This window comes from Oreochromis niloticus, linkage group LG19, assembly GCF_001858045.2.
Source record: "Oreochromis niloticus isolate F11D_XX linkage group LG19, O_niloticus_UMD_NMBU, whole genome shotgun sequence".
In the NCBI taxonomy this organism is placed as follows: Eukaryota; Metazoa; Chordata; class Actinopteri; order Cichliformes; family Cichlidae; genus Oreochromis; species Oreochromis niloticus.
In genome coordinates this window covers 739,070-807,726 of record NC_031983.2, presented here as the reverse complement: position 1 = coordinate 807,726, position 68,657 = coordinate 739,070, and the positions used below count along the sequence as shown (strand labels likewise).

Sequence of the window (68,657 nt, the reverse complement as noted above, 5' to 3'; positions counted from 1 at the left end):
TTACTTTTTTCAGTAACGAGTAATCTAACTAATTACTATTCCTATCGTTACAACGCCGTTACAGTTACTAACAAGGAAACGCGGTCCGTTACTATTTTTCAACAAACAGACGGTTAAAGCTGTGTTCAGCTTACCGCATCTTATATCAGCTGCAGGAAGTAGCTGTAAGTAATCTGGACGCTACAGCTTTAAGCAGCTGCGCGCTCCGCGGACGGTATCACGATCACTGTCTAGCACAACACCTGGAGCTAAGGAGGCAAAACAATCGAGTGCTGCTGTTTGACTGAGGAAGAATAAAGTAGTCGTGGTAAGTCAATCACGTGACCACTTAAAGACAAAACAACAAGGTGCCAGTTATAAATTGTGTTGATAGGCCACGTAAAACCAGAGTCGTGATAAACAAGATATATGCGACGTTTTTCCTCAATAGTTTCGCCACGTTAGCGCTAGCAAGCACTCTCTGCTTATGAGCAAAAAAACTAAACAAAACAGGGGAAGTTTTAGGAGTGACGTCGAGAGAGAGAGCAGAAAAAGAGAGAGAGCGAGTTTTGAGATGTGAGATTTGTGACGTTTAGCGTGTTTGGAGTGTGTAGTTAATGTGTTGTCTTGTGTAGTTAGTGTGTAGTGTTGTGGATACTTTTGTGTTGTGTGTCAGAACAATGAGGCGACTGCTGTCTCCAGGTAGAAACAGCAGTGATACACCTGCTGCTGTCAGACCTGCAGGTATCAGGCTGTGATGTTCTCCTTTATAGTGGACAGAAATCATTTTTTTGGAGTGGCACAAATAATTTGTGTGGCATCTTATTGAAGAACAGCTGATTGTTCTGTAAATAGTTTGAAATGGTTATTTAAAAAAATAAAGTTAAAAGGTAAATGGATGCAAATAAATTTGTTGTTTGCAAAACTTGTGCATAGGATTTTAAAATTGACAATTAATATTTGCATTTAAAGTTATGAAATATGATTCATTAAAGATGTTTGTGGTTGTTACAGTAAAAATATAACTTTTTCTACTCTGATTTTATGGTTTTTGTCTGATTTTTAGATCAATTCTGGTTATACAGTATGACAAAATGAGAACATAACTGTAAATTCAGGCACGCGAGGTTGTGCTAAAAGAATGATACCAAACAAGGCAAAGTGAATAGTTTTTAAAGGTAAAATGTGGAGGGAAAATCAAGAGTAGTAAAAAATGGCCAATTATACCCTGGACCCCAGGGGGTTAAACGTTCTTTGTTTTTTTTAAAGTAACGCAATAGTTACTTTTCCAAGTAATTAATTACTTTTAGAATATTGTAACTCAGTTACTAACTCAGTTACTTTTTGAAGAAGTAACTAGTAACTATAATTGAATTACTTTTCAAAGTAACTTGCCCAACACTGCTGATAACTGATGCATTGTTGGGGCCTTCTGCAGGTATCTGTTTCACCACGCGATGGAAACAAAGCTCGAGCTTCAATAAACCTCAGCATTCTTATCCATTCTTGGGTTGGCTCGCCATGCAGTTAACTGGAACAGTGGAATTGCTACTCCTCAATGGAGGGTACTGAGTTGCTTCACACTTCAGACTTCTTTGAGCAGTCTTCCATGAATGGGGTCTAAAATACACAATGATGATTCCGAGAAAGACATTATTAACCTTAACTCGCAGTATCAATAGAAGAGAAACAGTCCAAGTACTGAATGATCATCCTATCTGTGGTAGGTCAAGGAGCACCTAATTGTGAAAACAAGGCTTTCCTCTTCTAATATTTGTATTTACCGGTATATGTATTAAGTTTAAATAAGTAAAATATTTGACTTGCAAACAATTTCTTTGGGAGGTATGCCAAACTATTAATGAACTAAACTGTTTTTCACAGATAAGTAATTGCAGGGTTATTCCAAGTTTACAGATATTGGGCACAAAGTCAAAATACTGTGGCAGAAATTTGCAGGCTGACACAGAGAGAAACATTTTTAAGTTTTTACAAAGATACAAACAGACTGTGTCCATGTGACCCAATGCCAAACCACTGAACATCCTAAATGTTTAAACAGCACCAATCCAGTGCAATAAATGACATGACATTGAAATGAAATGACATTAAAACCCTTTGTCTCATGTGCTGTGTGTTTTGTTTTCAGCTCTCAGGTGTTCTTGTTGTTGTATGTGAATCAGTTAAAGTTAGTGAAATGGAAACCATGAAATTAACCCTTTCACGCATAGTGGTCACTAAAGTGGACAGCTATTCAAAAACTGTTTTCTTGTGTTTGTGTCATAGTTGCACATAACACAACACACAGCGTATATTATTTATTCGTTTGTCAAATTCATAAGTCAAAGCGTATGTTATCTACCTAAGTGGACATGTAAAAAACTCTTTGAAAAGTACATGTTTAAAAAAATTAAGTTCAAAAATCTTTTTTTCATGTCTAAAGATAAATAAAAATACTTAAGAAAAAATTGAGGTTGTCATAATTCATGCATGAAAGCGTTAAATTTATCTTTTAATTTATGCATTTGTTTTAGATTAAACTGGTTGCAATTGTGTCATCAGTGGGCCTGAATATGTGGCTGTGTGATGGCCAGTTGATGCACTCTTAGAATTAAATGTAAGAACTTTTCCAGGAACCCTGGTGAGGTAAAACAGGTGGAAAAAAATTTGTCACCTTACCACAGAGGTGTAGTGCAGCCAGAAGGCAATGGAGTATTGCTCCGCCACTTCTTATTTCTGAGGAAATAAAATAGTCAATTAACTCAATTGGTTAGATTTATTCCACACCCATGCTCATGGAATTTTTGGGTGGTCTACTAATATTGCACTAATATATATATTACAAGAATGCAGTTAGCTTGTAATTTCAGTAATTACCTCCCAAGAACAGCAAATATCAGCGGCACAAAAACAAGGACACCAAGTGAGGGAGTGTGAGGGAGCGAGCAGTGTCCTGACAAATATAATCAAGTGGAAGCACATCAGTTACATAAACGCATATATTACTCTGTGAAAAGTGCCAGAATTCAAAATTCACCAGAGAGAGAAAAGTACAATAAATAATTTCTTGAGGCTATATACACTACCAGTCAAAAGTGTGGACACACCTTCTCATTTAATGGTTTTCTTTATTTTCGTGACTATTTACATTGTAGATTCTCACTGAACACATCAAAACTATGAAGGAACATGTTAAAGTGAATTGTTAAATGTTGTCATTTTTATGCTTACCATCTCTACATTGTTTTAACTCTGTGATGAAAGGAATTCCTTTGTCTCTGACTGGCTGGAGAGGCTTTTATTGCAAATACATCCTATCTGGAAGATCTGTTTCTTGTGATGTTGCTTCCTGCTTTATGATCCTTTTGGTCAGCAGGAGCACACACACATTCTCACATAACACACACACACACACACACACACACATATACATACAGTGCCTTGTCTTAGAACCATTTGGAGGGTTTTATGGTGGGCGTTGTTTTGCTGTGATGTGTATTGTGTGAACTGTTTTCCCAATAAAAGGCAGCAAGTGGAGGCCGTCGTTGGAGTCATTTGTAATGAGATTCGAAGTGCGTTTCTGAGATACCGACGAGGCCTCCCTTGCAAGTAAATCGCTCGATCGCTGACTGTCTTGTTTTCTTCACAATGAATAAGTCTGTAAACCAGCGGGGCTTGTGGAAACACAGACCCAACAGAACACATGTGGAATTATGTTGTAAACAAAAAAGTGTGAAATTACTCAAAAAAGTTTTATATTTTAGATTCTTCAAAATAGCCACCCCTTTGCTTTGATTACTGCTTTGCGCACTGTTGCCATTCTCTCGATGAGCTTCATGAGGTCGTCATGTGAAATGGTTTTCCAAAAGTCTTGAAGGAGTTCCCAGAGATGCTCAGCACTTGTTGGCCCTTTTGCCTTCACTGAGCGGTCTATGTCATCCCAAAATATCTTGATTGGGTTTAGGTCAGATGACTGTGGAGGCCAGGACATCTGGCACAGCACTCCATCACTCTCCTTCTTGGTAAATTAGCCTTTACACAGCCTCGAGATGTGTTTGGGGTCATTGTCCTGTTAAAAAAATAAATGATGGTTTAACTAAATGCCAACTGGATGGGATGGCATGTTGCTGCAGGATGCTGTGGTAGCCATGTTGGTTCAGTTTGGAATGAATCCCCAAAGCCCCCTCACACCATTACACCTCCTCCTACATGCTTCATGGTGGGAACCATGCATGTAGAGACCATCCATTCACCTTTTCTACATCGCACAAAGACACAGCAGGTGGAACCAAAGATCTCAAATTTGGACTCATCTAAACCAAAGCATCTCATTGTCCATTCCCTTTTGTTTCTTGGCCCAAACAAATCTCTTCTGCTTGTTTATTTCCTTAGTCGTGGTTTCTTAGCAGCTACTTGACCATAAACGTCTGATTTGCACAGTGTCTTCTGAACAGTTGATGTAATGGTATGTCGCTACTGTGGAACTCTGTGTGCCATTTATCTGGGCTCTAATCTGAGGTGCTGTTAACCTGCAATTTCTGAGGCTAGTGATTAATATTTCCTCAGCAGCAGAGGTGACTCTTGGTCTTCCTTTCCTCTGGCGGTTCGCATGTCCGCCTCATGCCAGCAACTTTCCAAGTCTTTAATGGATGTGTAATGTTTTATCATTAATAGTGAAAAAAGTATATTTCAGTAAAGCTTTGGAAAAATGAGAAGGATGAGACATTTAAATAACACACATTTAAATGATCTTTTGGATCTGGTTCTGGGTCGACCTACTGAGACTGATTTATATGTTTCAGTGGAAATGTGTCAAGGCTGAGACTTTGAATGCTGAGCCATTCCAAATATTGTTTCACACAACAAATAAGTGAATCTCAGTCTGTGAACACATTTTAACATGAAGTGTTCAGATCACATACGTTCTGTAGCTGCATTTGAATCGTTACTATAACCCATTTTAGTTCAGTATGGCTGGTGTGATAACACTGCAAGATGGTTTGTATTAACAAATTACTTTCAAGAATAAGCAGTCAATCAAAAAAATAAAAATAAAAAATAATAAAAAAATAAAAAAATAATTGGCAACAGGTAGACTCTTTAACAGAACAGACCTTGCCGCCATCTGGAGGATGTTATGTAACATAGTCCAAAAAATGGTAGAGGGTACAACAGATTATGTACATATAATGGAGGAGTAGGTGGCGACCAAATCACAGCAACAAGACAACTGAATGTTGTATATCCTTTCATCAACTGTACACAAATATGACCTCTAGTGAGCTGGAAATGAAAATGTAGTTTTTATAACACTTTTAACACACTATCACAGTCAGCAGAAGCAGACTGAGTGGAGTTTGAAAAGTGGACCCAAACGCAGACACTTGGAAAAAACCCTGTAATTTAACAAAAGGTGAGCCGTTTACTGAAGGCTGATTCCCCAAACTGGACATGAGTAACATGAATACCTGAGACATGAAACCTGGAAACATGGCGCGAAACACAACAGACGACCTGACGAAGAATGAATGAAAACTCACAGACTATATACAGACAGAAGCTGTAGGAGAAGCCGAGGAAACAGCTAATACAAATGAACATGACACCAGGGGAAGCATAACTTAATACATTGAACCTTGAACATGAGAGTGTCACAATAAAAAAGGAAGCACGCAGACTTAGACACACGGACTTGACATGGTGATAGTTAAGGAGAGGATGAGAGAGGAAGCAAGGGAACATGGACAGACAGAGGAGACATGGAATGAATACAAGCAAGGGGGGACATGGGAACAGAAAAGGGAGACATGCACATAACACAAAAACAGAGATGGACACAGAGGAAAGAGACACAAGGGGGAACCAAATGGACAAGGGGATTACACATGACAATCAGGGGAGATCACGGGAGACAAAGACATCCCTGAAACACACAAAGGGTGAGGGAGCTAAACACAGGGGACTTGACAGACTTGCACACTGAAGACACCATGACACCATAGCCACATAGTGGGGAAGACACAGACTGGACGAAGCTAACAGACGAAACTAATTAGGGAAACAGAACTCACTATCAACAGAACAAATGAAGCTAAACTATACAAACAGGCAAATGGTCAGAAGGCCACCTGGGCCACCTGGGGCGACCGCTGGGCCAGTGGGGCAGAGCAGCGTGGCTGAAGACTTTCCGGCGGCTTGGCAGACTAGGCAGACATGGCAGGCGCTGGGTTGGCATTGCAGTGACAGGACCAGATGAGGCAGGACCAACGACGTGACAACGGTGTGGGAGATGGAGCTGGACCAGATGGTGGTCCAGCCAGATGGTGGTAGATGGTGGTAGATGGTGGAAGCCGAGGGGGGAGCTGCAGGCGGTGGCTGGACGGGCTCTCCAGAGCTGCCAGCGGACAAGAGGAAGTGCTGGACAGCCTCTCCTGAGCCCCCAGCTGCTGAGAAGGGATGCTGAAGTCATCCGAGCCCGTTGGTGTAGCAGGATGTTCAACAGGCTCATCCGAGCCTCCAGCTGGCGTAGCAAGATGTTGGACAGGTTGGCTGAGCCTCCCAGCTGAGACATGAATGGGTGCAGGCACCTGCCGAACACTAGCCACCCCACCCAAAGATTGGTACGGGTGCAGAGCTCAGCTGTGCCCTTGCTGGCCTCACCCTAGGAACCGGCGTGGGTGCAGGAGCCTAAGGAGTAGGAACGGGTACAGAAGAAGGATGGGTTGAAGCTACCCTGACCCTGGGACTGGACTGGCACAAGTACTGGCTGGACGCCCGCTGTTTCCACCCAGAAATCAGACACGGGTGTGAGGACCAGCGCTGCCTCAGCTGCCCTGGGAACAGGAGTAGCGACAGAAACATATTTCTTGAGGCACTGACAGGGGAGTGATGCCAGAAATCTTTCATTTTGAGTGTGAGACACTGTCCAGTTTTCCTTAGTTGCTCTTTCAGGAGAGCTAAACACGTTCTTTCAGTCTCAAAGCATGACTCGGACAGAGTTTCAGTCTTGGAAGGGGGCAGAAAAACGTCTAATATCATTGTCCAGGGAAACTACTTAAAAGTTCATAATCAGTTTCAGCCACACAGACCTAGCCACAGCATGGAAACATTCTCTAAAAGTCATAACTCAGTCTGAGAAACTGTATAGTAGGCTCAGTGTTACGGTTTGCGGGGCAAGCGTGTGTAAATATAAAGGACCCAAGATGCAGGCAGCTTCTATAGTGAGCGAGCTTTATTAATATGAAGGAGAAACAAACAGGAAAGTGTGGGCATAAACCAAAACCTAAGAATTACCTAAACTGGGAAAAGCTAAGCAAAAACAACCTGAAACCACAAACAGAGATGCAGGAGATGCAGAAAGATACGGGGAACACACAGGATGACAGAAGAGATACACAGACGAACCAGCAACAGGCAGGAGAACACAGGGCTTAAATACTCACAGGGGTAATCATGGGATGGAGACAGGAGGGAGACACGGACACAACGAGACAAGGGAAGTGAAACTAGAAACACAGACCTTCAAATAAAACAGGAAACACACCGACTGAACTCTACACATGCACACTTAACACGGACTGGGGAGACAACCAAATAACAAAACACAGAATATTAATAAATTTAAACATAAACATGGAGTCCACAGAATCTGGACGACAGACACTCAGTGACTAGACTTGCAGACAACTGCTGGGCACCAGCTGTGCTCACCTGAAGTGTTATGAAGCTCTTAAACTACAAGTCACATTTAAAATAAATTCATTTACTTTATTCTATGTACTTGAATTACTTTGTCTACCTCACCCAATAGCCAATTTAGAATCACCAATTAATCTAGCATATTTGACCTAAATGTCTTTAGTATGTGGTAGGAAACACCTGTTCTCCTCTACAATGTATTCCAAGAAGCACAGGGAGAACATGAAGATTAAAAAAATACCTCCAAAATGTCACTCGGTGAAAAATAAGAGAATGATATCAAGTAAAACCTCTCAGTGTGTAGTATATGATAATGATTTTTTTTTAGAAGACTAGAGATGTTGTGTCTGGAAACTGATCAAATGTCTGTTTCAGTTATGCATTAGGAGACTTTGTCTCCTAATGCTCTCATGACCAATGGGACCGCTTTTTTTTTTTACTTGCTACATCTGCCCCAGTTGTTTCTTCAGTCCCTGGTACTCTTTTGTGCTCCTTCTTTTGATGTTGCTCTCCACTGGGATTGCCACATCTATCATATCTGCAGTCTTCTTGTCAACCATCACAATGTGGTTGGTTGGCCAGCAGCTACTTGTCTTCCTGGAACTTGATGTCCACAGGACCTTAGCCCTCAACTATCTTTGTAGCTGTCTTCCATTGGAGCTTGGCACAAATGCTCACTACATTATCCCAGCCACTTGGTTGTACCTCTCAATGTATCTCAATGTCTCAGCTTGCATCTCACACCCTTCTACTGTGTGTTGGATAGTCTCCGGGGCACCGTTGTACAGTCTGCAACATGGTCCTGTTCCCAAGTTCCAATAGGAGACACTACCGAAGATGGTTAAAACTGGACAAGGAGCAGGAGACCAAAGATATGGTAAGCCTAGCAGATAACAACATCACAAAGGAGGAGATGAGAACATACAGAAGTACAAGGGCCAAATGAACACACACACATATTGATAGACAAAGGGTGAATCAGAGTGGAATCCTACATATTCTATATGTCTCTTCCCATTGCTTTTCTTAGTTTTGATATTACTATCATTTTTTTTCCACAAAAAAACAAAACAAAAACAAACAAACAGCAAATCCTGAATGATAGATTTTTTTTATGTTACTTTTATTTAATATCCATTGGTATGGCTCAGCAGTAGAGAAGGTTTGGTACCTTTCACCCACTGAAACATTTGTTAAGATGTGAAAGCACAGTTTGATGCAATATCAAGTAAGAATCAGGAACACAGCATTTGGTGACATGAGTTTGCTGTCAGGGTTTGTTAAAAGAAACCAGTAGCTGGGCTTCTGCTTGCCTGAATGCTGTCATTGCATCCTGTTTTCACTTACATTTCGCACAGACTTATTTATTTATAGTCTAAATAGTAGTAACGATTAATCCAACAGCAAAATGAAATATGTATAATCTGTAAACTGGACAGCGTCAGGTTCAGTGTCACAGGTGTTCAGTATTGCTTTGGTCTAGTTAAGTCCGTTAGTGGTTTCCTGTCTGAGATGATCGGGGGGGACCTCCACACTTCGTGCTCGGTACGGGGACTGCTATTCTGGTTCGCGTTAGTAGACTGGTGCGCCACTCTTTGACTAGCGGTTGCGTAGCTTACGTGAATGTTTTGTCGTAGCAGAGGCCCAGGTAAAAGGAAGTGGTCCCCGTGGACGAGTAGCTACTAAATCGGGACGAGAGTAAATGGCACTTAAAATATTCAGCGAATGAGTTTAAGCTAATCGAGGTGATATCAGAAAAGCATCCAGTGGTGAGTTTATAGTCGAGTTGCTTGATTCTTCTTTGTGAAATACTGCTGTGGTGTTTGGCCTCGCTAGCTGTTAGCTAGCTGGCTGACATGATGATGGTGCATGGTGGCCGCAGTAACCGTACAGATGTTGCACTACATTTAACGCTGTAAATTTCAAGTGAAGACATGGGTCAGATTCGCCTGTAGCTCAGAGTCAATGCCAGGAAAAACACACAGCCAGGCCAGTTACCGCAGCAGCACACAGGCCCAGTCTTTCATTTGTCGTGTGCTAGGCATGCTACGTTCACTTACTGTTTTGGCCGCTGTGAAAAGGTTTTCATTGCAATTTTACAAGTCTCTGCTCAATCGGCAACGGTTTGTACAATGCTAACGGATTCTTAGAGACGTCTGATTCTTTACATCATAGTGTAAGACAGCATTACGTAAATAAGTTGTTTTTTGTAATATGGCACACTTAGCAGTAGCTATCGCTGTACTCTGATAGCAGTTTTCAGGCCAGGGACCTTAAAGTTCTCGCTTTCTTCTAGTACATTTTTTAAACCACCAGTATTCAAATGTTTACTCTAATTTAATGTCGAGTCCGTGTGCATCAGCTCGACTGGTTGTCTGAAGGTGTTCGGTGGAAATGTGACATTTAGCTGCTAACTAGCCAGCCAACACACATTGTGCTCTTTGCCACTTGCTGACAACTGGAGAAATGCCAGAGTTCGGCCTTGGATTTAACGTAATATAGAACCTGGGAGGTGGACTTTAATTTGATCAAATATTGATAAAACTGGGACAGCATGGCGGTTAGCACTGTTGCTCATAACAAGAGAGTCCTGGTTCAAATTCACCATCTGGCCTTACTGTGTAGAGTCTGCGTGGGCTCTCCTCCCACCGTCCAAAGACTTGCAGTTAGTGGGGTTGGGTTAACTGGTGATTTTAAATTGCCCATAGCTGTGATTGGCGACATGTTCAGCCACCTCTTGCCCTAAGGCAGCTGGGATGGGCACCAGCCCACCGCAACCCTGAAGTGGATAATCAGAAGAAAAAGATGTTTTGCGATTTACCACCACCTTTTCAACAGGAAATTATATTTTTAATATATATTCTATTTTTTGGCTGCAAAAAGAGATTGTCACGCACACCAAAGTGCTACTAAAACTTCCCATAAGATACAGTCAGTCTGCGAAATCTGTTAATCATGCATGTGTGACAAAGACTCAGACTGATGGCAACATGTTGGCAGTCTGTTTCCTTTGGTAACTTAGACAGCAATTATTTGCTTTAACAATCTCTCTCTGCGAATGACTGCTGTCAGTCTAATTTAGAAAAATTGCCTCTTATCAGGCAACCTGTGCAATTGCCTTGTTCAGAAGTGGTTGTGAGTGGGCCACACCCACTGATATATTTTTTTTTTACATTTTATTATTAATTTTTCATTTTTGTGCAGGTTAACACGTTAACTTTCTCAATTTTGTGATCCAAACAGTTAGCACTATGCGCCTGTGTGTTTGCATCTGTGTGGCCATCTTTGAGGTGGACTTTGTCCCATGATAAGCCACACAGAGGTCCACAGTTGGTTTATAAATGCTACCGAATTTGAGCTGCTTCCTTCTTTCTTTCTTTCTTTCTTTCTTTTTCTTTTTTTTTTTTTTACCTGCATGTTGACATCTTGTATATGAAATGTTGAGGCTTCCAGCATTTGAGTTACCAGTGTGGTCTGCTTTAATTTGAAACACTTACTAGATTTGTGTATGTGAAAGACCTCACCTCAGACCTGTTATATCAGGTTGTAATCTTTTAAATTGCAAGCAAATGTGAACTGCTTCATTTACAGCAAGAAATGCTTGCTGCACCAAGCAGACTGCTGGGAATGGTTATAGCTGCCAGGGCTGAACAGCCTTCAGGCAAGCGTCAGGTGGTCTGGTGACGATTTCATGTTTAAGATGTGTTGAAAAGTAGTTGATCGATGGATCAGAATAAATGATTCTCATTTATAGATTATGTGAATCTTAATGACTGAGCTATGTTTGAAATACATGGTGATAACAATGTTTTAATTTCTCAGGTCTGTTTTGAGCCAAATGTGGGGAAGCATTAGGAGCTGAAGATATATTTTATGATGAAGCCCAGATTAACATTTGTCTGCCTAGCCCACGTGTCTCTTTTATCAGTAAGTATTTATTTATGTTTGCATTTTCCAACATATTGTTAGCCATTCTGAAGTCTTAAATTTAACTGCTTTATACCTGAAAACACCCTAATGTTATGTCTGTCATTTGCAGCACCCTAACAAAATATTTTCATGTCCATTGCCAGTGAACTGTTGAAAAGAAGAGGATGATGAAATGAGATAAAGTGGACGACTGGAGGAGCCTAGCCCCCTCACCTCCACCAGTTTGAAGCATGGCTGGCCTACAGCTTGTTACCCCTGCCACCTCACCCATGGGGCCTTTCTTTGGTCTTCCATGGCAGCAGGAGGCTATTCATGATAACATTTATACACCTAGAAAATATCAGGCAAGAAGGCTACAATTCATGAGCATTTGAGTGGTCATTTATTACTGCTGATTTTCTGTGTGTCTTATTATTATCTTTGTTTTAACTGATAAGACTAAATAATAAAATAATAATGGCTCTAGTACAGTCAACTCTATCTTTGGTCATTATTCTGTTGTTTTCTGAGCAATGTCCTTAGCACAGGATGAGCATGGAAGGCAAACGACCACATTTGCTGTCAGGAGCAAAGCTCAGCTGTTCTGAAGATATGCTGGCAGACATCACTGATGTTGTACAAAGCACAAACTTATGCAAATGTGCTCCAAGTATGATACGTCTTTCTACCAGTAGCAAAAAAACTGAACAAGAAGCATAAGCGGCTAAGCAGGCATTCAATGACCTTAGCAGAGGTATAGCCACAGGACTAGGATAAGTTAGCAGGCAGCCACTTAACTGCACAAACCTGTCAATGAAAAGCAATAAAACTAACACCTTTGTTTTGTAATTAACAAGGGAAAGTGAAGACTTGGAGGTTTCATTTGAATGTGCCAGATTTTGCCATATAGACTATTTTTTTTTTTTTTATCTGTAAGTAATCCAGTACTGTGAATGTGAAATGTGAAACTGCCTCCACAGGTTGAACTTCTTGAAGCAGCTCTTGAACGCAATACCATCGTCTGCTTGAATACTGGCTCAGGGAAGACCTTCATTGCAGTACTTCTAACAAAAGAGCTCTCCACCAAATACGTGGACCTTACCAAGAAAACGCGAAGAGGACTGTTTTTCTAGTGAACACAGGTACCTGTGCCAGAAATGTATTCAGCTGGTGTGACATTGTGCTTGATTTTTGTCTGTGCGCCGTTCTGTATCTCTGCTCTGTGTCCACAGCTTCTTCTGTAGTTCAGCAAGCAGCTGCAGTCAGGACTCACTCTGACCTCAGTGTGGGAGAGTATACAGATCTGGAGGAGACCTTAGCGTGGACTGACCAACGGTGGAGTCGAGAGATAATAGAAATCAGGTGTGCTTAAGCTGATGCTAGTTGCATGCTGGGATGCTCTTACAAGTTTGTCTTCCTTTACACACAGACTTGGAGAGTAAAACAAACTGTATGAAGGGCGATACTGGTTAGATATAATATGTCTGATTGTTGATCTTTTTGTTTTTTCACCCTTGTAACATATTTATACAAACTAATTGTGTTAGCTCCTTTCAGTGTACTCCCTTTGAATGTACACAATATAAAACTGGGTCCCATCTAAACACAGATGGAACTTAAACTTTGGTCATTATTGTTCCTGAATGTCATCACATTCACATAATAAGCCAACAGCATCCAGTTAAGCGAATATTGTCTGATGCCAATGTTTGAAGCACAATTACTCTGTGTCATGATAAAAATAATATCTGTAGTTGGATTTCTTTTTCATACCTTTAAACACTGACTTAACTGGCATGGTAAGCCCAGCACTCTGTTTCCCTTCATACTGCAGGCGGACTCTAAATCCCCCAGTGTACTTTCCCCATGTGTGATTTCACTGGGGTCTGCTTGGGACAGAGTGATAATTTTGTCATTAGATCGTGAGTGCGAGGGTAATTGCAGACGTTTTTTTGTTTTTTGGTGACACTTCAGATTTGGCTGTGGACAATTTACATTACCTGATAGATAGATAGATATGTACTCACTGTTGGTAGTAATCTCTTCTGTTGTCCTTGTCAACTTTCTGTAAGGTGCTGGTCATGACTTGCCACATATTCCTTCATGTTCTGAAGAATAAAATCTTACCATTGTCGAAAATCAACTTGGTGGTGTTTGATGACTGCCACCTGGCCATCACAGACCACCCTTACTGTCAGATAATGAAGGTGAGATTGTAGTCTTTGAGGAAATGGGATTACGTTTATTGTAATAGTGGCAGAGAATCATGCAGAATCATTGTGAATGAGCTGGCTGTCCTCTGTGTGTACAGCTGTTTGAGGGCTGCTCCTGCACTCCTCGTATCCTCGGTCTCACAGCTTCCATTCTGAATGGAAAGTGTGACCCATCAGAACTGGAGCAGAAGATTCAGAATCTGGAAAGAATCCTTAAGAGCAATGCTGAAACTGCCACCGATCTTGTGGTCCTGGACAGGTAAGTGTTATAACTGCGTGCATTTGACACTTTCCTCGACTTGAGGCCCTTTCACATAGCATGCGCTGTGGTGGGCATGAGGTTCAGCAAAAATTTGCTTTAACTGGCCACTAGCAGGTTTATACTGCTGTGTGTCTGGTTTTTTTTGTTTTTGTTTGTTTGTTTGTTTGTTTTAAACAAAAAACTAGGCTTAGGGTTATAATTAGGGATGGGAATCGGATTCTCTACAAGAACTGGTTCCCCGTAGTCCAGTTCCTTGGAATTGTTAGTGCTTCTCGGTTCTTGCGCTCTCGCTACAATCAGCTGATTTCAGTTCACATGTCAGAGGAGGAAAATAGTGGAGTGGTCTATAGCCTCAATATAGACATTACTTTTATTTTTATTGCGGCTAAGCCAGCTGCTGCTGGACTTCAACAGGTAACAAACTGATGACCATTCAGCGTTTCTACCCCTACCCTACTACCCCTGTAGCCTTGTGGGATGGCTGTAGCTCAGGTGGTAGAGCAGGTCGCCTACTAACCTGAAGGTTCGTGGTTCGATTCCAGTCTGCATGCCAGTAATGAAAACCAGTAATGGTGGCAGTGAAATGCTCACATACAGTGTCATGTTTTAGATACGCCTCTCAGCCAAGAGAAGTGGTGTTGGACTGCGGTTCCTATGTGGACAAGAGTGGCCTCTCCTCCCGTTTGCAGGCTGAACTCAATGAAGCTCTTCACTTCCTGAATGACTGCAACATATCTGTGGTCAAGGAGGACCGTGATCCCACATTCATCTCCAAACAGGTCAGAGTTCCAAAGGTTTTCTGCCTTTTAAAATGTATTTTTTCTTCATCTGAGTTTTTTGTGTCCTACGGTTAATTACTTCATCTTACTGTGGAGGTGGTTTCTGTGCCTCTCACTAACAGCAGAAAAGACCAGCACCATGTTTCTTTGCCACACTTTTTACCCCTCAGCCGTAAAATGTTGCAGTATTGTTATCACCAAGCCGAAACTGATACCATACAAGAAGGCTAAGGGGTACCACTGGCTGCTGCCAGTATTGTTGAATTCATCAGTGAGAGAATAATGGTCATCATCTCTGGATAAGGAATAATAATAATGATAGTATCAATATAAGGATTTATAAATGTCAGCAAACTCCTGGGGGGAGGTTGCTAAAAAAGTCATAATGAATGTGAGGAGATGTACATCTGTGATTTCACCATGAATGTGGTATACGTGAAAGGATTTTGTAATTTGCCATGCGTGTTAAGGGGATTTTTACTGGTGGCTTTCCAGCCACGATGCTGGAAAAATGTCCCCAGAAAAGGTTTTAAAATTACAAGTAGAAAGGTGAGCTGCAGAACAGCCTACTCTTTGAACTTGTTGTTCACACTGTGCCCTTCCCGTCCAGGTCCTCAATGACTGCCGGGCCGTACTGCAGGTGCTGGGGCCCTGGTGTGCAGATAAGGCAGCAGGCATAATGGTGCGCGAGCTTCAGAAGTACATCAAACATGAGCAGGAGGAGCTCAGCCGCAAGTTTCTACTCTTCACGGACACTATTCTGCGCAAAGTGCACGCTCTCTGTGAGGAGCACTTCTCCCCCGCCTGCCTGGACCTCAAGTTTGTCACGCCAAAGGTCCTACGGCTGCTTGAGATCCTGCACGAATACAAGCCGTTTGAGCGGCAGCAGTTTGAAAGTGTGGAGTGGTACAACAACCGCAACCAGGACAACTACGTGTCCTGGAGCGACTCTGAGGATGAAGATGAGGATGAAGAGGTGGAAGCCAAAGAGAGGCCTGAAGCTAACTTTCCCTCTCCATTCACCAATATCCTGTGTGGAATCATCTTTGTGGAGAGGCGTTATACAGCTGTTGTCCTCAATCGGTAAGGACTTGAATAATAGCTGCAGTGGAGAGAATGGTGTTATTTTATGTGTCTGTCAGTCAGTGCTGCAGACATCAAAAGGAAACTGGAGTAATACCAGCAGGAGAGAGCACTGACTCGGGGTTAATCTGCCTGTCATAGTCTGTAATTAGTGGACATAAGTCATCATACAAAATTCGTCTGGGTTTTTACAATTTTTTTTTTTTAGGTGTGTTTTTAAAGCAGCTGAGTGCAACAGTGAGGCAAAATAAGACACAGTGGCTAGCTTAACTGTCGAAGCTTTGGGATTAAAAAAAAATGGGTGTTTAGAGCCAGTGAGTATCTTAAGGTACCAAAATACACTTTCTGTTCTTACTTTGGTGGCTGAGCGATAGGGGCGCGTGGTGAGCATGAACACACCCTCTAAATCGTCAGTGCAACAGGAGGTGGTGATAAATCATAAAAGTTTGGAAAGATGGCGCCTCTTGTTTGACTGACTGCATGTTTTTGTCCTTGGTGAGTTATCACTGACACTCCTTCTGTTCTCCAGTCTTATCAAGGAGGCAGGGAAGCAGGACCCAGAGCTTGCTTATATAAGCAGCAACTTCATCACAGGCCACAGTATTGGCAAGAACCAGGCACGCAACAAGCAAATGGAGGTGGAGTTCAGGAAGCAAGAGGAGGTAACTGAGCTTCTCAGTGGTGTGGCACTCTAGAAATAGTTACACTTTTCATAAAGAGTTATTCTGACCTTGGAACAGGTCCTAAAAATTTATTTGGAGTTATTTAATTGTTTTCTCTAATCCTGTGAGCTAGCACTTGTGGTTGTGTGCACAGTGAGCACCATGGCAACAACACTTTCTCTTTCCAGACTATTCTCGATCAGGTGCTTTTCGGAAATGGCCAGATTCTGCACGTTGTGCTCCTGGTCTCCGGGTTCTGCCACTGAATCTGATAAGATAACTACAGAAAGAAATCATGCTGAATATAAAAGAAAACTTGGATTTTGAAAATGAACAGTAGAGAGATATGTGGATACTGTGTTAAATGCTTGGTTGTTTTGTTGTTCATCACTTCCTGAACCCTGAACTCAGGACCCTTTTTTCTTCTCTGACAGGTTCTTCGCAAATTCCGGGCTCATGAAACTAACCTTCTGATTGCCACCAGCATCGTTGAGGAAGGCGTAGATATTCCAAAATGTAACTTGGTGGTGCGGTTTGACTTGCCTACGGAGTACAGGTCCTACGTCCAGTCCAAAGGCAGAGCTAGGGCACCCGTCTCCAACTACATCATGCTGGCTGACACTGGGAGGACCAAAGCCTTTGAAGAAGATCTCAGTACCTACAAGGCCATAGAAAAAGTAATGTTTTCTCTTTATCTGACAAGACTGAGATGCTTAGTCTGTTAATGGATTGTAAGTGTGTTAGACCTGGGATTTGTTGGGAAAGGAACAAAGATGACCTCATTTTCTCTCAAACAGATATTAAGGAATAAGTGCTCCAAGTCAGTGGAGGTGAGTGAGTTTGAAGTGGAACAGGTGATGGATGATGACAACATCCTACCACCGTATGTTCTGCGGTCTGAGGATGGAGGTCCTCGAGTCACCATCAACACGGCCATCGGACACATTAACAGGTGTGCTTTCTGATTTTCAGAATGTGTTTATTTCCAGCTCAAATACTTTATTATTGATCGAGACTGCCAGTTGCTCCAAACAGCCTCTTTCTGTGTGCCACTTTAAATCCATGTGAACTGCTGCCTACATTGTTTCTGCTTGCATGGAGCCAACATATACATTATACTGCTGCTTCTTTTTCTCTCATTCATCGTTTTACATGTCAGTAGAGCTGAAAACAGTACAGCATTCCGAGTCCAGTGTTTGTGAGCAGTGAGAGTGTCAGACACACACACAGTCCTACCACCGCCACATCAGCACTAAGTTTGTAATAAACAGATGGGGTGTGTGTGTGTGTCTTTCATTCATGATTCCTGGGTACAAGTGCCCGTGGCAAAAAACAGTAAAGCACTTTGAGATGTCAGTAAGAACCAGCAGAGCTCTTAATGTATCAAAATATTGCCATAAATATTTGAAAAGGTCTTTCTGTCCTGGTGTTCAGGTATTGTGCTCGGCTGCCCAGCGACCCATTCACTCACCTAGCACCAAAATGTAAAACCGTAGAGATGGGGGATGGATATTTCCAGTCTACACTCTACTTGCCTATAAACTCCCCTCTGCGAGTTCCTGTCAAGGTAAGGAAGGCTGTTATATTTTTTAAAATTGCCAGTGTAAACATTTTGACGTGCTTCTGTTACTTATATTTCTAAAGAATGATTGATATTTTGACTTGCACCTACTTTATTGATGTGATTGAAATTTTACAGGGTCCAGTGATGAATTGTGCCAGACTGGCAGAGAAAGCGGTTGCACTAGTATGCTGTGAGAAACTCCACAAAATAGGTAAAACCACAATAACAATCTTGCGGACTGATCTTGTTTTTTTTGTCTCTATTGCTTCATCTTTTGCCTCTTCCTTCTTAGGTGAACTGGATGATCACCTGATGCCCGTGGGAAAGGAGACGGTAAAATACGAGGAGGAACTTGATCTTCACGATGAGGAGGAGACCAGTGTCCCAGGCCGGCCTGGTTCTACCAAGAGAAGGCAGTGCTACCCCAAAGCCGTACGTCATGCTCATTACAACAAGAGTTCAGTGATAACCCAGAGCAAAAGTTAACGTGCTGGAAAATGGAGGCAGTGAAAGCTGCAGTCTCACTTTAGTAGAGCAAGCATTAGATACAGGGAGAGGACGGCTGAACCAGTTTACAGACTGTTTTTGAAGTAATTCATCTGCAAATATCTGATGTAATATGGGGGGTGGGAGGGTCAACTGGCTGTATCCAAACTCTCATCAAGTCAAGTCATCTTTGTTTATATAGCACATTTAAAGGACATCAAGTGTCAGCCAAAGTGATGAACAGAGGGATAATATAATCAAATAAAAAGAATTCAAATAGATAAGATGAAAACATTATAGAAAACATTGTAAGACATCCAAATATGTTTGTAAAAATATGTGTACCTACAAATATGCACATAGATATACAGAAGTGTACACACAAGTACACATACCGGAACATAAAATACGTATATACGTGTACACATGCAAACATCATCAAATGAGATAAAAGACCAGAATAGCTAAAACAGAATAAAAGTGATCTGAAGGCCTTAGAAAATAGGTAGGTCTTCAGAATTGATTTGAAGATTTCCAAGGAGGAAGAGGATTTTATAAAAGAGGGAAGACTGTTCCAGAGTCTCGGGGCGGCAATGGAGAAAGCCCTGTCACATCTAGATTTTAACTGGGAGCGTGGAACTAATAAATCCATCTGACTGGAGGAGCGCAGAGTTCGAGTGGGTAGGTGCAGGCTAGGGAGATCTGAAATGTAACCTGGAGCCAAGCCATGGAGAGCTTTAAAAACAAATAATAAAACCTTAAAATCAATTCTATATTTAATTGGCAGCCAATGTAAAGATGCGAGTATTGGAGTAATACTCTCTCTTTCTGTTACCCGTCAGGAGCCTTGTGGCTGCATTTTGAACAAGTTGCAGGCGGGTCAGGCTTGAGTGACAGACGCCTAAATAGAGAGAGTTACAGTAGTCAAGACGTGATGATATGAAGGCATGGACAACAGTTTCCAGATCTTTAGATGACAGGATATTTTTGAGTTTAGCTCCTGAGTTGGGTGAAGGGGGAAAAAAAAAAAAAAAAGTAACCTTGCTATCTAGCACCATTAAGTAAAAGCGTTGACATCTACAGCACTGTGCTCCCCTCATTTCTTTGTATTCTGCTTCCTTTAAAGTAGGGTTTAGCAGTAGTACTCTAGGCTTCTTTAAGGTCTCTCACAGTTTTTCCTCAGACACTGGCTGCTTTCTTACTTCTTGTCAGTCCAGTCTCAGTGCCTGACCATTTTCAGAGCCAAGTTCAGCCATTTTAACACTGACTTTTACATTAGCAAAGACTCAATTTTAAATTGTATCTTTAAACGCTTTACTAGCGGTCTGTTGCTAAAGCACATAATTTGCTTTATCTTTAACTATGAAAATACTAAAGATGGCACAATGAACCAGCATTAAATGATTCCCAAAGATCTATTAGCTGTAAACTTAACAAAATATGACATGGTGTCCTTTGAAAAAGGAAGGAAACTGGACAAGTGGAGGTCAACAGAAGTAGCAGGCCTAGAAAAACTAATCTACAGCAGATGAACGGTATCTGAATGTCACGGTCTTAAGACAAGGAAGAAATCCAGCAATGATGTGACATGGAATGGGAGGGATGCATGGTGCCATCAGCTGATCATCTGTTGTTCACTGAAATCCCATCAGAGGTTGTCTCAGTGGAAGGGTGGCTGTCAAGAAGCCATTCTGAAGACTGTGGTATGCCACATTACACAAGAACTGGACTGAAAATCAGTGGAAATGGCTTTGATGGAATGTACAGTATATACAGAGGAGGACAGGAGTGTGCAGCCATCCGTAAAACACACTGGAGGCTCTGTCATAATTTGGTGCATTTCATCCAGTGTGGTTGGAGGTCTCGTCATACAGTACTGTGCAAAAAATCTTGCGTCCCTTCTCTGTCATCTCCAGATACCGGAGTGTCTGTGTGACTGTTATGCAGTACCGGAGCAGAGCTACTACCTGTATGTGATTGGGATGGTGCTCACCACTCCCCTCCCAGATGAGCTTAATTTCCGTAGAAGAAAGCTCTACCCGCCAGAGGACACCACTAGGTGCTTCGGCATACTGACTGCCAAACCCATACCTCGAGTATGTTGCTTCCGCACATTTGAGTACCTCAGTGCTTCACAATATTCTTCAGCATTTATTCTGTAGACGTGTTATACGTGTCAAAATGAGCAGCTGTGCTTTGATCCAGATTCCCCATTTCCCGGTGTACACTCGCTCTGGTGAGGTGACCATCTCCATCGAGTTGCAGAAGTCTGGCTTCACGCTCACCACTGCCCAGCTCGACCTCATCACTCGTCTCCACCAGTACATTTTCTCCCATATTCTCCGCCTGGAGAAACCTGCACTGGAGTTCATGCCCACAATGGCTGACTCTGCTTACTGTGTTCTACCTCTGAATGTTGGTGAGTGCTCAGTTCAGTGTGCAAATTCATTTCCACCTGTGTTAAAATGTTCGTTAACCATCTTTCCTTCTCTCATTTGGCTTCTTCAGTTGGAGACTCCAACACACTAGATATGGATTTTAAGTTTATGGAGGACATTGAGAAGTCTGAGGCCCGCACTGGCATTCCTACTACTCAGTACACCAAGCAGAACCCCTTCACCTTTAAGCTGGAGGACTACCAGGATGCTGTCATCATTCCAAGGTAGTGGAACGTCACGTGTCTGTACTGGATTGACTTTGTGTGAACGTGTCAGCTGTACGAAGTATACGCTGAGCCAAACTACGTGATAATGGCCTCGCTGCTACTTTCCAGGTATCGCAACTTCGACCAGCCTCATCGCTTCTATGTCGCTGATGTGTACACAGACTTGACGCCACTCAGCAAGTTTCCTTCGCCAGAGTATGAGACTTTCGCTGAGTACTACAAAACAAAGTACAACCTGGACTTGTCTAACCTTAACCAGCCACTCCTGGATGTAGACCACACCTCCTCTAGGTCAGTGGCGCTCTTATCCATGTTTAATACTCATATATATATATATATATATATATATATATATATATATATATATATATATATATATATATATATATATATATATATATATATATATATATATGTATATATATGTATATATATGTATATATATGTATATATATGTATATATATGTATATGTATATATATGTATATATATGTATATATATATATATATATGTATATGTATATATATGTATATATATGTATATATATATATATATATATATATGTATATATATGTATATATATGTATATATATGTATATATGTATATATTATATATATATATGTATATATATATATATATATATATATATATATATATATATATATATATATATATATATATATATATATATATATATATATATATATATATATATATATATATATGAGAAATGTAAATGTTCAGTTTTTCCAACTCTCATGTCCCGTTGCAGACTAAACCTGTTAACCCCTCGACACCTAAACCAGAAGGGCAAAGCCCTGCCGCTCAGCAGTGCAGAGAAGAGGAAGGCAAAGTGGGAGAGTCTACAGAACAAACAGGTACTCGCTGCCTCTGTTAGATTGTAGGGTGAGGAGATATCCATCAGTGTAGGAAACCAAGTATAATTTTGTGTGTAAAGGGACATGGGACATGCTCATATTTCATTGCTGTGTATTTTTAAAGAAGGTTTCTAGCTATCACTTTACTGGTGGTTATTACAGTGGTCCTGTGTTTACGTCCACTGGTAGGCTGGAGCCTTTCTGTGTAGACTGGGCATGTTCTCCCTGTATCTGTGTGCGGTGTGTCTGGGTGCTCGGGCTTCCTTCCACAGTCCAGAGACTGGTTCTGAATTGGCTGTGGGGTAAACGCTCGTCTTTCTGGCTCCAGCCCCACTGTGAATTTCGACTGCAAAAGAGGATGGATGGATTGATGTTGCTGATGATAATTATTATTATTGTTTTATTATTACTGATTTCTATAACCTTTTATATTATAGAATACTGTTCCCATTGATGCAGCATTTAATATGACATGATCATGTGTGTGGACAGTGGCAGAGTTGATGGTGATCTGTTAGCTTTCAGGAATTGTTAGACCAGTGAGTGTCAGAGACAAAGTCTTGTTGTGAGTTGCTGTTTATTCTGACAATCCCAGTCTCATGTGCTTTGTGTTTATCAGATCCTGGTTCCAGAACTGTGTGCCATCCACCCTATTCCAGCCTCCCTGTGGAGAAAAGCAGTGTGTCTGCCCAGCATTCTTTACCGCCTACACTGCCTGTTGACTGCTGAGGAGCTCAGAGCTCAGACAGCTAGTGAGGCTGGAGTGGGAGTCCAGACCCTCCCCCCTGACTTCAGGTTGCTGTTACATACACAATAGAATAACAGATTTCTGCATCACACTTTCCAAAAGACTTCTTTCCTGCTGACTCAGACACAAACACAATTAAAACTGTTCATAGGAGTGCAAGTGTAGTAAATGGGTCACTGTGGGTTAGATTGTAAAGCCTTTTGAGTTGTTAGACTAGAATAGGACTATATAACTGTTGGTGTCCTCAAATTGCACATTTTTTCCTATTGCACACTAAAACAAGTTGATTGCGTGATAAAGTTGTTAGAGTGCTGATGTGCGTGGCAAATATCAAAGTAACATCCACATGAATGGCCAGACCAAAGTTTCCCATTGGGACTTGATGAGTTAGTGTTAATGTCTGATCTTAGTTAAGAAAACCAAATCTTCTGTTTTAGGATTTCTTGTTTGTGAATAACTTGTGTGTGCGCATGCTAACATGTAGATGCTCTGTATGTGGCAGATATCCAAACCTGGACTTTGGCTGGAAAAGGTCTATTGACAGCAAAACCTTCATATCCTGCCCTGAGTCCTGCAGTGAGGAAGGTGCCAGTCACTGTAAGCACCAAGAGACTATAAGCCCTGATCCCAGTTCTCTAATGCTTCCCAGTGGTGAGCACTCTTCCATGCCTGAGCAGGAGGACTTCAAAGCTTTAGATTCTGAAGAAGTCCCCTGCACCAGGAACCTAACTAATGGCACTGCCTTCGTTGCTAGCTGTGATGATGGCAACCAAAATGAGCACCTTCCCCAATGTGACAATTGCCAATGCTCCCAGCTCAGCTTTGCTAAGCTGCAGAGCTCCAAATCAGTACAAAGCACTACCTCAGTTCTTGTGCAGCCCCCTCACACCTTGAAGAAGCCCAACTCCAGTCCTCCACAGCCTAGTGATGAATGTACATCGGGGAGGACTTCAGACCACACAAAAAAAGCTACCTCAGTCTGCAGCCAAGCAGCCACGAGTCCCAACACTCCCACAGCACCTTCTGATGTCTGTGCTGATCCCCAGCATGGATCCCACGCAGCAAACTCCCCCAAGAACTTGGGGCCCAACCCTGGTCTCATCCTGCAGGCCCTGACCCTGTCTAATGCCAGCGACGGCTTCAACCTGGAGCGTCTGGAGATGCTCGGCGACTCTTTCCTGAAGCATGCCATTACTACATACCTGTTCTGTACCTACCCTGATGCTCACGAAGGACGTCTCAGCTACATGCGCAGCAAGAAGGTGAGAGGCATGTTATTTCTCTGAACCACGGAGGGTTTCCCAGGGTAACGCTGTGGCAGTAGTAAGGTACAGGCTGTGCATGTGTGTACACAGTTGTGTGATTGCGTAAGGACATGCACTCACGCCTTTTTAAAATAAATTCGTAAATGATTCCTTAAACACTTGGTAACACTATATAATGCAATGCAGCCCGGCTAAGTACAGTACTGCCCTTGAAAATGTACAGAGTCCCAAATGCAAATTAGCACATCACATCAGACACACCTTGTGTCATTTGCCTTGTTGTAGAAAGCTATGAATTACAAAATGACTTGGATGAATTAGCAATTGGTCTGTCCATTAGTGTCATTTGGGAACAGCTGCAAACCTGCTTAAGAACTCATCTTTGCACTAATATGTCCTGGCTTGGCTAATGTCACAGTGTCCGTTAAGACAAGATGACTTCATTGTGTTACTCACACTCTGCCTGATGTCCAGGTGAGTAACTGTAACCTGTACCGTCTGGGAAAGAAGAAAGGGCTTCCTAGCAGAATGGTGGTGTCCATCTTCGACCCTCCAGTTAACTGGCTGCCTCCTGGATATGTGGTCAACCAGGACAAGAGCAGCACCGACAGACTTAATTCAGAGGAGGTCAGTGGATTACTGCACTCTACACTCTCCTTTTTTCTCTTTGTTGTGTTGTAGTTGATTAGCGTGTTCACTGGGGCATCCGTTCATTTCAAAGGGTGTTTCACGTAATGCTGATGTCGGGGCAGTGGAGGGCAGACTTTCTCCATGTTTTGCAACTTGTGGCAACATTGTGTGCTTGCATCTCGAACAGGTCTGAACTCTCATCTGAACTCCTGCAGCTCAGATAATGTTTTTCACAATGAAGGTTAAAAACCAAAATCCTTAGACACAGTCTTTTATACAACACTTGAGGAAAACGGCTTGAAATAAAACACAGTTAATGGTCAGATGTGAGCTAAAAAGGAATGACCTAAAACAGAAAAGACTGAAATCTTTTCCTTTTAGATAATAACCTTCAGTGAATCAGACCATATGCCCATACATCCAGTCATTGAACATTTTAAGGAGATCCATTTTTGAAGTGATGATGATACATACCATAAAATTAGAAGATGCTCACCTGACAGTTTGTTCATGGTTCGTGTGATGGTAGCTTTCTATATACTTTTCATCCCTGGCATCCCTTTTCATCATCCACATATGGAGGTAGGAAATTACACAATGCTGTATAGTCTTTGCTACAGCTTGTACCAATAATCTATGAAAGTCTGTTGCTAAAAGAACAGGCCAAAGACAAATCAAAGTTTATGCTGAACTGAAAGTAACCTGGTGCCCCACATGATCTTTATTAGGCACATTATGTGCATCAACAATTCTTAAAAGTTGCGTAACAAACGAGATGGACTAATGCTGTGTGAATGCAGGAAATACCCAGAGTGCTGAAAACAGGCCTGCAATACTGTGTTTTTGTTGAATGATATACTGTCCCAGAAATGACTACAGGAAAATGTACAACAGAAATAAATTACAATAAAACTAATGCTTAACAATAAAAGGCAGTAAAACACAGAGACGAGCTCACTTTCTAATTTAGTTCAGATAGCAGTCTTCTGTGTTTTTACAGAAACATCCACAATATGGAGCAAGACACAGTTGCTATGCACAATTAGACTTTTATTATGATTTTAGTTGTGTTTTTTGATAATCCTTAGGGCATATCGTCTGTTATTGGCAATGTGTATTCTATACAGTGGCTTGCAAAAGTATTCGAACTTTTCCACATTTTGTCACATTACAGCCACAAACATGTATCAATTTTATTGGAATTCCACGTGAAAGACCAATACAAAGTGGTGTACACATGAGAAGTGGAACGAAAATCATACATGATTCCAAACATTTTTTACAAATAAATAACTGCAAAGTGGGGTGGGAAAGTTCAAGGGGGCCGAATACTTTTGCAAGCCACTGTATATGCATACTTCAGTAAACACACATTAAACTTAGGTTATGAATGACAGCTCACATACTTAAACTAAAGTTGCATTTTGAATAATTTCGCCTCTGGAAATTGATAAGAATTGAGCAGTTCTGATTACGTTATTGTTGATTGGTTATCGATTTGATTCCTTATCGATTCTTCTTGGCTCCACAGCATATCAATGAGATTACATTCATGCTAATTTATCGCAGGCTGTGTGCTCAGATGTTTGGAGGTGTTTCTTCTCTTTGTTGTGATCAGTGTTGGAGTTATTATTTTTAAAAATAATAATGTATTAGATACATGACACAGAACAATTTTCTTAAACCTAATGCAGTACATTACGTAATTATTCCCAGGAGAAAGTAATTTGTGCTGAAGAGACTTCAGTGATTCTACTATAGGTAGAAATGGAGCCTGACTGTCCATCAGTTTGTTTTCTGTTCAGGCTCAAGCTACTGCACTCAGTTTTAAGATCCCTCTGAGTTCTTGGCCAGCTTGGTGTTAGCAGGCTTTTTGTGCAGATGCTTGCAAAGAGTCAAAGTTGTGTTAGCAGTATAATCCCATTGTTTCTGTCCTAGATGCAGTTTCCACTTTACCATCGCAATAAAAAGTAAAAGTCATGTCCTTATCCACGCACTATTTTCCTCCTCCAGCACAGAAACTGAAATCAGCTGATTGCAGTGAAAATGGAATTGATAAGCAGAAACATTAGACATGCAGCTAACGATTACCGCAAAAGGGTTCTCAAACGACGGTTTCCCATCCCTGCTGTAATGCTTAACTTGCGTAAGGCAGTCCATTGATGTGACTGCATGCATTCAGGTGTGCTGTGTTTAAAGTGGCGTCTAAATTTGACTCCATCCCAACTAATAAGATTGCTGTCATGCAGTGAATGTCTAAGAGGGGAAAAACCTCCAACAGGAATGCCTGCAAACAATGTGGTGTGTCATAACTTTCTTTCATTTTTTTTCTCATCCAGGCCAAAGAGGAGCTTTTGGCTAACGGGAGATCTGGACACGAATATGATGAGGATGATGACGAGGGCGAGGATGTAGATGAAGATGGCGAGCTGATGCTGAAAGATGAGCCAAAAGATGAAGTGAACATGGAGGATGATCTTGAGTATTACAAGGAGCACATCCGCTTCATTGACAACATGTTGCTGGGATCTGGAGCATTTGGGAAGAAGATCTCATTGAGTGGCTTCCCTCCCAATCTTACTCCAGCTTCAGGCTCCTCACCAGCTATGGAATCTCCGTATGATTGGAAAACCCCCAAGAAGCCCCCCCATCCAACCGCAGCTCATTACCCCACAGAGCAGGTGCCCAGTGGGCCCTCACCTGAGGAGTTTGACTACAGCTCGTGGGATGCAATGTGCTACCTGGACCCCAGCAAGGCCGGCGAGGAGGATGACTTTGTGGTAGGCTTTTGGAATCCATCGGAAGAGAACTGTGGCACTGAGCTCGGTAAGCAGTCCATATCCTACGACCTGCATACAGAGCAGTGCATCGCAGACAAGAGCATCGCTGACTGTGTCGAGGCTCTGCTAGGTTGCTACCTGACCAGCTGTGGAGAGAGAGCTGCACAAATGTTCCTGTGTTCATTGGGCCTCAAGGTGAGCTCAGACCACCACACTATTCTGTCAGAATGCATCGCAATGCAGAGAAAAAAATGAAGACGCACGAAAATGAATACATTGAGAATCCTAATAAAACCATGTGTCCTTTTGATGAGCATAAACATGATGTGGAATATTTCCTGCTACTGCTTCACCGACAGGTTTTTATTGTAACATCTAACTATAAAAGCTGAGACTGAAGAAGTCACTTGTATGAGTGACGAAACGTTTCTCCCATCAAACGCTACGTCCAGATGAACAGATTCAACTTTTGGAGATCTAACTATAAAAGAGTTTCCCATTTTTGAAGAGCGCACTTTTTCCTTTGCATGTTTGTTCTTTCAGACTTGTTTAGCATTTGCAGAGAACCTGAGTAGTACAAAGTGAAAACCACAGATCAAAGTGGCTTCTTCAAATTTAGATTTCAATTCAATTCAATTCAATTCAATTTTATTTATATAGCGCCAAATCACAACAAAAGTCGCCTCAAGGCGCTTTATATTGTACAGTAGATAGCACAATAATAAATACAGAGAAAAACCCAACAATCATATGACCCCCTATGAGCAAGCACTTTGGCGACAGTGGGAAGGAAAAACTCCCTTTTAACAGGAAGAAACCTCCGGCAGAACCAGGCTCAGGGAGGGGCGGCCATCTGCTGCGACCGGTTGGGGTGAAAGAAGGAGTTGGGGTGAATTTCACTTTTGTGACAGTGGAAAGTGGCAAATACTTTGTTACTGTGTTGTTTAATAGCCATAGAAAAACTGATAAACCTGGGCCTGAACCTAATACATCAATTAAAATATTGATTTTGATACATTTTAACAGCTTTCAGAACAAACGTTTTATTACTGTTCACTGTTCTGCTGTTGGCCTCAGCTTTACAACACGCTTCACCTGAAACTAAAAACACACTGCTGGTCTTATATCTTCCTGACTCAGTTCAAATAAATAGTTGATTATATTTGATAATATTTTTATATTAATTATAAATCATTCAGATACATGTCAGTTACTGAACATGCCAATTAGGAGATTGCAAACTTAAGTAAGCTCCTCCGCCTGCCTCCTAACATGGAGGTTTTGTGGAGTTTGAGTGACATGTATTGTTCAGGAGAATATTGCAACGACTGATGTTAATTTTTGTGATGCATAACGCATTAACCGCGCTAAGGTGTTGATGCAGTGCAGCCCCACTCACAGGGTGATCCGCGGTAACTCGCTAACGGAGATTTGCCGTGTTAATGCGGTTATGGCGTTAACATAATTTTAACGAGATTAACGCTGACAGCACTAATTAATTTCTTTTTTAAAATGCTAACAGGTTTTACCATTGGAGAGAGGGACGCTGACTGGAGCAGTGGCACAGGTTCACACTCATACTCAAGTTGCAGACCTGTGTTACGGCTGGCTCAAGATCCCACCCCGCTGCATGCTGGACCATCCAGATGCAGAACGAACTCTCAACCACCTCATATCTGGCTTTGAGAACTTTGAAAAAAAGATCAACTACACTTTTAAGAACAAGGCTTATCTCCTGCAAGCCTTCACTCACGCTTCCTACCATTATAACACCATTACAGGTCAGTCTACCTTATGCTTTACTGACTTTGTCCTATATTCTTACTTGTGTGTCTCTAGTTGACAAATCTGTGCTTCTTTCACTTTTTCTCAGATTGTTACCAGCGGCTGGAGTTTCTTGGCGATGCAATTCTAGACTACCTCATAACAAAGCACCTTTACGAAGACCCACGGCAGCACTCTCCTGGAGTACTGACTGACCTGCGCTCAGCGCTCGTCAACAACACCATCTTTGCCTCTCTGGCTGTTAAATACGATTATCACAAGTACTTCAAGGCCATCTCGCCAGAGCTTTTCCACGTCATCGATGACTTTGTGCAGTTTCAGCTGGAGAAGAATGAAATGCAAGGCATGGACTCTGAGGTGAGTCCTGTTTCTCTGAAGAATGCGGCTATTATCGGTTCTGCGGGAACACGCCTAATATTTGTTGTTGTAGCTTCGCCCTCTGAAATAATAGAGCGTTGGAGAACAGCTCGCCACGAATAACAAGGCTGTCAGCTTTTATGAAACTGTTTTCATATTCCAACGTTTGGGTTTCATTCGTCTGCAAAAGGCTAGTTTGGCACCTAAATCTCCTTTCATTGTGCTTAAGTACTTTTATGCCCTAGGGGACAGCAGGCATATAAACAAGAACGCATTTATAAAAATAAAAAAAGAGAGAGAGAAATTAAGCAATAACTCGCACACTCTTTCCTACCATAGCCATTGGCCTAATCCTTTCTAAATGTTTCTGCTGAGCACCCTAAGCTGAACAATAAAAGAACCTAGGGGGTCAGATCAGACTGAAAAAGCTGTAAAAGCAGTGGCGAAATGACTTAATGTGAGTTGGCAACGCAAATCACAGACAACTTTACAGGAAAGTCACTCACAATGTCCCCATTAAACAGAAGAAGATTAGGCTGATAGCATATACTAACCTAGAGTTAACATGCGGTGGCTGTAGCTCAGGTGGTAGAGCAGGTCACCTACTTAATTGGAAGGCTTTATAGCTCGATCCCCATCTGCTCCAGTCTGCTTGGGCAAGATGCTAACCTGTCCGGTGCATCCATCGGACATAAATGCAATGTTGTTGCATGTGAATGTTACAGAGCATAGAAAAAAGTGTTTGTGCAAATGGGTGAATGAGAAAAGTTGTGTAAAGCTCTTTGAGTGCTCAGAGTAGAAAAGTACTATATAAGAAGCTTCAGACTTGGAACAGTACTGGACTCTTAACTAGGATCGGGTTATAGACAGGTTGCACTGATGGTAACACAGAGTACAGATAGATATTGGGAAGGAAAAACTCCCTTTTAACAGGAAGGAACCTATGACAGAAAGGGGCTCAGGGAGGGGCAGCTGTAACTGGTTGGGGGTGTTACAGCTGTCAGTGTGTCACAGACAGCTTTGTTGTTTTTTGTCCCCAGCTGCGGCGCTCCGAAGAAGACGAAGAGAAGGAGGAGGACATTGAAGTCCCTAAGGCCATGGGAGATATCTTTGAGTCGCTAGCTGGAGCAATTTACATGGACAGCAGGATGTCATTGGAGACTGTGTGGCAAGTGTATTATCCAATGATGAGGCCACTTATAGGTGAGAAAGAGTGAAAGCATGTTTCTCTATTTATTTCTGTGTTTCTTGTTTATCCTCCGTGATTGATGGGCAGTGCATGCAGAGAGCTTGAATGACTGCAAACATTGATGATAATTTGCCACATCTGTGGTTGTGTCAATTGAATCGTCATGATACCATCTCTTTCTACCTCACCAATCTTCATCCCCTCACCAATTACAGAGAAATTCTCTGCCAATGTGCCACGCTCTCCTGTGAGAGAGCTGCTCGAGATGGAACCAGAAACTGCAAAGTTCAGGTAGGACATGAAGAACACAGCTCTGACACACAGTTGCTGCTTCGTTACGCTGACTGTACATACAGGGGCAAAGGTGCAGTGCTTAACAAATGTGTTAGGCCATCTGTGATTTAAAAACAAGGAAACACAATTATTTTGTGTCTTTCAAAAGGATGTTTAAAAATCATCACACGTTAATCAAGCAAAAATATTCCACCACTAAAAGTAGTTTTTCTGTTCAGGAATATATGTAAATAACAGCTTTACTACGCAGTACAAGTACAAATTTATAGATAACAAAATAATTATACTTTCTTTAATTGTGGATCAACTATTTAATAAACATAAGAAAGGATTTTGTGGATGCTATTAACTCAGGGCAGCTGAATTTAGTAGTATTAAACTTTTGGACGGTGTGTAATTAGCATAATGACCAAAATATAAAAGGTAGACTGATCATACTGGACTAACACTGGTCTCTGACATCTTGCTCATGCAAAACTCCATCTCTGGAAAGATGTCTGTTCTTGCATGTATTTCCTGTTTTAGATTGCCTCATATATTTTTAACCCTTTAAAGCCAAGCATATCATATTTGAAACATGAGTTTTTGTGAGTTTGTGAGACTTCTACATCATCAGCGTGACTTTTCTTTACCTTTAAAAATGATATAAATTGCATGACAAATGTGAGTGACTAAATTGCAAAAATATAGCTTATGTAACAAATGTGATACAAATTAAAACTCATATATGCAGATTCAAATTTGATATATATTTAATATATTTTGTCTAAAGCTTCAACGAACACTCAGTTATCAAAAAATTAAAGACTTCTGGCAGTTCATTTTTTAAAGGGTTAAACCTCTATATGATCACCTTTTTCCTATCTTTTTGAATCATTATTATTGTTATTGTTGTTATTGTTGTTATTATTATTATCATTATTATTATCATTATTATTATTATTAGGGCCCGAGCACTAAAAGTGCGAAGGCCCTATTGTATCTGCTCCGTTCATTATTATTATTATTATTATTATTATTATTATTATCATTATTATTATTATTATTATTATTGTTATTATTATTTTGGCAAATGAATTGGCCTTTTGAGGGCCTAAACATGCTCAAAAACTCATGAAATTTTGCACACGCGTCAGGTCTGGTGAAAATTTACGTATTTTAATGTCCTCAGACATGGCCAGGCAATATTGGCTCAGTAGCGCCACCTAGAAAAATGAAAAACGCGAGCCCCTGGTGTTGGTGTGACCTACATGTATGAATGTCGGTACACATATCTAACGTTAGGAGACGCACAAAAAAGTCTGTTATGGCCATGTCCTAAACACAACAGGAAGTCCGCCATTTGGACGTGAAGGTGACATTTTGGCTCTAATTTTGCCATTTCCATGCCTCGAACTTTTTCGAACTCCTTGGGATTTGGTTGTATAAGCTTCATATTTGGTCAGTGTCAACTACACACCTGGGCCATGTTAAATTGCAGAGCTTTTGAGTTTTCACAATACGGTGAGGCCGTGGCGCCATGGCGAATTTCGATGACTCGCCATGAAAATCTTATTGCCTCTCATTCTGTCATACATTGTCCCATCTGGACCAAAGAGCACATGATAAGGCTCCACCCCTGAACATATTTCAACTGCCATATTTGACATCAGGGACAGCGCCACCTAGTGGGAACAGGAAATGTCATGTTTTACACTTTGGGGTACAGTATTGTGATGGGTGACATCTGCAGCCTCAAATTTCTCCAGGAAAGCCTTAAGGAGTTGGTCTTGGGTTACAATGAAAACTATGACTTTTCGCGAAAGGGTGGTACCCCGGCAGCATGACGAACTTTGATGTCTCGCCATGAAGAAACAAATTAGTATAACTCAATGAAATCCAGTCTGATCAGTACCAGACTTTACAGGCATGATGACACACCTGCCCTGAAAAGATCGATATGCCCATTGTCAGGAATACGCAGAGCGCCACCTAGTGGGAACAGGAAATGTCACGTCTTATATTTTGATATATTGATTTTCACGGGTTCAGCAGGGCCACCTCAAAAGCGGTGAATATTAACATCAGTCCCTCATGATGCTTCAGTGAGAAAATTGTGAGTTTAAACCAGGGTTTTAATAGTTTTCCAATTTTCATTAGTTTTTATTTTTATTTAGTTTTGACTTCAGATTTTCAATTTTATATTAGTTTTAATTAGTTTTTACCAATTGTTTGCTAGTTTAGTATTTATTTTTTTGAAAATCCTTAGTTTCAGTTTAGTTTTGATTAGTTTCAGTTATAGTTTTAGTTGTGTTTGCAATAATTAAGTGTAACAAAATCCCAGTTTCATCATATCAGTCATGCTCTTCTGCTTATCCTTGGGTATGTTGCTATTCCAGCTACCATACCCTGCACCCTGGACAGGTCGCCTGTCTGTCACAGGGTTAACACGCAGAGACAGACAACTCACATTCCCACCTATGGGTTCTTTAAATAAATAAATAAATAAATTAGGGCAGATGAACAACCGTTGATACCAGGCAACTATAAAATGTATATCTTGGCCGCAATGAGACTATTAACTTTTGCAGCACCGGGTGTGCGTAATTTTGGTTCAAGTGAATTGATAAACCTTTTGAAGGCAATTGACTCACACAGTTATGTAGATATCCCAGTCCAGTTGTCTCGGGATGCATCACGCTGCCTTGCCTGGTGTTAGCTTCTGTTTCTGGGGATGAGGGTTGAGTGTGCTCCCTTACCTTCTCAAGGTAAGCTAGGTTAGCCTTCTTGTGTGAGCTTTTCAAGTGCACTTTAAGGTTTGTGGCATTTTTTCCCTTTAGAAATGTCCCTCATAATTTGTCTCTTTCCACTACAAGACACTTGCTTTATCCAAAACACAGTCATATTCAAAGTAATCCCAAATTGGTAGCTGGCGCTTTTTCCAGACTTTTCCTGACATGATTCTGCGCGTGGACGGAGCACCAACACAGACGACTCGACTAACGTACTTGCCACCTGCTGGCATAATATGAGACAGCAAGAAAAAAACCTGGAAACTAAACTTCATTTTCACCCTTGACTATTGTATGACACGCACACATCAACGAAAACTAAACATATTTTTGCTATAAATTCAGTTAATTTTAGTTAGTTTTGTGAACACTCATTACAGTTTTAGTTAGTTTTCCTTTTTTCGTTTTTATTTTTATTTCCGTTAACGAAAATGTTTTTTCACTTCTAGTTTTCGTTATTTCGTTAGTTTTAGTTAACGATAATAACCTTGGTTTAAACTGAATGGCGCACCCTGGTGGCAAGGCGGTTCACCATGAAAGAGGAAGTGGCTTTTGAGGGGCTTGGAAATCTTGAAAACTCTTGAAATTTGGCCCACACCTCCAATGTGATGAAGGCTTTCTTTCTTGTGATCATTTTTCATGTAAAATTGCAAAATCGCTCCATAGCGCCCCCTACAAAATTTCAAAACATCAGCCCCTGCTCTGTGTTTCATCTATGAGTCTGAAACCTGGTAAGCTTATGTAAGTTATCAAGATGTACAAAAAAGTCTCTTGAAACAATATTCCAAATCCAACAGGAAGTCAGCCATTTTAAAATTAAAGTGTAATTTTGGCGACATTTTCACCTCTTATCAGGCCTCATACTTTGACGAACTCCTCCAATGGATTTCATCAGAACGACATGATCTCAAGTTTATGGAATCTAAAGACCTTTGTAATGTTAAATTGCGAAGTTTTTTATGCTCAGGGAAACGGAGTGGTCATGGCGGCACGTAGAGTTTCAATCACTCGCCAAAAAGCAGTAATCTGCTGTCACTTAAAAACACACTGTCCAATCTCTCCCAAACGTCGCAGGCATGAGTCGAGAGTCAAGCTCAAAAATATTTGATATGTGATTTGTCAGTAATGGTTAGAGTGCCACCTAGTGGGACGACTATAATCATCATTGAACGAGATGAAATTTTAGCTTGTGGTTCTACGCATGAATTCCATTGAAGTGACATCAGATCGGAAATGCTGGGTGTAGGTGTTGGATGTGGCTCGATGCGCTGGGGTGCGAGGGCCCTTTTAACGCTGCTTGGAGCTTTAATTTCTTATTGGGCTTGCAATATTCAACTTGAATACTGAAAGAATGCTGGTATATTTCTCAGAATAACAGTTGTGCCCTGTTTCCGCTCCTGTCTTTGCAGCCCTGCAGAAAGGACATATGATGGGAAAGTCCGCGTGACAGTGGAGGTCGTTGGAAAGGGCAAGTTTAAAGGTGTTGGCCGCAGCTACCGGATTGCCAAGTCGGCGGCGGCGCGACGAGCTCTGCGCAGCCTCAAAGCCAATCAACCTCAGGTTCAAAACAATTGAGCTCTCTTACTGAGCTGTCAGCATTAGCACCTAAGTTACCGAAGCCGACAGAGCAACGTCGGCTTCCGAACACAGCGTGATACTAGCCCTGTATCTTTAGCCTGTGATGGCACAACAACGGCACCCAGGGAACACTGTGTGCAGACACAACAACTGAAGAAGACTGATATCACAGCCGATTTCACATGAGATATTCTACCTTTCTCCTTTTTTTCTTCTTTTTTTTGCGCAAACACAATCTTTACTTTTCCTCTCTGCTTTGTGTAATCATGAGTGCTTTATTAACGTTTAGCAAAGTGTTTATAAAAAGAAAAGGTCAGGTCACAGTGTCAATTCCCCACTGTTCTTTTTGTCGTCATCTGTTTTTAACCTTGTGTCAGTGAGATGAGGCTTACGCTTATTGTGTAGTATTAGATTGTACATAGTTCAATCAGAGGTGTATGTAGGAAGAAAAGAAAACGCTAAACTCCTCAGCCTGTGCACTAGTGCCAGTCAGTTTTAAAGCGGTTTGTAAAACGCTAACGGCAGACGTGGCTAACAGATACCACTGGAGCAAACACCTGGTGGAATTTCTGTCTAATCTGTCTTGAAATGTATTCTTGATCAGTTTTGCACTTATTCCATTAGGATCTGTTATTTTGAGAATGGTGTGGTCAGATTGACACCAAAATCATATACGTAGCAAAGTATATAAATATATATGAAATGCATCAATGATATTATTGGCCTTAGATGCTAAGGCTCACCGTCATCCTGCAAAACGGATAGGAATTACAACATTCCCAGTTACTGTAATTTAAACTAGTTTCTAACCGCACTTGAGGTTGCATGTTCTTGTAGCTTATGTATAAACCGAGACAACTGGATGGCTTCTATAAATGTTTCAAGTCTACGGCTATATGTAGTGTGAGAGCCAGATGAGATGTTTAAGGCATTATCTCGGCGATTTGGTTTTAGCAATGCCAAGAGGTGATGGAGTCGACTTGGTCAGTCTTGCGCAATAGATGTCTTTCCACAGCAAATCATCCAGTTTTGATACGAGGAAAAAAGAGAGACATATCACCCGTTCAATATGCTGCAGAATTTTCTATGAATTGGATACTCGTGTGTGACACGGAATCTTTTCAGACAGTCTTTGTGAACAAGACCAATTCATTTCAACAGTGTTCCTCACATCCCTTACCTACCAAAGCTATAGTAGATGTGACACTATGAGAATGAAGTCAGTTCCTGAGGGTAAGGATACCAGCCTTGTCTGTGGTTTTTGCTTCTTGCTAAATGTCTCCTCCTCCCCCTCATAAATAAGCCCTTTTCACTTGAATACCTCAGTTAATTGCATGCATTTTCTTGTCTTTGTTTTTCTTTTTTGTTTGGTGCTATTTTTTTTTGTATTAAGCTTGAACTTCTCATCTTTTTGCACTGTAACTATAATACCTCTTTATTTGACCTCCTTTTTTCCCTTTTTTCCCTTTTTTTTTTATTTTTTTTTTTTATATAAACTGTTTAGTTTGGTGGTCCTGTTTGTTTGCTATAGAGCTGTAAAGGAGAGCTGTGTGGTCGACTCTTCTTCCCTCTCATACTTGAGGCACTTGATGATTTTTAGAGGGCGGGGATAGGAATTGTTTTCTCTGCACATAAATTAGTTTCATCATCTATTCATTTCAAACAATTTAGAGTGTCTTTTTCAATTCAGGGGTAAAACAGACGATTGATTGATCACACGAGGATACATGCTTGTAGAGGTAATCGGATTGCACTCTTAAATTTGCTCCAAAGCATAGGCGGTGAAAATACTTGACTTAACTCTTCAATTCTGTCTTCATAAATAAGGGTTGGAGACTTTTACCTGTGTGACACCTGAACTGTTAGTATAGCGATCTGAAATCTAATCGGTCACAAAATCCTCCACACAGGTCTTCTACCTCAAAGGACCGTCCTCTCAGTGTTCATTTCTGCACGAGACTGCAGTTCAGTTCAGTGCACTCTGACAGCGCCGTCTACATCAGATCTTCAGTATACAATAAGCCAATCTCCAATTCCATCATAATGATTTGCGTCGCTTGTCTTGAATCAAAGATGTGACTCGGATCTTAGTGCCTTCTGTGGGAGGAAACCAGCATGTGCACGGACTGGATCGCAGGCCCTGCTCGTATCTGACGTTAACATGGATATTCGGCGTTCTGAGTGGACAGCCCACTTCACTCCTGTCATTAGAATGCATCTCGTGGGTGTTGTGGTGCAGAGTACCACTCATGATTGGCTCTCAGTCATCCACTCTGTATGTAAATATGTGCCTGCCTCAACACCATTTTCAACAACCACATGCCAGATCCTGCACGGGTACACTTTCCAAACCCGCGTTTGCCCCTGCTCGGACGGCTCGGTCATTACCTGTAGTCGTCTCTAGGTCAAATCCAGATAACTTGCCATGTATGGGCTATGGACAGTGTTAGCTATGATACTTGGCCAAGATGGGTCATTGTTTTGAGTGGGCCTGTGGAAAGTGACTTGGGGAACACTGAAAAGAAAAATGCCTGGTGAAAGCAGTTAGCTGCAGGATTGGATTTTTGGCCTGGAGTTTTCTTTTGTTTTGTTTTACTGGCAGGTTACCAGTCAGTGGAGTAGCCTCCCGAGTAGCGTTGTACACAGGATGTTCAGCGACACACTGAATACACAAATCCACATGAATGTATATGTTCTTGCTTTTGATCTAAACTCCCTAATTAAACTGAAGATTATTCCTAAATAAATCATGTCACTGATTGGCTCCAGTGTCCTTGGCTGATTGAAGACCCACTGCAGACATTTTCTAACTCTGACCTGTGCTAAGTGTTGCTAGAAAAAACATAAACCTGAGAGCTCAGAACAGGGCCTTCCCTCTGATTGGTTACCTGAAAGGGTTTCGATCAGCAATAGAGGGCAGAAGTATTCTGTGTTAGAAACACCCAAACTAAGTTCAGACTGATAGCTGCTGCAGTACAGTAGTTTTGAATCTGTCGGAAGAAGGGCACAAATCCCAAATTTCTGCTGACCCGTTTGTTGCACCAACTGGTCCTGGTTTCTTTTTCCCAGATTTCCGTTCACTTCCTTTGGTCCTGCAGAATGTGAAACTTTGCAACACTTCAGTCCACCTTTTTACAGCTTATCACCGTCAGAGTGCAATCTGTTATTATTTCTCAAGCAGGCAGAGTGGAACTATGAAAACCAGGCTGTGATTTCTCATTCCCCCATTAGAGACACTGTGGGCTGTCAGTTTCACCCTGCCACTCCTCAGTCTGTAGTAAACACACAGAGCTGAACACACTAATCATCAGTGAGACTCTGGGAGGGACGGAAGAGGGATTATTTAAAAAAGAAAAAATGTGAATCGCTCACGGTGCCACACCCACTGTATTTTGTGTGACCGACAGAAAACGAGGATCACGAATAATCTCGTCAGCCACGTGTGGCATCTGTCTTGAACAGCCGTTTCAGATGGAGACGAAGAAGTGTGTGGGAGTGCTGAAATAAAGGTAGCCCTGGATTATTTTGAGTGGACAATGTATTCTTCTACTGGCAAAGTTTTTTGTTTTTGTTTTTGGGTTTTTTTTTTCTTTTTGTACATGTAGCACAATTGAGCATTGCACTTGGGCGCCATACTTTACCTCATGTCAAAGTGTGAAAGGGACTGAACAATGGAGGAAAAAGCAGTGTGTGTATATATGATGCCATGTTAAGGACTAACTTGTGGTTCAGGCTTTGCTGCTGTCTCAGTTGCTGGTGTTACACAAATCTATGTTTAAAATGAGAGAATGAGATGATTGGAGAGGAAAGATAAAAACGTGCCTGCAGGCTCTCACCTGACAAATACACTGTAAGAAGAATCTCTGTAATTGGGGCTAAAATGTCTGGATGTCATGTGTCAGATATCCTGCCTTAAATGTGTTTGGAAATGAATTGTGAAGTCCAACTGACACTTTGAATTGAATTCTGCTTTGTCACAAAATGCAAACTAGCCCACTACAGGAGGAGAAATGAGGCTGGCACGTGTAATCAAACTTCCAGCCTTTTGAGAACCTAAAGGAAAAATCTACTCATGCTCATGAGATGCAGCTCACATGAGTACGTCTGCTCTTCAAGTGTAGGCTGAAAGTGGTCTGTCATTCGTACGAATTGGACCATAAACTGTTTACATTTGATTGTCTGTGATCTTCTGTGAATTCTTTGCCTGTAAAACTATTGCTCAACTTCGCTGTGGATGTAATTAGAATGTTTTGACACCAATCACGAAAAAAGCAACACTTTGAAGTCAAACTAGATAGATTACTGTAGTAACACTGTTTGGTCTTCAAGTTGGGATTTATCAGAACACCTTCAGCATCAGCAGCAGTCTTCTTTCTGCAGCTGCTGTAAACAAGCAAACACTGCACTTCTTGGTCCTTTGTGCAAACTTCAACAGTTACTATGGAGACGCTGAACTGGGTCTCCTCCAGTAGGTCAAAGTATCTAGCCCCGTATGCAGCCTTGTGTCCACAGCTCACTCTGTAATTTTCCCTTTCATTGATCTGACTACATAAAGTCTGCAGAAACAACAAATGGTCCTTTTCAAGGTAGAGTAGAGCCTAACCAAAATGGCAAACTTTCAGTACTGATATATTAACTGATATTGGCTATGTGTGCTAATGTATGCAGTACCATTGTGTACTGTGGATTTGACAAACTGTGATTATGTCATTTCTCAATTACATCAAGCGTTCCTGAACTGTAGTGCTCCTAAAACAATACATTGTCTCAATACTACTTTATTTTGAATTTAATTTGCGAGCTTAGACTAATGGATCTGACACCTGATTACAGTGTCAATGATTTTTAAGTCTCGGCGAGGTGTGTGCAGTTTAACAAATAGGGAAGATAATGTGTACTGTTATATTTTTAGTGTGGGGTGGGAGACCTAGCAGAACTCACTCTGTAGTTTATTAGACATGGGAATGGAAAGTTCATGCTGATGATTTGTGAAAACTCCAATCCAATAGTGTCCATAGTACTATGTTCAGTAGTCCTACATGAACATCCCAGAACATCAGAGTGGTATGCACTTTGGTGGAATCATTCAGCTGAGCCGAGTTTTCAAAGGGGCAGACCAATGAATTTACGCTCCCCCCCCCCCCCCAAAAAAAAAAAAAAAAAATCAGCTGAATAAAGTGACAGCAGTAGAAGTCCTTTAATGTTTATGGTGTTGAAGGTGGACTTGGACTCACTACGGTGTGCTCATGTTTGTATTTGTATTTTAGGACCTTACAGCAGATATCAGTGGGTACTGTGGTGAATAGTATGACAATCTTGGGAAATGGTTAAGGTTTTCTAAAATGCTTAATTACAATCAAGTTTCCAAAGTGTTTAAGTTTTCTGTGAATGAGTGTCAGAAAATTCTTTTTTTTTTTTTTTTTTTTTTTACATCCACCGTGACATCAGAGTTTCAAATGTTTTTATGTTGGGCAGGCACTAGATCTCGATGTCAGGTCGGCTATCTGCATTTGTCTGATTGACTGACTGTAAATTTGTAAAGCAAATGTCACCGTATCCAGCATTATTGGTGTTTTTTTTTAAAGTGGGTTTTTCCTTCAAGGATCAAATATGGAGTGTAAGAAAACCAACATTGCTTTGTTAAATGTTAAACAGTGAAAAGTGGGGTAAAGAGAGAACTCATGGCAGCAAGAAATTGGTCTCATGAAGCCAGCATGGAACATCCTGTTCACCATGCGGCAGAACACCAGCAGAATGGAGCTACACAGATCGAGTGAACTGTTATCAGTATGAGGAATTATGGGCCATCACAACCTGCAGCAAATATATTTAAGGGACTTTGGAATAGAACTCAATCATACTGTAATACCGTGCTGCAGTGGTTTGCGGTCTGCACCTTATGGATCACAAATACCTTTAATTCCCCCCATGTTTTTATAATTGTAGCCCGTTATATCTACAATAAAAATAATGGTATGGCTCATTCTGTTTTTTCTGTGGAGCTCTTTTTTTCCATCAAGTGGACCCTACACAGCATCTTGGTTGAGTATGTTGATGTTTCAAGCTACAATTAATTAGCAACCAGTTACACTATCACCACCAAATGTTCTGTTGATGGTAGGGACGGCTACTGTAGCCAAAGTAGACTGTGGATTTGAATAGTTCGACATTAGCAGTTGAATATATTGGTCAAATCCCTATTTTCTTTTTGTCTGTAATGAATTTATAACTGTGTAGAGAGCCTTTCCGCTTTCTTCATGAAGCATAATGGTGAGGCAGTCCTTTCACAAACTTCTCCAAATGTTGCAGCAGTTAGCCTTGCTGCTCTCCCACAGCCCACTTGCAAAGCAATATAATATTCTACAAAGTTGATTCTGTTCATCTGGACCTATCATTTTGTCACTCATCCAAGTGACTTCTTCAGTCTACAATCATTGGTCTCAGCTGACTCCAGGTTTCCCCAACCTTATAAACGGTACATTGCACACTGACTGAAACCACTGAATGAATAATGGGCTGCGAGGTCAATTTCTTGATCATTAATATGCAAATTGTCATGACTATTGATCTCACAGCCTCATTCAGTTACTCAGAGTTAGTTTTCCCCCAGATGTGAGGTATGCTGTATATGCCATCTTTTTATTCTGATAAAAGTTCTGAAACTAGAGTTCATTATGCCAATACTTCTAACTGCTCAGACGTACTTGCTGAACATCTTTGTTATAACACACAGTTTGAGAACTAGGGGGTTAAATGTCTCGGTAATCATATTCTGTTTGAAATGAACCTATGATGATAATTCCAGAAGGTATTGTAGGATTTGAGTGTTACAATACAGTCTTCATATCTCATGTGCCTTCGATGATCTTGATTTAACATTAACGTTCATTTAAGATGATGTACAGAAATGAAACAACTGTGGATGTATTTAAGTTGGTTTTTTTAAGGTCTTCTAAATGTGTAGGCCCTTTATCACTTTTAAGTCTGTCCACTGATTGGAGCTTGGATGGGTCTAAGCTTCTGAATTCTGCTCTGTATGGACGTACAGCCACTCGGGTCTGAAACTCATCAACGGCACCCACTATACTGGCTCCATCTCAGGTGCCTGCTGACAGCATACCACAGCAGTTAATTCAGCCTCTGGGAACCAAAAAGGAACACTCAAAGCAGGTTCACCATCAGGGTCACATTTCACTGGACTAAACCGGCTTAGAGGCAGCTAATTTTTCAGTCAGACCAATATGTCAGTTAAACTTCAAACTTCAATCTGTCATTTTCTTTGTTCGTCCCATGTTGGGGTGTTCATTCCTATCTGGAAATGGCATTCTGCTTTCATTTATAAAATCTTAAATGCTAACAGGTGGGGGAGGGGACTATAGTGAAGCCTGTTTGCTGTACTTCAACTCTCAAAGTAAATAAAGTACATGTGTTTTGATGAGTTGAACAGGAAAAGGAGCAGCTCAGAGAAAAATGCTTGTAAACCCGTGAAGCACAGTTCAGGCTACAATCTAGGAAAAAGCCTGTAGAAATATTTATTTTTCCATATTTACATGATTCTAAATGTCATTTAGAATAGAATAGCCCTATTGTATTGTTATTGTACATGTACAATGAAATTGTGGGTGCTACTCACCAACTGTGCAGGAAATACAAATGGTACAACAACTGGAATAAATAACAAGTATATAAAACAAGAGAAAGGCACACATTGAAAGGACAAGTTGCAAAGTGCTTAAATGTATTTCAAAGGCCTTGGTCTGAGTATGCAGTCTGCATGTGAGTGGCCTGAGGGATACTCAGACCATGGCTCAGATTGGTGGGTGGAGGGGTGTGGGATGGTGGTTGTTTACAGTCTAAATGGCCCAGGGGAAGTAGCTGTTTGTGAGTCTGTAGGAGGTGGTGGGTGGGATGCGAGGAGACACCTGTGATGGCCCTGGTTTTCCAACCGTGGTGGTGTCATCGGCCCTTGTGGAGTCCATCTCCCATTAGGGGCAAGTCTGTCTGTAAGCAATGCAAGCCATGCACTCAACAGAACAGGGGCATCCACCAATAACAAAAGGCATGTAGCCTTTTGTTATTGGTGGATCCCCCCTTGTAGGACGACACTTTTGTTACCTCAGAGGGGTAATCTCTGAGGTGGCAAGGCTCTGAGGTTTATCCAATCATCTACATGTGCTTTGTCATCTCCAAAAAGGAGTATGTTAATTTCCCTCAGGCTGACCTGTGGAAAATTCATCAGAAATACGGGGCGTGTATTTTGTTACTGGTGGTTCAGACCCTGTTCTGTTGAGCGCATGGTTTGCATTGATTTTGCAGTAAGTCAGACTTGAGACTGAGCTGATAATTGATAATTGAATTGGTTCATTCATCTCATTTTTTTGTTCTCTTATTGTTTGGAAGCGCTCAGGATAATGTTTTCTCCTTGAAGTAAAATTGCAAAGACTTTCTAGATTTCATCATCTACAGTACATAGTATCATCAACAATATAATCTCTGAGCTCAAGGGGACATGGGTTGCCCTGCCTGCATTCCAGACCTTTCACCAAGTGAAAACATTTGGAGCATCATGAAATAAAAAAAAACAACCAAAAAGAGCCAGGACTGCTGAGAAACTAAAATCCTCCATCAGACTCCCCCGAAGTGCAGCAGCTGCTGTCCTCACTTCCTACACTGTTGTTAAACAGGGGATACAAAGTGTGAAACATTGATGCCGTTTTTCTTCCTTAAGCTGCATTTTTTCAGTTTAAATATTTAATCTGTTTTCTACGTTCTCTTGTGAATTAAATATGGGTTTATGAGATCTGCAAATCATTGCATTGTTTTTCCTAACATTTGAGACACCTTCCAGCTGTTTTTGGAATCAGACCCATGGTTCACATCATTACTAGCATAAACCAGTCAACACGCTTCCTGTTAGTAGAAGGTCCAATCTACAATGAAGCACATTACAGAAAAATGTTTCCAGGAATATTACATCTTCAACATCAGTCCAGCATTTGGGGTCAAACGGTCTCATATTCAATTGTCACAGATTTCCACTGAGCTTTCAGAGTACAAATATCCACAGTGTGGTGAGATTGGAGGGAGAACTGTACAGAGTGACAGACTCTGTAGCACTGCAGCAGGCTACAGTGAAAATCCCTGAAAAACAATTCAGGCAAGTCCTCCCTCCTCTTCCTTCTACTTGCATATTTATTCATGGTTTCCTTTGATTTAACTTTAGAATAAATTGCTGACGTTACACACCAGCAGTCTGTACATTATCAGCACAGGCAATAACTCACCATTAACCCTGCTCATTCCCCCTCTATAACCCCTGATTCCACCTCAACTCTGTTTACAACAAGGCTGACCCTATTTGCATTCAGCTTACAGTGTATCCACGAGTGTGTGTGTAAAACAAAAGTTAAAAAAAAATATGGCTCACTTAATGAGAAAAAGAATACACAACAGTGGGAGTACAGATTAAAAGTTTACAGTTTTAACACTGGATATGTTCAGTGCCACCATCTTGAATTGCTAACTCAGGGTTTGTTGGTCTGTTTTGACTTTCCAACTGGGAAATCTGAGTTGATTGGGTGTTCCACATAACATCTCTGACTGGGAACTTGGACTTTCCAACTTCCACATACCAATAGGCCTGGGCTGCTATTCCTCTCACTGAGGGTTTCTCACTCTACTCTTTTCTCACCTGATGTGTTTATATGCCTTTAACTTTTATCTCCCACAGTATGTTATGCATCCTCTGTTTAGTTCTGTTCTTTTTGCCCTCATTCTCCAACCAGCTGACACAGATAACTGTGCCCTGCTATGAACTGCCTCTATATAATTAAAATTGAAGTGAATGGAACTGAAAATACAACTTTGAAAAAATAAACATAATTGTGAGAGGCCCCTTCTGAAAGTGTAACAGTCCTGGGTCAGTGACCCAGTGTTTTGAGTTTTGTATTATTATTGAACTTTGATTTTGTCATTATTTATCATTTCTAGTCTTTTGGTTTAAATGTTAGAGTTCTTAGTCTCCTGGCTTCTGTCTCTGTGTTCCATGGTTGCTCTGTATCATCCCCTTGTCACGTCCTGTGTCCTCTGTGTCATGTTTCCTGTTTTACTTTGAAAGCCCGTGTCCTATGTCAATGTAATAAGTTTTGCTTCTCCTTGGTCTGGTCATGTCCGATTACTTGTCATCCCCTGTATTACCTCTGCTCTCAGTCCCCTCGCGTTTTCAGGTTTGCTAGTTCTAGTTTCAGGTTCGTGTTACTTTATTCTTAGTTTTCCCAGTTTAGGTTTTGGTAAGTTTTCTCTGTTTGTATCTTTGTTCAGCCGTCAATAAAGGCTCGCCTTTTGTGATCATCCAACTTTGCCTGCATTTGGGTTCACTCCTCACTCCCTCTGCACGATTTGCCTCTGCAAATCATGACAGAAAATTCTGAAACACAAAAAAAGCTTGTCTCTTAAGAGAAAAGGTAGTAAACATACCCCTGTCCTATACTTTTTCAAGCATGTTGCTAACATTAGTGAGCGAGTAAAGGAGAGTGACAGAATTAGCTGAACTTTCAGCTAATTCTGTCACTCTCCTTTACTCGCTGCTTTTTCTCATCACACCTAAAGAGCTGAGACGACTGTCATAATAAAAACTAGTGCAAACCAGAAGTAAATAAGAATCAAGCTGCTGATTGAAGCCTTAGTCAGTGTTAGCAAATAGAAAAAGGAGCTGACAGCGCTTGCTTAGGCAGATAATTAACACAGTGTCACCTTTCCACAATACTGTGTTTGCTGCTGTTTGTTTGTGTGCATGATGGTACATGGGGATACTCATCATTCTCTGCCAAAGCAGTATTTGAAGGCTGGAGGAGGACCTCTAACCTTCAAATGCTGTTTCCCTTTATCTTTGTCTGATGAGACGCAAATATTGAAATGAAGTCTGGGCACTGGAGGCTTGAGAAGCAGCATGGGAGCAGTGGGAGAGGTGCCACATAATTAGAAACATCATTTCAGCTCCTGCTTGGCCTATTTTCATTCAGCATTACCACATCTCCACAGGTAAATTGCTCCCTGTATTCCTGTGATGATGGTAATGAGCAGTGGTTAGGTCTGACACCACATCTCTTTGATTTAACATAAATGAGAAATATGCCATCAACAGGGGGGACTAAATCAGAGTGACTTTAAATATGATATGAGCCTAGCTGAACTAGAGGGGGTGAATCACAGTGTAAAAGTATGATATTAGGTTGGCTGATGGAAAGAGGTACTCACACCATCAGAGGTGTGTGTTATCATTTGTAAAGTCAACTCTTCTTGGAAAAAAACTTATTATGCAGATAATAATATATGAAAACCATATCAGCTTTGGTGGTGGCTCTGGCTTCGTTTTCTCAGATCACAGCCTGTCACTGCATTTCGCTCTCACTACATTTCAGCTAATTGTGCACTCGTTCAAACAAGAGGGAAAAATCAAATTTGATCTCCTCCTACAAGAGTATTTGTTCAACAAGAAATTTCATTGACTCAGACATTAGACTTTCTGATGTCAAATCTCTATTTGCCACAAATCATTAATAATATCAAAAGAAGTTTTTCTTCCGTGAGTGTGTATCAGTCTTTGTTCCACAGCTCAAAGCACCAATCCTTTAATAAGATTGGATACATGTTTTATAAGGACTTTTAATTGGGTTTGTGCTGCTTCTCAGTAAAATGCGTCTTCAACTCTAGAGGCGAATAGACAATCAGGAAAAAGACAACACACAGGAAGCCAAAGAAGAGAAATGTGTGTACGGTTGTGGCCTAAGCGCTAAAACCTCAGAGTTAGCTTTAACCCTATAATGTCCTATGTATCATATTTGATACATGAGTTTCTGAGACCTCTGTCTCATCAACATGACCAATGCTTGCCATAATTTCAAAATGTTACGGACAAATTTTTTTTTGTCTAAAATTGACACTGTTGTTAACAAAAAGGTTGCCAAAAACGCCTAGTGTATTAAATGCGATTTTATATATATATATATATATATATATATATATATATATATATATATATATATATATACATATATATATATATATAAACACCCTTTGTGGATTTTGTTACAAGGGTTAATTAACATCTCAGTTCCAAAAATCTGAATTTCTTCAGCTATTTTTTGATGGGTTGGGTTGTACAGGGTTAAGTGACTGAATGCATGAAGCTGATAGTACTTACTGCCACATATCTTGATGCACATGATGATGGTACTATTGTGGACTGAAAGTCTAAAAAGTACTGTAGGTCTGATACCAGTACTTTTGAGCAGTGTGTCATGATTTATGAGATGAATCATCATGAATGTGCAAATACTGAACACACTTTAATGTAAAAAAAAAAAAATGTTAGTACCTGTCAGCATAGGTTAACACAATAAAACACACCTTTCAGCGTTTCATGTATTTTGAAACTAAGTTTAAAATGTAAATACAAATGTGTCTTTATAGCACTTTGGGTCAGCTTCTGACTTGACAGTCAACACGCAAAGGTTACTCTTTCAGACATTTTTCATAGTTAATGTTAGAGGTAAATAAAATAATAAAATAATTGGTTTAACCGAATTGAGAGGTTGATTATATTATTTTAGTGCCTGAATAGACACTGCTTGCAAGTGTAAAGTACTTCTACACAATGCTTTCTCCCTCACTGCAGCCTGCATGCTGTTGCTCAGTGCCACTGAGTCACATGACTGTGGGACAACTAAAGACACCTAGGCATGGAGGAATGTGTAGAGCAAAGTATCCCTGTGAGAGACAAGCACAGATATGAGTACTGTAAAACCGATGAGTGGGAGCAGTGTGTTGAAATTAAAGACAAACAAACTAAAGCATTGATCCTATCGTGCTAGTATCGATCCGATACAATACCATTTTGGTATTGATTCTATCGATATTTGGATCAATCCACTAGCCCCTACTTCCTATCGCTAATATATCCAGCTTCTGCACAAGCATCAGAGTATTTCTATTGGTGGCATGACTCAGAGATGTCCTGAAAGTCTGAATTATGAAGGTGAACAGCAGTGGGCATCCATCAGGACAAGCAAGGCAAGCAGTGTTTGCCTTTTCAATACTAAAATTAGATATTTATTAAAATGTACCAAAGTAAATCGTTCTCTCTCTCCTTTCATCTTGGACACTGCTGTCATAAAGCTCCTCACCTGTTTGCACGCAGCTTCTACATTACTGCCATCTTGTGGCAGCAGTTGGCTATTGTTGGCTTATTTGTAGACTGCAGCTCTCTCTGTCTCGAGGACGTGTCTGTCTCTCATTAAAGTGGGATTTATAGTCCTGGGCATGTGTCTGTCCATGTGCACTTTTCAGTCGGACAGAGGGGGGAAAGAGGTTTCACCCACGCACGATTTGCTGCCATGCAGTCCTCTAAGATCCTGACTGCGAGTTGCTGGAAGCAGATAATTTCTGCCACTGCCAAATTTTGATTTTGAAAAATCTATTGCTTCCATTAAATTCATAGTTGACCTTTTTATTTTTAAACTATATATTTTCCAACTTGTTTTAAAAAATTGGAGGTTGTTCCATGGCACTATCTTCTTCACCGGTTCTGCTAGAAATTTCGTCTTGTTAAAAGTGACTTCCTAATGTTGTCCAGTGCTTTTAGGGAATCATCTGACTTTTGGAGTTTTTGCTCTAATATTGTAGGGCCTTTAAGAATCCTGAAACCACTGCCCACACTATATAAATAAATATTACCTGAAAGTCAACTGTCAACCCAACATTGACACACGATGTACTGTGAGCAACTCAGAGTTGTGTATCTTGATGATATTTCAGCATTAGGACCAGAGGTGTCAGAGATCGATCCACCAAGCTTGCAATTGGTAGATGGACTCTATGAATCACATAGTAATTTGGATCATTCTTACAAGTGTCAATGCAAGAGGTAATGTGCCTTCATACAATGGAAATGTAAAATAAGGATGTGATGGTCACCCCAACAGTAAGTACTCACGTTTTTCAGAGGTCGTTTGGTTTTCTCATCATTAACTCAGAGTAATTACTGGCAGTTACAGTGAGTTGCCATAACTACAACCTTCACTTTACTCTAATATGCCATGGGCAGAGATTTGTTCTGGTCTCTGGGTTGACTCTTCCACGTTTAGAAACCACTAGCATCATTACATTTTCTACACATTTGTGTATCTAGCAGTGCTACTGCTTTGCCACAGCCCATTGTTGCTGACATGTTGTGCAGCAGTATATTACTATGGAATGTAATGAAACACTACAGTAAGTAGGGGACAGCATGGCTCTAATCTTATTTTTCCTCTACAATTTATATTCAACTGGCTAAACTGTTGTTAATAAAACTAAAATCATTCAAAGAAACAATTGTTTCTGACATGCTCAGTTGGACCTATTTTCTTTGACATTCACACATTTGCACTCCTTCAGCCACTGGATGAAATAGACAGCATATATGTAATGCTTCCAGTGGCTTGTTTATCAAGTATCACATGTTGCCTGCAGTGACGGAGTCAAGAAATAGACCGTGAAAAGACAGGGATGAAATGAGGTGATGAGCAATACTCAGCAAATTTTTACTTAAAATATAAAAACTTAAGATAAACCCCTGGTCTTTGGATGTTGGCTGCGGTAAATGATGGAAATTTGCATCCAGATGGTTCTCCTGAGTATTTCAGTGACATCAATACCAACAGAGATACGCCTCAACATCTCCCCATGCAGAGCAACTGTGACAGTTTACGCCGAGCTGTGTTGTGATTGGTAATGTGGTACAGCTGTGACCATGAAATCAGGACTTAGCATAATTAGTCACTTTGAAGCAGAGATTTAATACCAAAATCTTCAACAAAATACCAGGCCATCTTTTGCTTCTTGATGATAATCTGATATCTAAAACACTCCTCTCATGTGTTTTTCTTCTATAAAACCATGCCATTTTGGGACTGAAGGATGAAACATGGGTTCCATTTGAACTGACTGTTCATGAGCCAGATAGAAATATTGCCTTGAAATACCCTCAATGCCTATTTGTAGGCGGGAGCCCAATATGACACATGCACTTTTTGAAAAGAAAATAAGGAGCCCAAGTATAATATTACAGTGTTATTAAAGAGGGTTTTTCCCTCTTCTAAATACTTGTACTGGCCCCATAGAGCTTCAACATTGAGTTGATTTGCAGCAGTGTATTTGCATGAGACCTTTGACAGAAGCCATTCACATTCTAGCGATATTCTGGGTGGTATGTTCGTTGCATACTTTTAGTATGCAATGTTTCATTTCATCAGGGCCCCGACACAATTAAAACAGAAAGTTATCCATTAAAACAGCAGTAATGAACACTAGGAACTAGTGCAGAACTAGGACAGGAGTGCAATCCTAGCCAGTTACCTATTTCACAGTAAAAAAAAACAGTCAGATGACACTGTGGATGTCAATGTCTAGAAACAGTCCTCTTCCATGAGGCAAGAAATTGTGTCCTCTAGGTAGAAGCCTGGTGGTACTGTATGCTTGCTTTCTTTGAAACTTGAACTTGTGTGTCACTTCCATATTGGACAATATGCTTCTCTAAAGCTCTACTCAGAAAGAGTGTTCACAGCATGTTAACACATCACAGCAAAGGGCAGTATGTCACATAGTGAGAGTGAGACTATGTTGCCATTGTAAGGTAAAGACCCTACAATGATAAAAAAAACAGAGAAACCCCCCCAAATCAAAATACTGTGATTTTCTCCAAAATTCGTGGATATGGCTTTAAATTGTTAATATACAATTTAAAGTATATATAGTATAATATACAATATACTATAAATATCATAAATGTAGGAATGTTTCTATATTATGTTTCATATACTTTATATCTTTTAACACTGTTCTTTTAGTGTCAGTCAACCCAACTGGTTGTTTGTGACTGCATCAAAGCTAATTTAGTAGACGGTGAGTGTCCTCCAGTGGTGTAAGCTGAGACCCTTGCAGTTGATGATGAGGCATAAATGGCCCAAATCAAGGTTCCCCTTTGGGCTGAATTGGCTCCAGCCACTCAGCTTTCACTCTCAGCTGTTTAATGCCTTCCCAGAGCAGCCGGGGCAAAGCTGCAGCACGGGGGGGCGGGGGGCGGGCGGGCTTTAATGAAGTGCTTTCAGATGGAAAGTCTTTTCATGCCTTGCAATGCTCTTATCAACCCCCCTTCAAGTCCAGAATAAGAGAATTAGCTAAGCCTTGTCCAAACCCCCACCCACCACCCATCTTAAACACCAATCTTAGAGGCCCCCTGCACAACCCCTCTCAAATCCCCCATTCATTTATTTTCCCTCTCCAGTGCTGTCCATGTTTAATGAAGTTGTGATATATTTATGGCCAGCCAAATCCCGCTCTAATCCCACCCCTGATAATAATAGCTCTGTAACTGTTTTCCTTAAACATGCTGCATGAGTACTGGCTGGAGACTCACAGATCCAGCTCTGTGAATATTATTCAGTAACCTAATTTGCACTTTGTGTATGTAATGCACACCTATGCACAGAGAGACAGGGAGGTAGCTGCACAGCTCAGTGGCAGGCTGCTCAACTGTGAGGAGGTGGCTCTGGAAAAACGGGGTCCTGCCCGTGTCACGAAATGGGCACCTTGTGGGGTTCAGAGGGCAAAGGCAAAAGCAGGGCTACCTCAGCCAGTAACGAGGTGTTGGTGGACCTGTTTTTTAGAGTTGGATTACATCAGAGCTCATGAGAGCCATTGTAAACATGAATAAACCATGCCGGTCTCCAAAACGATATTCGAGAGAAAACAATAACACGCTTGTACAGAAATGACGTAAAGACATTAATTCTGTTTCAAAAAACATTCTGAAATTTCTGTTGGCAGAGATGGAAGTGATTTAACTTTTTATTCTCCTCTAAAAACAAAATATAATGAACATAAATGTGTCCCGATCAGCCAGCACTCACATTGTTGATATAATGTAAAGGAAATTTAGATACACTAGATTTTAAGGGTCGGGGTCTTAGTTAAGTTCAGGATTGCAGCTTGTGGGTTTACTACAATCAAGCCTGCGTCATATCCTCTTAATATTCACAAATAACACTGCCAAACATTTTCAAGGCCACACAGTATTATTATGAATTCCTCTCTAAAGAAAATGTACAAAAAATCTACATCAGAAAATCTGTTAAATGAAAACTCTTCCATTAAAACCAAAATCATCCATTATTATTGTAATCATATTTATTTGGGTGTTTCTCTTAATTGTTTTTAAAAGTACATCTCTCTCTCTCTACACACACACACACACACACACACGGACACCCCATTGACATAATGCTAACCCTAAACATCAAAAATGAATGCCTAGCCCTTACCCTAAACCTAACCATAACCCAATTGTAACCCTGACACTAAAACCACATTTTGAGCCTGAAAAATGCCTTCAAACTTGTGGGGATCTGGATTTTGGTCTCCACCAGTATAGTAAACTTCCAATTTTAGGTCCCCACAAAGATATTAATATGCATACGCACACACACTACACAGTCTGTTGATGAAAAATATTATTGTATCTCAAACTGAAACTGAACCAAGCTAAATTTCCTTTAGGGTGCAAACACGTTGATTGTAGCTGGTTCGAATGACAGCTCTGATTTGGCATGGTCCTGATTCGAGGTGCAGGAGGGTGGACGAGGGGAAGCCATGGTTCTCTAAATGTAAAACTTTTACACCTGAGCTGTCAGTTAAGTGAGAAAGTGTGAATGGCGGAGTGCTGGCCTGCACTTGCAGTTAGCTCTGATAGGCCAGACCCTTGAGAAATGACAGAGTCCCTCTCTGTGGACTCATGGTGCCATTTCAGGCATTCTGTTTATTTTCACCATTTCACACAAGAATTTTAATTTATTTCATCGTCCTTTCATTTTTCTCAGCGATGCTGACTGTTGTTTAAGGTTACCTTGCCTCCTCAGGCAATTACTGTGTCAGGAAGACTGAGCTTAAACATCTGCAGTCACTGAACGACACTTTGCTGTAACGAGAAAAGTCCTCCGTCTGAGGCTTATGTATAAATCTTTACACAAACCTCTCATAGTGGAAGCGATGTGATTTGTGGTTACTTAAACTGATGAAATGCAAACAAAAAAACCCATTGTTGTTCTCAACACTAACTTGAAAAAAGAAAACCTTGCCTCCACTGGAGTTTTCTGCAGGCCTTTTATTTGCCAAGCCACTGCCAGAGACTGACTGCGGATTAGCATTTTGAGCTGAGAAATACCTCCCTATTACCCTTTTACATTGTGACAATTTCTGGGGCGATTCCTTTGTGATATTTCTTTGTTTAAGCTCTGTGCCTCCCTTATAAGAGTGAGTGAACCAAGCACACATGGCCAGTGTCAGCTGTAATTAGCTTTGACAGGGGCATTTAGTGGTTGTAATTCAAATCTAATTCAGAACATCTTAACCCTGAAGTCTGTCAAGACGCTTGAAATGCACTGGAACACTCATGGTCCCAATCAGGTCTGCATTTCTGTAGCAGCACACTGATGTGTCAACAAGGCCAGTTAGAAAAACAGGCGCAGAAACCTCATTTACAATACAGTTGGATACATGCAGTTTTCGAACCACCACAGACCAATGAGAAATAAAACTGCTAAATCTGCTTTAGATTTTGGCTCTGCCAGTGTTTATGTTTAACGCAGGAACCGTTTCAGCTTCATACCTCGTGATACCTTTTGAACTTTTCTAGCAAACAATGAAACATCAGTTTGTAGAAAAGAAAACACACAGAGGTCTGACTGAAAGAGAGAGCAGAGGAGACAACGCTGCCCAGCTTAGGCCACTCCTCGACTTTGAACAGCATGCACTGTTGTAATCCTCTTGAAGTACTTCTGCCATACACTGTGCTGCACAGGCAAGGTTTGAATTTGATTTTGTTTTCTGTGAACTCTAATATATGCCTACTTTCAACATTAACACAGAGACAGCATGTTCATTGATGAATTTGAATAGACCAATCTTCAGTATCAATATTTCCAGTGCCTCCCTAGCATTTGGAAATTTTTAATTATCTGATTTGCAGAGCTGGACAAATCTGTCTGTTTTAATTACATACTGCCTGAGAGTAGTGTCGTGCCTCCTGCCAATCCCAGTCTTTATTCAGCACGGACAAATCCTCTGCCAGACAACTACTTGTAATTTTCTTTATAGTGAAAACTGTAAGCAGAGATTCAGCGAGCCTGAAAAGGCCAGCTGTTGGACAGCATGCATTTAAGACAGCATATTTGCATTTCCCCTATAATATAACACTTCTGCTAAGTGACACATGATTGATGATGGGGAGCGAGGTGGCTTTTCTAACCCCTGTAAGTGCTCTAAAAACAAATTAAAGCTTTCATCATTGTAACATCTCTATTACAATATGTGGTAATAGCCCCTCGTTCTATCAAATTATTTGTGTGTCTAAATAATTTTCAAAAATTAAACTATTAATCATTCCCTAGAGTGTCTGACAAAAGATCACGGTGAGGTTCCAGTGGAACGTGCTGAGTCTATTCATAATACACTTAGAGGTGTTTATGGCTTACTTTGTGAAATGGGTGTAATTGCTTAATTGCTCATCTGCTGGTGGCTGTGGTGTTTTGGGGGTGAAAGTTACCGTCTGACTTGAGTTTCACGGGAATTATCCTAAGTAAAACCAAATGTTCGCTTTGAGGTTTTCATTGCTAATTTCAAATGAGAATGTGTTTGTAGCATCCCCCCCCCCCCCCCCCCCCCCGCCCCCCCCCAGCGCACACAGGGTATCATTCAAGCTCAAGGTGGCTATTGTCAAATTAAATTCTCATACTAACAGAATATCCTTAGTTAAATTTCCTGCTTTGTAGCAGCTGGCTTGTAATTCCTCTCTCTGTCAGTCATGCAACTCACAAGATTGATTTCCTCAACATGCCTTATCCCAGCAACAGTCAGTTTTGGAACAGTAGGTAATAGCTTCAATCCAGTTAGTGTTGGAGAAAAGACAAAAAAAGGAGTGAAAGTTTACACATGGAGGTAAGTGGAGGTGTCAGTTGTGTAAGCTCAATGAGTTTCTGAGATGGTATACTTTTTGTTATTAAGCAGGTCCAAGCAAAACACAAAGGAATAGTGTGTTTTTTATATGAGTAATGCATTAACCTGCTCGGGAAAAGTTCATGTTAAACGTATGGACTTGGACAGCACAAGATTTATGGCGATGGCTGCAGAAATTATGCTTTTCTTCCCCCCAAAGGCACTTTAATTATGTAATTACAGACAGCTGCTTTTCATTTGTGGTTGTTGTTAATTAGGGCCCAGGGTCCACAGTTCAAGTGCTGGGTTTCCCTCTCTCTCCCTCTCTCTGATAAGTCCAGTTGTCTTGGGGTGGCGGCCTGAGATGATTAGCCAAATCCTCAGCAAAACTCATTTGTTATTCAAGCTTTGCCTTGCTGCCTCCTGCTGGGCTGGAGAAAGAACCCCAGAGCCAAATTTCTTCCACATCCTCCTCTCCTTATCCCTCGAACTCATCAGCAACTATCATCCTCAAATAAGGAGGAGAAATATCCACGTTTCTTTTCCTTATTAGCCTTCAGGATGCAGGGCAAATTCATCAAAAGTAGGCAGCTGAGGAGCCCCAACCAACTGATAATCTAAATTAATCACACTCTTTACAGTGGATTCCCTTAAGCATACAGCACGGTGGGAGGGTGGGGTGTAGCAGTGGATGGATGGACAGAGGAGCCGAGGGTGGGGAAGGGACAAAGCAGAGGTGCACAAAATAGATATCTGTTTCTCCGTTGTAATTGCTGGATTAATATTCAAGTCAAACCTATGTGAAGCAGACAAATGAAGCATAAGCCTCTGTTTTGGGAGAAATAAGAAAACGCCTCAATATTGGTCACAGTGTATTCTGTGTTCTGGGTTAGTATTGTGTCTCTACCCTGTTCTTACTGTCAAGTTTTCAGGAGACTAGAGGGTTGTTAGAATTTTATTCTAATTTGATGTTATGAATTAGCCAAATGTCTTACTAACTGCTCAAAATACATTTTTCCAGTTTACATATACTCTTCGTGGGCATGAATGCTGTGTACAGCTGCCCGCACGGACAAGCCAAATGCCTTCTAGAGAAAAGCCTATAGTCAGCTGAGACAAAGACTGAGCTCTTTGGCTGCAATGACAGGTGGTATGTTTGGATGAATAAAGGTGAGGCTTTCAGACTCAAGATTATTATAGCCGCTGTGAAAGCATTATGGTGGTAGCATTATTTTGATATTGCTACACTGCTCAAAGTGGAAAGTGGATGGAATAATAAATAAAGAGGACTATCTCCAAATTTTCATCTCAAATCAGCAGTTAAATGGTTGAAACTTAGACACAACTAAATGTTACCAAACACACATCACAACTGGTTTTGGAATGGCTAAAGCAGGCTAATATTAAACTCCTTGAAACCCTTTTGAAAATTTGTGGACTGTACTTCAAACCCAAATGTTAAATGGTAAATGAACTCTTTCTTATATAGTGCTTTTCCACTCTGAGCAAGAACAAAACTTGCACACAATTGCAATGCAAATAATACTAATTCTAATACTACTACTACTACTACTAATAACAACAACAACAACAATAATAATATAATTAATTATTATTCTGTAATAATATTTAATGTTTGTCATAATATGCAGTTTCTTCTCTGGATCCAAAGCACTGCCAGCTGATCAAGAGCATGCACCAAAAATGTCTAAATGTAGAAAAAGATCACAATTAGAGTTAAAATATGTCCCTTAACAGAATACTGAATGCTGGAAAATTGCCCTGACTAAACATTAAATTCCTGATTTTTCAAAAAATTGAAAAATAAAATACAAAAATAAGTAAAATTAAAAAACAAAAGTACAGTAAAAAGCATTTGTCTCCTTCCTTAGTTTTTATTGTTTTGCGTATTTCTCCCACTTAAATGTTATAGATCATCAGTCAGAGTCGGAATCAGTTTTGTGTACAAATATAAGAGACTGGCCATTGGCTATTTCTTTGCATAACAGAATCGACAAAAGACAATACTGACATTAGCAACATGTCCAGTATATTTGTTGCAAAGTGCAAAGATGTTGAAACAGAAAACTAATTATAATGTTAGACAATAGATAACCTGAAAAAATTCAAAATATACTTTTATTAAAGAAAAAGGGTTATTCAAACTATTTGAAAAATAATAATTAATTAATTAATAATTGCCCCTTAAACCAAAGAACTGGTTGTGGTATCCTTGCTCACTCTTCCTCGCAGAATTATTTTAACTCATCCACATTGAAGGGTTTTTAAGTATAATGCCAATAATGCCAAATCATTGCTCTCAGATTTAAATCCAGACTTTGATAAGGCCACCCCAAAACATTCACTTTTAGACATTCAGAGGTGGGCATGTTGGTATGTTTTAGATCGTTATCCTGCTACTACATGACTGCGTGGAAATAAAGGGAATGAAGCCCCAACCAGTTGCAGCAGATGGCCACACCTCCCTGACCCTAGGAGTATTTTTTCTCTTCCCACTGTCACCATTGGGGTGGCTGTAGCTCAGGTGATAGAGCAGGTAACCCACTAACTGGAAGGTAGATGGTTCCCCATCTGCTCCAGTCTGCATGCCAAAGGTCCTTGCTCATAGGAGGTCATCGGCTTTGCTCTGTATTACTGCAGGGTCTTTAACCTACATTATAAAGCCCCTTAAGGCAACTGATTTGGTGCTATATAAATAAGACTGAACTGATGTTGGACGTTCTCATTCAAGATTTTCTGGTAGAATTCAAAATTCATGCTTTCATCAGTTACGACAAGTCATCAGGACCATCACACTACCACCACCATATGTGACCGTTTGGATGAGTTGTTGATGGGCTCTTGGAGTAATGTTGGTAGGTCAGTCACTCCTAGGAAGTCCAAGGTTTTTATGTTTCTTTACAATGGCTGAACTCAGCTTTCCAAAAAAAAAAGTAAAATTTTTCAACAATACTATTATTATAATTTTGATTATCTGAAGCATGTTATTGTGGAAAATATGCAAAAAAAGCAGAGAAACCAAAATCGGGGCAAATGCTTTTTTCACTGCGCTAGATACTGCACACACATACAGCAAAGACTGCAAAGACATACAGTGTAGAACATATAAAAAACCAAATAATTCAAAAAATTCTGCCAGAATGAATGAAACAAAAACAGAAGAGACAGATGAGTTTTCTTCTACAAACCTCTTTAACTCATGGAGTGCCTGTAAGTGGTGCCCAGTGAAAAAGACTCCCCCTGGGACTAAGTGCTTCCATTTCTTTTTTGTCCACTCTTACCCCCGGCCAGCCTGACAGTACAGTGCCTGGCACAGAGCAAAGAGGAGCATCCCACGAGCCCCTCAACTGTCACACATGCGAATATGAATGCTTTCTTTCCTCAAATGAGCCACATCCATTTAGCACTTAAAAGAAAAATCCAAGAATAAAAAAAATATATATCTGTTGACACGGGTGCTGCACAAGCTCCCTTGCATGCTTTGAGTTTATGTGTGAGCGTGTTTGGATGATTGTGTGAGGAACAGTTGACAGGTCTGACATGGGCTTGATATTTTACTCATGGAAATGACGCCCTCACCCAGCCATCAGTGTCACACAGTCTCCCTGTGTGTCCATCACAGGCTTTGGAGGAGAAAAAAAGCCAAAAGGGGGGTTATTTTTTAAAAAGGATGTATTTCATGTTTGGAGTGGCTGGCCGATTGGCCTGTCAGTAGGGGAAGTGGTGAGAACTGACACGTGTGATTACCTATGCATTAGGGCAGATGATAAGGGCCTTACAGCTCAGGAAAGCTTCAAAGGAGCAGTGAAATATTAAGGCAGCCAAGCACTGAATGCATTACAGTATAGGACTGTTTATCTAAAGCTTATGCATTCTGAATGTCATAATGCCAGATGAGATGTGTGTGTTTGCCTTTGTTGAATAACACACCACAAATGAAAGTGTGCTTTGTAAGGCTTTCTGCTCTGTTTGCTCTGCTGAAATGCAGCAGCCCTATTTGTTAACAATTTGCAAAATGTTCTTTTAGTTACTGCATTTCATAAACGCATCGCTTTGGTATGAGCTTAAAAATCAGTTTAAATTTTTAGACCCAATTGATAATTACAAACAGACAAATACTGGTTTAAAGAGGGAGCTTTGGTCCCTTTTGTCCAAACCTCCCTCTTCAGCAGAGATGAGCAGCTGGCAATCGTGATATTTTTGTAAGGACACATACAACAAAATTAATTAGTATATAAACTGACTGTTTTTTTTTTTCTGATCCCAGTGGCCGCTACATATACATATAAAACACATAACTGATATCATTTCTTGCTATCTCTTATAGCAAGAAATTCTGCAAAATTGATATTTTAGGTCTCAGGGATCTTGAAAACAAATTTTACGCAAGAGCAAGATGACACGTCCATTGTTGTTTTATAGTATACATTTGACATAATTTTCACACATGAACTATTAGGAGAATGGGGCCATTGTCTAAAGTTTTTATTTAGGCAGATACAACAGAAGAGATTTACTTTTCCTATCTCAAAAAATGTTTCTGAAATTCAAATGAAGTGAGCACAAAATTCTTCTTCACAACAGTTCTTTTAAACTGAATTTTGAACCTGATACAATGGATTCCAATTGCAAGATTCTAATGGCAGCATAACATGCAACACATTGTATAATACCTGATATAATCTACTCCTGATAAATATGTTACTTTACAGAGTGTTTTATGATGGAATTAAAAACAAAATGTGATTTGGTTGAATTTTCAGTATTTATCTAACCTTTTATCTAATGTAAAAGCAAATAGAAGACTATCTTAAAATACAAATATAAACTGATTTCCCACTGGAAGCAGTTTAACTAACAGTTCTATCATCTAGGATAATACTCAGGATATTATTTTTAAAAAATTGAATGCAGGCATGCTTCTGTACAGTTTTGGTTACACTTTCTATAGCAGTTTGGTAAAAGGTAATTAGGTGACAATAGTAGAGGAAAAAGTTTCTTTCTCTCTCCACACGCACACACACACACACACACACACACACACACACACACACAACACACACACACACACACACACACACACGCATGTGTTAATAAAAGCAAAAAAGGTTTGGCTGCTTTTTTACTTTTGGTCACCACACCAAGTAGCTCTGCATATTTTATTTGGCGGTTTAGTTTTCTTTCTGCAGGACGCCTCCCCTGATTTTTGTCACCTCTTGAGATTGAACTGGGGATCTTTTGCTCATTAGGTGAATGGGTAACATAATGGGGATAATTAATTAATTTATTTGTATTTGGACACCGTTTTTGCTTCATTATGCAAATGCTATAAATGCTGTCCCATGACATTTGCCTAGATTTTTAACGCAATCATTGCTAAATATGGCTTACTATAGGACTGAAATGTAATAGCACTTGCTGTAATTTTAAATTCTCAAAAGTCCATAAAGTTGTGCAGCTTCATGCAATAACAATCCACCAGACATCACATACCTTATAAAAGCTTTCTTTCTTCAAAATTTTGGAACTTTTTATTCCATAAGAAAATTGTTCAGAAGATGCTAAAGCTCTCCTTACCTGCTAACATGAACATATTTACTAGAACACTAGGTTGAATACTATAATTCCACCTAGACCCGTAAAAGGAGAAAAATGCACTGTTAAATAAATATTTTTAAAATGTTCTTATCCATTTAATTTTTTTTGTCATGAATCCCAGACATTCCAATAGAAATGTATAGAAATAGAAATGTATTGCTCAAGGAAGAAAAACTAAGTGTATGCCTTAGCCTCATAATGGAAAAAGGGATTAAGTGTTGTATGAAAAACAAAGGTCCAGTTTCCAAAAGATATCCGATAGCTTTCTCTGGGATTTTTCTATCCACTTAACCAAAGCTTTTCAACAAGCAGAGTTATCAGGAATAGTCCACACATCATACTCATACACAGCTGGACTGTGACGATGGTAGGAGAAGGTCATTTAAAGACAGCATTAATCAAATGAAAGTTGACTGGGTCCTGATGTCCATTTCCAAATACCTCATTAAGATTCCTCAGTCTTTAAGACATTTTGACATGTTAACATATGTTTTATGAATTAGCTTCCATAAGATTTGCAAGGTTCGTTTTCTCTTCAACCAGGGGTTCTTAGGTGGATTATCTTGAAATAAGCAAACAGTTGGCAAGTGCTAATGCTCTCCGTGAAAAAGCAAACACTTTCAGGCTCATAGGACATCAGTGCAGCAACTCAGGATACCACAGGCCAAGTCTGGGATATTATTTTGATAGTCATCTAAGTGAGCAAGGAGAGAAAGAGCCTTGGGCTGTATTATGGGCCATACCAGTGAACATCCATTAGTCAGGTCATCTTTGGATTCTGCTCAGAAATAATAGTTAAAGCTAAGTCTCCGACTCTCACCCATATGCTGAGAGTCTTGACTTGCTCTGCTATCACTCAAATGAAAATGACCATTGTTGGGAATTAATGTTCAAAAAAGACAGGCGGTGGGGAAAAAAAGTATACACACAGAAAAGGGAGGGGATCTTGATTTTTACAAAATCCAGGCCCACAGAAGTAAAGGTTGGGAGAAATACCCTTGATACTTCATTTTATGAGTGGTTTGAAGTCATTGTTTTGTAATAATATATAATACCTGGGTCATCTGCAGTGAAACGACGGCCATGACCTGGGCCAATTACAGACAGGCATCAGCGAAGCCTCCCTTTAAGTCCTGTTGCGCCTGAATTCTCCTGACAGTGGATATTACTCTGCTGTCAGGGCACAGCCATTACAAAAACCTTGCAGTTTGCTAGTGTTCAGCTCCCTCGGAAACAGCAGGATGTTATAAATCTAATAGGGAAAAACACCTCAGTTCAAGTTACCGAATCGGATCTAAAATTCCAATAAGATTGAAGGGGTGGTAGGGTGTGCTGGAAGTCTGACAGACATATCAGATTGTTTTTACTCGTAGAGATGTTTTTCGTTTGCATTGCAATTTGTTAATTCAGCTAACGCTCTCATAAAGCACGGCTCTTTCACTGTGAAAGCGTGTTCCAAGTACAAAGAGGCTGTTTGACCTGAGGTACTGGTTAGTGTTGTCTCTTTTTTGTCACTACATCTCTTTTTTTGTGATGGGGTGCTTTTAGCCCAGGAAAAGTACTTTTCATATGTAGCTGTATAAATCAGACTGGCCAGCCTGTACATTTTGCACAATCCCTGTCCAACCACCCAGCAACTATGACAGAAGACACATCTGACTCTTTCTGACATTAGACGTATGATCCCTGTTTTCAATCGTAATCCTTGAAGATTTATTGGTGCCTTCCCTGTGTTCATCCCGATTTTTACTCGAAAGTCTTCCCTTCACCCTTGTGCAGGGACCTATAAAGGTTTTACGGGGTTCTGCAGCTGTTTATTAGATCCAGCTGCCTGACTCTGTATAGTTTTATGAGATAGCATCATCATCATCAACTTACATGGTTATAGTGGCAGTGCTGAAGCATTGAACTTGGTTATGTAATGTTATGTTTGATTTGTAGTAGAATCCAATTGAATTGTGTCAAATAAAAAGGGGGGCAGTCATAGACGTCCATTTGTGAGAGATATACAACTGTAACCTCTTGATGCCGAGTGTATTGCATTTGAAACACAGGTTTTGCGTGATTATTTTCCTAATGAAAAACTTAAATAAATTGCAGAACAAATTGTTAAGCTTTTTTTTTTTAAATGCCAAATATAGCAAATATGATTTATATTTAAAGTAATATACAAAAATGTAAATTTGATTAATTTTTTAAACAAATTTGACAGATGGTTTAATAAACTCGCTGTTTTCAATTCAGTGTTTCAAGACTGGACAGAAACACAACACAGCTAAGATATAAAACTATTAGTGGCAAAAATAACAAATGTGTGTCCTTAATCAAAGTGGGTACAAATCAACGTTTCACAACCAGAAGAGGTGGCTAAAGGGAAATCATTTAATTCAATTTTATTTATATAGCACTAAATCACAACAATTGCCCCAAGGTGCTTTATATTGTAAGATAAAAACATTAATTAAAAATTATTATAATTATAATAGAAAAGTAATAATAATAATAAAAACATATGTGGTGGAAGTAACTGTTTTGATTTTATATTTTCAAATCTGTATCTAGCTAAGAAGTTAGGTTAGTCATAATGCACAAAACTGACTGTTAGAAAGCTTTTCACTATATCCTCTGTTTGTGCTCCTCATTTGTTTTTTTGCTTCTGCTTTTCTTTGTTTTTCTTCCCCATGCTTCTTCTTCCTCTTTTTCTTTCCTTCTTATTAGTGAACTTTGTTGTTGCTCCTGTTCATGCTAATAGAAGATATGATTTTTTCTTTTAGTAAGTTGCTCTCTCAAGTCTTTGTGATCACAGAACAAAGAAAAGAATCATTCTATTTTCATTAGCTCGGGAGGTGGAGGAGGACCTATACCAGGCTGGTGGTTTACACCCTGGCTCCTCCAGTTTGCATATCGAAGTATCCTTGGGCAAGATACTGACTCCTGAGTTGCCCCTGATGCATCCATATGAGTGTTAGATGCTTAGGTATAGAAAAAAGAGCTTGTATGACTCAGAATCAGAATCTTTCTGATTCTGATTCTGATTCATGTGTGTGAATGTGTGTGAATGAGGCTTGCAGTAAAACTAATTTAGGTGCCTAATTATAGCAGTTCTGTTGGACTAGTCTGTTTTTGAAAAACTGTGCACAAGTGCATCTCCATAGCCACTGCATACCTTCCTCTTTCTGTGTATCCAAAGTCCTAGTAAGCAGACACCAATGTAGGACCATAAATCCTACCTAACGAGTTTGGAGGGTAGTGGTGGTTTAAATTACAGGCAAGGAAAAAGGAATAAAGAAGTGAAGCTAAGTCGGTTTGGGACTTTTCTCTTTTTTCCTTATATGAAACAAGAAAAACGATTTTATTGTTACAATGTAAAACATCTTGAGGTGACTGTTGTGGTGTTTTATATAAATAAAATTGAATTGAACTGGGAAAGACTGTTTTTCATCATTTGGACTCTTTGAGAAAAATGAGTCTTCTGTAAGCTCCTCTTCTAGCACACCAGTTAGATAGTTGGTAGACATGGTTGGTGCTAAATGTGAAATCTTGTTTATAAAAACCTTCAAGAGATGATAAAAGCAGGGCTGAAATAATACACAAAAATTTTGAATATGCAGCTATTTCAACAAGTGTAGGTAGAACACATGGGCTGCTTCATACACAATCTGGATTTTAGTATTACTGAGTGTTTACATGGGTTTTTAAAAAATTGTTTGCCTGGGAAGCAAGTCACGGAAAAAACAAATATTTCAACAGTAAACAGCGGTCGTGGTGGTTCTTGGTAGTCATGACTGTAAAGTGGACGTCTTCCAAAGCTGAGGTTCGTTTGATCAGAGAAGATATTAACCCGACAAGATCTTTTTATGAAACGGGTTGCCCACAGGTTCACTATCCTCACAATTATGCGTTCATTGGTTTGTCTCAGTCCTTGTACTGTGATGATTGGATATTTATGTGTGTACTTGTCTGTAATCTGGCGGTGGATTACATCACACCCCCGTGGTTTTCCAATTACCCCAGTGACAGACCAGGCAGTGGTAATGACCTGTGAGAGTTTGGTTCTGTTTTCTGGCTTCACTGGGCCTCCGTAAACCAGTTTGACTTTAGGTGTCTGTCAGAACTGGCTTGTATTTATACATAACTCAAACAAGTGAGGGTCTGCTCCCCGTGTGAGGTATTCTGCCTTTCGCTGACAAGACCAAGGTTTCCTATTCACCATGCTGAGCCCTCTCCCAGCTAAGACATTTTAATACCAGGAGGATATGTTGATGGAAAAGGATAATAAAGCAATTTCTTTGTCAACAGCCAGACGTGGATGATGTTGAGCTGTTGGATTTGGAAAGGAATGCAGATTTGTTAAGACCTATTGGTCTCTTTCCTCGAGCCTCATCAATGTTAATGCCCCAACCCCAGTGACCTAGAAAATAATTCAGATGAAGTGGTCCCATTTTGAGCCTATCCATCCCCCTCCCATCCCCGTCCTACTGATTTGTAGGTAAATCATGGCTGTCAGTATAGTAGCAACCCTGATTAAAGTTCAGGGGTTTAATAGATCATTTTAAATAACCCCCAAATTACTCCCCTCTCCCCAGCCGATCCACCTGGACCCCTGCCCTGGGTGCATGGCAGTTTTCAGCCGTCGCAGAGCAAGCCAAGTCCAGCCTCGCGGTTCCTGCCTATTCCCCCCAGGATGGTGCACTGCAGGCCTAGACCAACATTCTCAGCTGTGTTCAATCTGCGCTGAGACAAGTTGGCTATGAGAAAATGCAAAAGGAAAAGGCACTTGTGCGCTCGTGGACACACACCTACACAAAGCGCATACACATACAGAAGGAGTGACATGGAAAATCCTGGACAGTTAGCGCACTTTGTTCAGTAGGTTCAGCTGGAATCCATCCAGAAACACCCTGACATCCATTGACAAACACATATACACCTCACACCCCCTACCCCCACCCCAGCTCCCCCTGGCGACTGGAGTCCATTCCAATTAATTGTGTTTAACCATTCTAATCACACCTTAGCACATTAATCCTATTTTCAATCCAAAACACATCTGAGATGACCGGCATGTGGCCCACTGTTGCCACCGCAAATCAGATGAAACCCAGAACTGGCTCCAGGGCCCTTCTTCAGCCTGCACTTTCACTGAACTTGGACTTCAGTCTCTTTTCTTCCCTCCACAGCTCATAGGTAGAATTTATAGCATGATGCTGATGCCTTCACTCAAAATATATCCCTGCAGAGTTTAACAATTACCTTGGGGTGAGGTAATAAGTAAAGGGCCTGGTATGAGGAAGTGCGCTTTTTTTCCCTCTTCTTTGCTTGATTATGTTGTATTATTGTGTATGTATGGATACAGTCATAGTGTCTTATCAGTTTGACATCCTAAGCCGCCAAGACAGCCAGATAATTTGAGTCCAATCCATCTGCTATTGGAGTATCCCTGAAGGCAGGTCATGATTCCATATCTATACTTTCATTTCATGCACTTGGCATATATTTAACTTCAATATGGATCATCTAGCTGCTAACTGGTACCAGCGAGAGCAAACTTGTTGTTCTGTGAACATATCTTATATCTCTGGGTTCTTTCTAGCTTTTAATGTAATTGGAGACATTGGCAGCAGTAAAGGTGTTTAGCGCCCCCAAAGGTTCCTTCTGGAAAGTCCTAGAAAAATCACAGATCTAACCTCTCCTGGAGCTCTTAAAACCTTGCAGCCAAGGGTCCTGTAAAAGGTTCTGGTGCATTGATAATTGAGCTCTGCAAAGCAAACAAAGTGTCAGAAATGGTGTTTTAATGGGCACTTTTCTGAGACTTGCAGCAGCACCCGCAGAACACAAGACACATTAGGCTAATTGAGTTTTAAAGTCTATGTAAAACTGGCATAGAGTGATCTTCAGAATTATGAAAATAAACAAAAGAGCTACTCATAGGAAAACAAATGGCTTGGAAGCTGAATAAACTGAGTGACATCACTGAGTCCCAGCTCAGCATGTGGGGAGAATGATGTAATGGGAGCTGAAGCAGTTCGCCTGCCATTGACTTCTCTAACCCTGAAGTCATTCTAGCCCCGACCCCCCTCTTCATAAGTCAGTCATACATTCAGCCATGGCAGGGCTCGGGGAGACGTGCTTTAATTGATCATACATTAATCAGTGCACAGAAACAAGCCTTTAAATGAGATTATTAGACACAGGAAAAACTATTGTGACGGCATGACTTAATGGCTACTTAACATAATGATGAGTAAATAGACATGGTTACGGCAGAGAGCTGTGCGATCTGCTTAGTCTCTTATAAAATACAAAAGTTAGACTGAGTCAGCAGCTTCTGTCCTTCATCTGTCTGAGATCAAACTGATATCATGAGGAAGCCTGTTTGATTGTCTGTTGTCAAAGCAATACAGCCCGTGAAGTGAAATACATACGTGACTGACCTGGTGAATATTTCTACTACATACTTCAACCAAAGTTGTACCTTTATCTGCCTTCTGAATAATTCAGGCCATAAATCTTATGTTACCTGTTCATGTCACCTGATGGCTATGAATCTGATGTCACCTAAGCCGGTTAAATAATGCAGAAAATACCCATAACAAGTTTGAAATAAATACTTCTTCAAAACATGTGTGTTTTGGAGGAAATTTTTTCTTTTATAAAAGAACACACATTCTTTATTTATTTAAGTCCTTTAATAGACTTCAAAGAATGGACCTGTTTCATATTAGCACAATAAAGCCAAACTTCACCAATTATACCACTGTTTAATCTGTGCAAGAAGACCTTTTCCATTTCCTTCAACATATCGATGCCAAACAAATCTTTCTCATTGATCTAAATATTCCCTAGCTTCTGTCCAGGCTGCAAATGAGAATTAATTGTCTTTCCAAGTCTGGGAAAAGTTGAAGCTGCCAAATCACACAAATACAGTGGCAAGAAACATAAATCAGTGGTTTTCATTCAGACGTCTCAGCTACACACAGAGATACTGCTGTGCCCTGATGTGCTGTGATCGTTATGGGCTGTTGTGGCTGTGACTTTGGATGTCTTCACTTTAAAAGTATCCCAGAACATGTGGTCAGGGACTGTTGTGTCCTCTTGCACGGACTTTTTAGATAATGGCTACTGGAGTCGTGCTGGTGCACATGTTCAAACCATAACCCTACTGGAACCTGGCCTCTTGGAGCAGACTTTCTCTCGAAAATTGCATGCTACACTGAGGGATGTTCAAATAGAAACAGATCAGGTTACCTTTTTTTGGTCACTGGGCGGTCATCAGGACTCATAGTGGGAAAGAAAAGCAAGTTCTTACTATGTGTGGTTTGTTTCACAGAGGACATAGAAACAAACATGGCCACTCCACACTTTGTGGGGGAACCCAAACCCTGCATCTCTGAGAGACCAGTTTAGCTTTCTTTTTCTTAGCTTCAGTTTTAG

At 40.5% G+C, this 68,657-nt stretch overlaps 1 protein-coding gene across 1 annotated transcript; it reads left to right on the top strand.

The window, feature by feature from the left end:
- Nucleotides 1-9,347: 9,347 nt before the first annotated feature.
- dicer1 (dicer 1, ribonuclease type III) lies at nucleotides 9,348-41,555 on the top strand. Its single transcript, XM_019348595.2, is given in 30 exon segments — nucleotides 9,348-9,446; nucleotides 11,500-11,604; nucleotides 11,751-11,951; nucleotides 12,567-12,663; nucleotides 12,666-12,728; nucleotides 12,819-12,944; nucleotides 13,654-13,793; nucleotides 13,898-14,058; nucleotides 14,672-14,840; nucleotides 15,451-15,923; nucleotides 16,453-16,585; nucleotides 17,020-17,262; nucleotides 17,383-17,537; nucleotides 18,020-18,152; nucleotides 18,285-18,360; nucleotides 18,442-18,581; nucleotides 20,552-20,731; nucleotides 20,841-21,054; nucleotides 21,144-21,297; nucleotides 21,409-21,591; nucleotides 22,074-22,179; nucleotides 22,799-22,974; nucleotides 23,430-24,189; nucleotides 24,667-24,819; nucleotides 27,162-27,797; nucleotides 29,125-29,383; nucleotides 29,476-29,744; nucleotides 30,785-30,947; nucleotides 31,149-31,224; nucleotides 35,408-41,555. Coding segments are annotated over 28 exon segments (5,718 nt in total). The 5' UTR covers nucleotides 9,348-9,446; nucleotides 11,500-11,604; nucleotides 11,751-11,837; the 3' UTR covers nucleotides 35,574-41,555.
- The last annotated feature ends 27,102 nt before the right edge of the window (nucleotides 41,556-68,657 follow it).